Source organism: Lissotriton helveticus, chromosome 4_1 (assembly GCF_964261635.1).
Source record: "Lissotriton helveticus chromosome 4_1, aLisHel1.1, whole genome shotgun sequence".
NCBI lineage: Eukaryota > Metazoa > Chordata > Amphibia > Caudata > Salamandridae > Lissotriton > Lissotriton helveticus.
The window spans coordinates 98,806,195-98,878,283 of NC_136063.1; the positions used below are offsets into that span (position 1 = coordinate 98,806,195).

The 72,089-nt window shown below is 45.0% G+C and overlaps 1 long non-coding RNA gene across 1 annotated transcript; it reads left to right on the top strand.

The window, feature by feature from the left end:
- The first annotated feature begins 19,742 nt into the window (after window positions 1-19,742).
- LOC144827038 (uncharacterized) lies at window positions 19,743-46,709 on the top strand. The gene is made up of 3 exons (XR_013609986.1): window positions 19,743-19,833; window positions 45,852-46,127; window positions 46,544-46,709. It is a non-coding gene; the product is annotated as an uncharacterized LOC144827038 (long non-coding RNA).
- Window positions 46,710-72,089: the final 25,380 nt, after the last annotated feature.

Here is a 72,089-nt window from a genome sequence, read left to right on the forward strand (position 1 = left end):
ATCTTGCTTCTAATAATATGTCTGCTTGTATTAGCTAAGGTGCTGCACCTGAGAACACGGCGTTAGAAATAAATATTTCAAACTTGCTCGTGTCTTCTTTTACTCCATGTTTTGTACTGGTATGAGTGAATAACAAAAGAGTGTTCTTGTTTTCCACATTGCCTGAGGTAACCTAAGTCGCATGTTCTGGGTTGTCTAATCATTGGCTCCTTTGCTTTAGGACAGAGAGCTAATGAGACACTGATGCTAGTCTGGTAGGGGATGTTGGGTACTAAGGTGAGTTTTGGCACACCCTAATTCACTAAGGTCCTAAGTATCTGTGCACAGTTCTGTGTAGGAGCAGATCCCTGCAACATGGGGCCCTAACAATGGTGGTCGTATTTGCAAGAGGCTTGAGTAGTGCTTATATCAGTCCATTACCCCCTCACTATTGTTTCCGGTTAACAGTGGTGACGGATAACCCTACCTATAGTTTCATAGGTCTTTTCAAGCTTGAATCTATCAAAATGGTTTCCTTTTGAATTACTGCTACATTGTATTGCATTGTACTTCTTCTTTCTGTGTTGTTATGGCTGACATTGACATACCGCAGCATAGTCGCATTGCAGCCCGCAATCATTTTCAGGCTTATAATATCACCTTGGAGGGCATGGCAGTAATTTTAGTGGTGAGTGCTGAAGTAGCATACCCTTTTGATACTTTTCTACTCATGGGTGACGTTTCCTGCTGTGGATGCGGCTACTCAGGTGTTTCACACTTATACTTATACTCACACAGCCGTGCCCGTGGAATATATCCCTTATAGGACACAGGAAGTTCCGATTCCTGCATGGCAGCACAGTGTTTGGTTTAATGGCGCCCTTCCCCACAGTTTAATGGCGATTAGATTAGTTCCTTTGTCCATTCCAGGTGCTTCTTGGCCTGTTTTGGCTGAATTTACCCCACATCCTCGTGCGGGGACAGTCCCTGTTGCTGACTTGAGGCTCCTATATAACTCCCCAATAGGGGTTATTAGGGCACTGGTCCAATATATCATCCGCAATTTCCAGGGTGGGCCCCTGGTGTTGCGGCGCTTCTAGCTAGACCGAGCGGAGTGAAGCTTAGTCCTGTGATGGTTAATGCGGTTATGGGCAAGCGTCCAGATGATAAGGATGATATGCCTTTCTGGCTTGCCGAGAAATTTGACAGCTGGAAGCAGTATTTCCTAATTCAAGTCCTGTAGAAAAACACAGGATTCTTACAATTAGTTTGCCCATTACTTGGTGCCTGAAGCCGGTGACTGCGAGTCATGGAGTAAAATTTTTGCAGCAGTGTACACGAGGTGCTTCGGCACTCCATCAATGGCTGTTCTTCCAACGGTCATTAAACGAGTTCAGGATGAGCACGGACCTGAGGCAGCAGTTGAATTGGGAATGAGACTTGTTGGTACATTTGATGTGGTTTCCGATCTTGTCCTTTCTAACATTAAGGGAGATGCAGTTAACTTTCAAGTGGCTAATGCCTTACGCGATGTCCCTGATGCCGACAGTTACCGAAAATTATTACGGCGGCTTATAAGACCATTGGCCGTAATAGTTTAGGTCTCAAGCCTTTTGCTACAAAAGACAAAAAACAGACTCCGGCTCCGAAGTCTGATAAGGTTGATCAACCCAAATCTCAGAAGCAGAATTGGAGTAAGACAAAAAACACGGTAAACCGCAGCAGAAACAGGAGTCACGTCTCGCGTCACCTATGCCTGCGTCTACTGACCGCACTTATGACTTGCGCAACAGTGCGACAAATAAATCGCCTGATCATTTTCAGGTTCCTGATCAACGTTCTCCTCATTCTTTACCGGACACATCACCTCACAGTCCGGTGGTGGGAGCGGCGGCAGAGGAAGGGGTGGCTAGCAGAGTCACAACCAGCCCCGCCCGATAGACGGAAAAGGCAAGCAGGACGATTCTTCACGGAAAAGACCCCAGTTTCAGAAAAGTTGCCACTTTAACAGCGAGATATGACACAGATAGTGAGAACGCAGCTTCGGAATCTGACATGGGCCCTGACGCTGTTGGATAGTGCAGCGGAGATTACTATTGTTCGAGAGGCACTACTGAAGGTGACAGCGACTGACAAATTTGTTGTTGTTGAGACAGCTAACACTAGAATAGCACTCCCTGACAGGCTTTATGAGATTGACCTTTTAATTGAAGGTGACATACAACGTACCATAAAAGGGGTATTTAGGGAAAATCTTATGACTACCTATTATATTTTGTTAGTGGAGGCTGACTGGCCCCCACCTTTTGTTCTCGCAGCTCCGAAAGGGGATGAGGTAATCCTCCCTAGTTCCGCGCATACAGTGTCTAAGGAGCATGCGCTGAATTTGCAGAAGAGTGGACGAAGGAACTTGCGCAGGCTTTGTACCGTACTCACTGTGGTTGGGATAAATTCGGACCCCAACACGAGATTCCCTTACGGTCAATGCAATAGCCTCAACCTCAATACCCCATGCGACGTGAAGTGAAGGTTTCCATGGTGGAAATCATTGAACAATTGGAATATCAAGGCGTAATTGAAACTTGTGTGCCTCCGATGAATAACCCACTTTTTACTGTGACCAAGCCTGATGGTTCATACCGTTTGGCATTGGATTACCGGGATTTAAACTCGCATTGCTGTAACTGTGCAGTACAGAATACCCACGACTCTGCTTCGGTAGATGGTCTTGTGCGGTAGAATCCCAGCCATGCATGTGTGGACTGAACGTGATTACCCATTACCCGGACCACGCACGCCCTACGGACGCACGGATCGGGTGCGCTCTCCCTACCCCAAGCACCCCATGAAGCTCGGGAGGCACACGTCCTCGACTTCACCTCCTGTTGGAAGAACAGGGGAATTAGCGACTTTTCACGTTCAGTCCACACACGCGTGGCTGGCATTCTACCGGTTACTGCCACCACGATCTTGTTACCACCGTAGCCCCTCAGCCCTGATGAGTCACATCTACCTTCACAGTGTGACAAAACACGTGTCGGCTGGCTACAATTTTCTGTACTGACCAACAATTGACTTATAAACACCTTTCACCCACATGAATCATTGTGTTTGCCGTTTTTAATTTTAACGTAGACTTTCTCTCAGAGGGTAAATGCTTGTCCTTACACTAGGACAAAGTAACCTACTAGCATGTGCACAGGATCTGTTCTTCTTCTTGTTGGTTTAGGCCTTCCTACACCACCACAGGGGTTGTTTTTCCTGTTGGGTTTGTGTTCCCCTGTCCTGCTTTGCACCGTGTGCCTACTGCACGAAAATTTCAGCATCAAGAGCACACTGCTCAGAGCGCCACTGCTTCCTGCTCTCTCAACTCAAACCAAGTCTCCGGATGTCACGTTTATTTTTGATGCCTTCTTGCAGTCACAGGAGTATTTACAGTATGAATTTGTTCATCCTGCTCCTTTGACTATGCGTCCTTTGGAGGATTTCCGTAGTATCATTTACTCTGATGGTTCTGTGCAGGTAGAGCATGGGTCCAAGCACGCATATTTCTCAGCCTGCGCAATTGTGGTCGGTACAATGGTGAATGGAGAGTTCATGTCCGATGTTGTGCATACACAGACATTAGGGGACTGTACCGCCCAGTTGGCAGAGCTCTGTGCTCTACTGTTTGCATTGGAGTACGCAGATTCTGGTGTGACTACTCTTATTGTGAGTGACTCTTATTACTGTGTCCAGTCTTACAATGAAAATCTGTTCTTTCGGACTCAAAATGACTATCGCGATTCCAAGGGGAGCACAATAAAACATAAAATGATCTGGGTCCGAATGGCTGAACTTAAAGAGCGAATGCCATTCGTGTATGTAATTCATACTCTCGGTCATCAGCGTGTTGGAGTTCACGCTGTTAGCAATAGTTTGGCCGATGAGGCCGCAAAGTCAGCAGTAGCGACATATTTGGTTGCAGCAGTTACACGTTCCAAAAGAAAGATTGATGATGATATCTTGGCAGCAATTGCCGCTACTGAGAAGGGTAGTAAATGTCCTACGGGATTTCCTTCAAAGTATACTTATCACTTAAGTCCTGATAAAGTTCCTTATGTGAAAATACCCGACGTTGATGACAGATTGATTCGCAACGCGGATCGCAGGCCCTCACTGATTACAGCTGCCCACGAAGGTGCTGAGTCCGCGCATGCGGGTGTTTTGGCTACTGTGTCTCAGCTACAACAACATTTCTGGTGGCGGGGACTGTACAAACAGACGTGTGATTATGTCCTTCAATGTGACATCTGTCAGCAGATCAAGCCTTTGACTGCTGCGCGTCCTCCCCAGACACAGTTGTACATATCTAATAAACCACTTGGGTGTGTTTATTTAGATAACTGCGTTCCTTTCCCTCTGATACTGCGTATAAGTATATCTTAGTTGCAGTTGATTCATGCACATGCTTTGTTTGGGTTTGGTCACACCGCAGCGCTGATTCGCGAACAGTCATAAGAGACTTGCGTGTCTTGGAAATTTTTGCCTGTGGCACCTTCTATTCGGACCAGGGTCCAGCGTTCGTCTTTAAGGCGTACTAGGATGCCATGAGTTCATTGGGGGTCAAATTTTTGTCTCCATACCGGCCTGAGGGTAATAGTGTTGTGGAGCGAATGAACTATGATTTAAAGCAGTCATTGACCACCAGGGTTATAGGAATAATAATAATAACAATAAGAGCATCTTGTATAGCGCCTGGTTACACTTAGAACAGTGTGTCCCCGCGCTGTATAAACAAAGGACTGGGCCGCTCCCGAAAGAAGAAGAAAAAGAAAATTGGGAGGCAAGGAACGAAGACTTATAGCTGCGGGAACAGATAGGTTTTTAGTTTTTGATGGAAGCTCCTCTAGGTACCTGCAGGAACTGGGTAGCCCATCTCTATAGTGTGCAGCGTGCACCTAATAAACTCCCTAGAAGGTCTCTGGGTTGGCTGAACCCATACGAAAAGCTCTTTGGTATCAAAATGTTCGTCCCAGGCCTTGAAGGTCTAGACCAGACGGCGGCTGCTGCCCCCTTTGACAAAGATGAACATTGTCATGTTTTACAGAATCTACAAGAGACAGTTTTGCAAAGGAACACTTGCTCTCCACAGCTGATGCTGCGTTTCAGATCCCGGTAGTTGGCTGCCTACCCCGATTCGGAGAAATGGTTCGAGAGAAGATTTAGAACAAGAAAGAATTTGGTCCTCCATATCGAGCTCCAGTTCCTGTGCTTGGCCTGCAGGGCACAGGAACGGTCATTTTACCACCTCTTCCAGGTCGTAAAGAAAAAAGGTACATCTCCATTGACAAAGTCAAACTACACTGAGTGGCTGATTCTTCTTAGCATGACACCTGTGGTGTCCTGTCCGGCACTGCAGAGGAATTCCATTTTGACTCCGGCTCCTATTCTTTGTATAAACCTATATGTCTTATTTTATATAGTTTTTATTATTTTTGGTAAATGTATTTTTTTGCGTTTAATTTGTTAATTATTTTATTATTTATCTATTTATATGTGTTTTATATTAGTAAATTAGAATTATACTATATATAGTATAAAATGTTACTTAAATGATGTATTTTACAATATAGCTATGTTATTTTTTAAATATTTATTGTTTTCAATTCCCTATATGTTCCTATTGAAAATGAATATTTTTGTCTTTTTTACCAATATTAGTTAGAAACAATGTTTTTTTCTGTATTTTTTATCACAATATTTGTGGTCTCAATATTATGTTGCTTAACCAGTTCACCAATGGCATTGTTTGCTGTTGGGTGGGTGAGTCAGTAATGTTTCTACGTTCATGTTAGATTCATACCACATTTAATGAATATCCGTCTATTCAGTGATATCATCTGATGTGCTTACATGGAAGGTTTGTGCATGTTAAAGAAATTTTAAGGAGCCTGCATCACATTTTTACATTAGGTGTGTTGCACGATATACATGACAACTGTTTTAAAGGCTTGACTCGAGTACAGATTCTTACAGACTATTTATGTGACCCCCCCTGTCTTCCATCAGACAACCAGACACCTCCGCTCTGCGTCCCTTTCTGCAACCCTCGCCCCCTGTCCGACATAGCAGATGTGGAGGTCACTCCTACTCCTACCTACCAGCTTCTTCTCCTACCTAGCAGCTCCTTATCCTACCTAGCAGCTCCTTCTCCTATCTAGCAGCTCCTTCTCCTACATAGCAGCTCCTTCTCATATCTAGCAGGTCTTTCTCCTGCGTAGCAGTTCCTTCTCCTAAACAGCACCTCCTTCGCCTACCTAGCAGCTCCTTCTCCTATCTAGCAGCTCCTTCTTCTACCTAGCAGCTCCTTCTCCTACCAAGTTGTTCATTCTCCGACCTAGCAGCTCATTCTTCTACCTAGCAGTTCCTGCTCCTGCATAGCAGTTGCTTCTCCTACCTAGAAGCTCCTTCTCCTACCTAGCAGCTCATTCTCCTACCAAGCAGTTACTTCTCCTACCTAGCAGCTCCTTCAACTAGCTATCAGCTCCTTCTGCTACCTAGCATTTCCTTCTACCCTCCAACTCTTTCTCCTACCTAGCAGCTCCTTCTCCTACCTAGCAGTCCCTTCTCCTACCTAGCAGTTCCTTCTCCTACAGAGCAGCTCCTTCTCCTACCTAGCAGTTCCTTCTCCTACCTAGCAGCTCCTACTCCCACCTAGCAGCTCCTTCTCCTACCTAGCTGGAAGGACATAGAATGAGCTACCCTTTCATCTACAGACCTCCCCATCTCTTTCAGAGTTCCAAAAGTCCTTGAAGACTTAGCTATTCGGCTTCTCAACTGGACCCTGCCAGCGCCTGGACACCCTCACAGAGGACAAGCAGCGCTGTACAAATCTACTGATTGATTGATTGATTGATTGATTGATTGATTTAGAGCCAAGTCAAAAAACCTTTACTTAGCTCTACGTTTGTTTATGCATTTATCCACGGGTGCACCCATCACTATTTACAACTTGTCAGTCACTTGATAAAATGATTTGTAAAAGTCGAGGGCTGCCAACATGGAGCCCCGCCTAAATCACGAATTAGCAAACTTTACCATCAAGGCTTCTCGTAGCAGAGATGAAGAAGAGTGCGTGCAGTGAAAATACTTTTACAGTGAGCGATCGCTGGTCTGGCACTCCAGGTGTTGTGTTGTATGTGACCACAGTCATGTGCTTCCAGGGAGAGCTATCAGGAATGGGACGGGCAGGGGCATAGATTAAGGGACGATGTTCAGGGTGTGACATTCTTGCCTGGGTAGTTGGTTCTCGGTCCGTGAGTTGGACTTGCTCTTTCTGTGTCAGTTTTTTCCAGCAGTCTTATTTCACTAAAAGCTTTTAACTTCTTAGTTTATTGTAGAGGAAACTTCAATATATATACAGTAAACATCAAAGGAAGGGTTTTTAGTGAGGGTCAAGAGAAAGGGCGCACAGCTAAGTATTAGCGCAGAATTATTATATGTTTCCAGCGAATGTTGTGAGGTGCAAAAACAGGTTGAGGGGATGAGCCCTATAACCCCTCAAAATAGTGTCCACAAGTGCTGACACTATGTACAAATGAAAGACAAAAACCTATGCACACTCTAGTACTAAAAGAAAGTTGTCATGGTAAACATAATACAAACAAATGAGACAAAGCGTATTATTCATCAAAAAAACACAGGTTTCTTGTAGTCAATTGATGGATAGTGTGTCTTTAATGTTCATCAGAACCAGCCGACACGTGTTTCGTCACGTGTATGGAACAATCTTCCCGCGACTCTTCAGGGCTAATGATATATGATGTGATGTTTGTGGAGTCGCTCCGTCGGTGATACTTCCGACCCGACAGGGCCCAGGACTGAGTAAAAATGCTGAGATCGGAGAATTCTAAATAAATAACAATAAGGTTTCAAAAGAGTCAAATGACAATGTAATTCGTAAAGGACTACCCTCCAGACGTTTAGGTAATCAAGAATTTGGAGAATTTGATGTAAGAAATTTCACTTGTGGAGATACGGTATGGTCGGAGGATCAGTAGTGATCCTGATGAAATCGCCGTTCTCCACGTTGTGTCCCGGGTATGGTCAATATATATACACTCACTGGTTTACAAATAGAAAAAGAAATCTGCAGCCATCTGAGTACTCTTCCAATGGGAGCAAATCTTCAACTTTTTGGAGTTTACAGCAATAGGCTTGGAAAGCGGCAGCAGTCTCAGGTTTCCAGGCTTACTACTGGAACTTACAACACCCAAAGGTTTATGGGATGGATGTTTGTTGTTATTCATTTGTTCAGCGTCTTGAGACCCTCACAGGTGAGTAGTCATGCTTTATAAGATTACTGATTGATGGATTGTTGTCTAACCACTGCATGCCAATGTATGTTGCCAAGCAAAAATTTAAACTGTGCATTTTGGAAATGCTAATGACCATCAACTTCAAGTTGATGGTAATATGTGCATGCGTTGAAAAATGCACAAAAATGCATTATTCAAATTGCCTTGTAGGGTAGACATATGTGTGCTCTACATGTGCACACTTACCTTTGTTTGTGGGGTGCTTCAGGGGTGCCTTGGGCCCCCGGGCACCTTTGAATTTGCATTTGCTATTTGCGACTACCAATTAGGTAATCACAATTAGCGAAAGCAATGCCATTCCTTCCTATGGACCTGTAGGTGCATAGGATTTAATGGAGTCACATTGCGAAATAGCGATTCGCATTTTCCGAATCACTATTAGGTAATGTTAAGGAATCGCACATTTTGTTTGCGATTCCTACATGCATAGCATTTTGCGATTTACAAATAGCGAATCGGGAAAAGGCTTGATGCATGTGCCTCATACATCTTTATTTAACTAGCACGAAGGACTGTAGATTGTTGAAAAAGTGTCAAGATACAACATTATCTCTTCACATGGACTCGCTCCCCCTCCCTGCTCCTCTGCAGACCTCAGCTGCGGTCTTCCTTCAGAGGATGAGCCCTCAGGGGCTGTTTCCTGGATCCTGTGCCCTGAAGGATGTTTCCTATTTTCTTCTCTGCTCTGCGCCTCTGTTGACTGTGACAGAGTCCGCACGGACTGCGCGGTCCTCGCTAAGTACAGGCTGTCGCGGAACAACAAGTGTCACCAAGAGGCGGACGTTAATGGCAGTAACTGTTTTAGACACAGCCCTTGTCTGAGGTCCCCTGAGGCTGGCACTCTCCATCCTCAGTGCCTTCAATGCACAAGAATCTGCAGTAAAACTCATATCACAGAAAATACATGTTATTCAAATTACCATTTATTGATTTCACTAAATAAAGAAATCTGTTCTGCTCTGTTGGACTGAAGAAGGTGGTGGGTCAGTGACTGACAGCCTCTGAGGCACAAGTATTCAGTCACTGATGGACGACTGACATGGGGCAGTCATTGATGTGTTAATCAAGAGAGTCATCTTTGTCCCTCCACGCCGGGACACTCTTGAGTATCTGTGTGCATTATAAAACTAAATAACATAACATAACATGTTGCACTGTCACCAAGTCACCTTGTTTTACAAACAGGTTAGACATTGTGTCAAGCTCTGGGGGGCTGTCTGGATGAAAACACAACCCAACTACAAGAGAGATTCAAAGTGCAGATCACAGAAACATTGCAAACTGTGTCCATAATGTTAAATGTAAAAAAATCTATTCGGCAAATGCAGCAAATGTATTCCTAATTCTACTGTTAGGATTACAAGACGTGGATTTGAAACATGGAACTAACCTGCCCCTTTTCTGCATTATATGGGAAGCAAAAACATGCAAAAAACTGTTTGCTTCATTTCAAACCAAGACTGAAATATGCTCCCACATTTTGAACCAGTCTGAAGTGACTTCTTCCACTTGAAATAAACTTGCAGCTCCTTGATAAGGTTGGTGTGTGTTACACATACTTAATAACATTTGCCAGACACTCAGGCCCAGATTGATGCAACTCAGGGCATGAAGCAAAGTTGTTTAGATGTGCTGCATTAAATGGAGAGAGCAGAACATTGCCATATGTACAAAGGGATGTAAGTCATGACACCGTGCTACCATTACAACGCAACCATCACAACGCAAGTCGTTACAATGACTTGCGCTGTAGGCACTGGATTTAGGAATAGTATGATTTACTATTCCAACTCCAGCCTACGTAACAGTAGGGAAGGTGTTGGAATAGTAAATCACAGTATTCCTTAGTATATAACGCCATCCAGCGCAAGTCGTTGTAACGACTTGTGTTGTAATGGCTGCATCGTAATGGTAGTGCAGTGTAAAGCCCGCGTTATAATGGCTGTCGCCCATACAAAGAGGCTGCACACATCTACCGTCTCCATGCGCTGGTGAACTGCCAATAGCCGTGCACTCTTGTGCCATGGTGCAAGGATGTCTGCATTGTGCTCAGCATAGATTGTCCTCCCCCGTTTTGGGAATACTGACGGTGACTTGTGCCCGAGAACCCTGAATCGAGTCAAACACGCAGACAGAGAACCTCACAGTTAACTTCGGTACCTGTACCCCTGCGGCAACGAATTAGTGGCAATTCCAACTTTATGCCATGTGTTTGGAATTACGTACACAATCGGTGGTTTAATAATTCCCCGTGTTACCGGATTGCCCAGGAGGCGCCGGTAAGAAAACTCTACTTCACATGATATTGGTCCCATTCTTCATACCACAAGTTAATTTTAATATGAGATCGTCTGAACCTGAACTAGGTGAATCCTAACCAGCCAGGAGGGAGTCGCACCTAACCAGCTGTGTTGGTGGCTGATCCAGACAACGAGTGTGATCACGGCCAGGCTTCTTCCCCCTCCCCCGCCCCCCCACGTCCTGATGAAGACCCGCAGCCGAGGAAGTGAAACTCCCTAGAGCACTAGGGTCGAAACGTCGACTTTTTATAATTTCTGTGCCTGTACCCCTCATTGTCCCCCCTTTTCCTCCTCTAGAACAATTTGGACAGGCCTATTAATCAGCGGAAACAATACCGCTTGATTGTTGTTTTTTGTAAATATTTGAACCATATGCCTGAACTTTTTCCTCCTTTCCTCTTTCCACTTGAGCACCCTTTTTCACTTTGACTATAGCTCTTCTAGTCTTTGCGCCGTGTATTTGAATAATTGTTTTGATGATAATGTAAATAATTGTGTTATTCTGTTTTTGATAAATACAAATTTTGAAATGTGGGTTTGGTGTTCATTGCCTATTCAATAACCTGTCTCTCCCATGTAGCTTGACTTCTCAAATGCAGATTGAATCGCATTTCTAATCTATAAATTATCCTATGGATTAAGTCAATTTAATTAATAGTCTAGGGCCATTGTTTTGTTTATATCAGCATAGATTGTGTACAGGTAGGGAGGCAAAGCTTTAAATACATGTCCTCTTTGTAAGTGTGCTGCAGGATGCAGCATACATGCAAAGAGGAAAAACCAAGAGAAGTATAAATATTTCTCCTCATTCCGTCAGCCTCAGGGGGGATCAGGAGTTTGGCAAAAATCAATGTCCACAATTCTTTGTAGATAAGGTGTTGCTTCAAATTCCATGGGGGGATGTGTGGGAACGCCCATGGAACACACATGGAATGACATCACTTTGGTGCACTTTGATGATCTGCATGAAACTTGGAAGCCAGCTGGATAATCTCAGTTCAAACCAGGGAGGCCATGGGACCCACCCCACTATATATGGCCTCAGTGGGTGTGTAGCCTGTGTATAGTGCAGAACAGGAACACACTAGGGGAACGTGGCATAGCAGAAAAAAATTGGAATTCACTGCAAAGGACACATTAGTTTAGCGAAAACAAAAACATCATGTTCAGTACTCCTTCGCTGGGGATAAAAAAATAAACAAACATGGATGTCGACAAAGAAAAAAACATGACAAGGGCCTTAGTTATGATGTGTGTTATGCGTTGCACCACAGAGAGAAAATGTAGGACTTTTTTGGATTTGTATAAACTGAATCATAATGAAATTAAAAGGCATGTGTAGGGTGCCCACATACTCCAGGGAGTGTCCCAGTGCTAGAGAGAAACGTCACCTGCAGAATAAAAGAAAGAAGGTTTAATCCACTTGATGGAAAAACTGAGGGCCATATTTATGAGGCCTTGCGACAGTTTTGCTCTTCAGTTACGTCACTTTTTGTGACGCATCGGCAGCGGAAAACATGCCTCCTGTTGCGCCCTATTTACAAAGTGACGCATCTATGGAGATGCGTCACTTTGTAAATCCCTGCGCTACATTATACCTGCGTCAGGTATAATGGTTGCAGGGTGGGCGTTCCCACATAAGTAAGCCTCGTAGAAGTGACTTGGTGAAATCTAACAGATTTCACGGCGCCACTTCTAGGGTGCAAATGCGTCAATATCTTACGCCTACTGTCTGAGGCAAGCCCTTTGACATGGGGCTTGCTCCATGTGAAAGGAAACATTGCTGGAGTTGGATCACTTTTGTGACACACTCCAGCAATGCGTCACTTTTGTGCCATACAGATATGTCAGAAATACTGACGTATCTGTAACTCCTTGCGACATGATGCGTCATAAAGTAAATATGATGCATCAATCATGTTGCAAGGAGGGCACACTGAGAAGTGATGCATCATTGCTTTCACGCAGCGATGCATCACTTCTCATAAATGAGGCCCCAGGTTTTTAGCCTCCCCCTGGAAACCAAAAGCTCAAGGATAACATGCGGTTCCAGAGGGAGTGTGTTTCAGGCCTTTGATATGAGATAAGAAAATGATTTTCCACTAATTCTGGCCGGGCAATCTTTAGGAATGCTGGCTAGATGGCCGTAGGTTGACCATAAAACTCTGGGAGGGGAATATTCATAAATCCACCTGCTCAGGTACACTGCTCCAATCTCATGCAGTCCACTTGTTTTTACAGAATTGTATACGGACGCACATCAAAGATAAGGAGATATTTGGTGACTTTAGATTGATTCAAGCCCAGGATCACAGCTTTATCTTTATCATTAACAATACTACGTCCCTTTCTGACTTCGGAGGCTGAGGCCACATCATTTGTCTACTTGCCACCACTTGCACCTGGTTGCCCAATGGTGTCCCACACTTGGTCCTGATGAAGACCCTACTGTAAAAACTACATTTCTCTACACCTACCCCCGGGGTCGAAACGTCGACGGCTTGATATTGTTTTCACCATTCTGGACAAACAGTGATAGTTTCCTCGTGTGTCCTAACACTATGGTGTTGTAAATAGATAGGCCATGTGTCTCAGGCCGGACTAGCATCTTTAAACCTTTTGGATGTATATATTGCTCACTGCACTCCCCCTTTTTTACTTATCCTCACCATTGCACAGTGCTGCACTTACCCTTCCCTGCCTTCTGGGGCACCTTTCTTTAAATGTTTTAACATTGATGTGTTCCTTGTGAACTTAATAACTCTTGTTCCACATGAATAAATATGTTAAATTGATCAATTGTTAAATAAATTGTTGTGAATTAATTTTACAGGCGATGTTTAATGGTGTGCTTAAACATTGTGTTCACTAGGGACATTTTTTCCATGTATCATTCTCATGCAGGGCTTAGTGACCCAGGACCACTGTCTTAAAGAGATTCTTAATGGGTAGCCAGTGGAGTGATTTCAGATGAGGGGTCATATGGGTTCCAGGAGCAAGATTGAGGACTGTTCTGGCTGCTGCAGTCTGGGTCATTTGCAGACCACTCAGAAATTTGTCAGGAAGGCTTAGATGAATTACATTTCCATAGTTGAGCCTGGAAGTAATAATGGCATGGATCACCATTTTTCTAGTTTCGACAGATAGAAGAGGTAAACTATTTTTTACGTAGCAACAATAATAGGGGCCCACAAGAGCCTGAATTTGGGGTTAAAATAACAGGATAGTCAAATTTGAATCCCAAATGTTTTACCGAGCTCTGATGAGTAGTTGAATGAGGGACACCCTGAGGCCACCAAGTACTTCAAACCTCAGATGGGGTAGAGCCAAAAATCACAATCTCCGTTTTATTGGGATTGCATTTTAGTTGGGTAATGGACAGCAAATTGAACACCTTAATAAGCCAGAGATAATAACTCCTCCATCAAATGTTGCTGCTTTTTCACAAGTAAAGAGCAGCTGAGTATCGCCAGTGTATGATATTATTTTAGCCCTTAGTGTGAACAACTTCTCTCTACCTTCGATATCGAATCACTTTACACGAATATACCTCAAGATGACGCATTGTGTGTACTTTAGTTTGTCCTTGAATTGAGAGATCGCCCCCATCAAGTACCCACTAAATTTATTGTATATGTAGCCCAATTGTGCTTGAAAAACAATTTCTTTAATTTTTAAGGTAAACTGTTTCTCCAAATTTCGGGGGTAGCCATGGGGAGTAGTTTTTCCCCTGAAATCGTTAACCTTGTGATGGCCCAATTTGAGCAAAAGTGGATATATAGCGACACAAACCCATATAAACATCAAGTGGAATTTTGGTGTCGCTATATTGATGACATTTTTATGATTTGGAACGGTGATGCAACACTACTTACGGAGTTCCACAATTGGTTGAATTGTAGAACGCGTGAATTTAATTTTACGGTGTCAAGCGACTCCAACAAAATTCATTTCTTGGATGTATATATTGAGCATGAAGAAGGTAAATTGTGTGTAAGTCTGTATACTGAACCTACAGACCGCAATATTTTATTACACTTCACCAGTAATCACCCACGGACTTTAAAAGAAAATCTACCATACGGTCAATTCCTCCGGATAAGGAGGAACTGCAGTAACAAAGACCAGTATTTTTCCATGCTAATAAACTGAAAGAAAAGCTTGAGAAACGAGGCTATCCAAAAAGATTGATCAAAGTAGCTCTCAAAAGAGCTTGGTACACTCCTAGTGAAACATTGCTGGTACCGAAAGATAAGGACAATGCAAACACCCCACTCACCTGTGTGCTAACCTTTGACCCTCGAGCTAACAAGGTTAAGAAAATAATTCAAAGAAATTGGAAGGTTTTGGATGAATTTGAAATACCTGAACCATTGTTTGCTTTCAAGAAAGGTCAGAATATCCATAGCCAGTTAGTAAGATCCTCAATCACCAAAGAGAAGGTTGTGCCGAGAGACACAAGAGATCTGCTAGGATTACCTCCGGTACTGGGCCATTTTAAATGCCATAATTGTTGGCATGTGACCTTACAAAGGACTCGAAGGAGATTGATATCAATGGTACAATTCATATATAAAGATCATTCTCTAATTGCAATTCAAAAAATCTCATTTACTGCATTAAATGTCCATGTGAGAAATTTTATATTGGACAAACCATCCAGACAGTTAAAACCCGTATTTTACAGCACAATCAAGAATAAAATGCAAAATCACAGGGGCACCTTTGGTAAGCCACTTCCTTGCTCATAATCATGAGCAAGGACCCCCGACACCGGGGGCTGATCTCAATTACCCTCCTTCCCGCCCCGGTCCGACGCGGTGACTAGCACCGCTGCGCGGAGGGCGAGGAAGGTAGAGACAGCTACTTCCGGTGCGCGGGGGCGGTTAGCGGTCTAGTGCTCCTGAGGCACTGGCGCTGAGGGACTTGAAGGCACTGAAGAGACCGGGCCGCGTGGTGGTGAGTAGGCAGTGACAGTGTCTACAGCCACTGTGCTCGGCGCTGCTGCATTTTAACATTGGTGCTGAATTTTAAACTTTTACACATCTGTACGGAGCTAACGACGAGATAGCGATTGAGGCTTCCCTCTTAAAATTTTATTTTGGCTAATAGACTGGCTGGCTTACCTGTTGAACCCGACACCGGGGGCTGATCTCAATTACCCTCCTTCCCGCCCCGGTCCGACGCGGTGACTAGCACCGTTGCGCGGAGGGCGAGGAAGGTAGAGACAGCTACTTCTGGTGCGCGGCGGGGGCCGGTTAGCGGTCTAGTGCTCCTGAGGCACTGACGCTGAGGGGCTTAAAAGGCGGATGCCCACCCGGCCGCGCGCCAAAGGCGCGCCAAAGACAAGCCCATCTGCGCCCGTCCGCGGCCGTGCGGGGACCGGGACCAGAACCCCTGAGCAAAATGTGGTAAGAATACAGTGGAGCGCAGATCAACGCCGGGAACTTTGTCCCAAAACCTCTAACGTATGCTACCACAGCCTGAAAGTGGAGGCGAATCTGAGCTGCAAGGAATGTCGGTTTACATTCTGCACGGCAGATAAAATGGAGCCGCAGGGAACTAGGCTTGTATGTGGTTTGTTGAATGTAAGGTCAATGCGCAAACACAAATTAGATATTTGTGACTTACTTACGGATAACAAACTTGACCTCCTATTTCTCACGATAACGTGGCTGGACGTCAATTCCGAGCCTGACATAATTGAGGCACTCCCTGGGGGGTATATAATGGTCAGGCTGGATAGGGCCTCCGGCAGAGGAGGAGGAATAGGAATTATATTTAAACAACCACTAGGCTGTCAATTGGAGCGACAATCTGTAGCTGATAGTGTGGCGGGCAGCTTTACTATTAAGGTGAACCCTTCCACAACGTTTAAAGGTCTCCTGATTAATAGGCCTCCGGGCCTCTATACCCGATTTATCGATAGTTTGATGGAAGGTATGATGGAATCAGCTCTGCGGAGGGACAGGCTCCTTCTGTTAGGCGATCTCAATATGCATTTAGAGAACTTATCTGAAGGGATTGGTTGATCTATGTCAGGAACTGCATGCACTCTAATTCAACCTTAAGGTAAAGGTTCCTACCCATCAGCAGGGTCATTTATTGGATATCATATTTGGCAACTGGCGGGAAGTTGAAGTACAGTCACCTATCCCCATTCCATGGTCGGACCACTTCCTTGTGCCCTTTGTGGTAAGCATCTCCAAAACTAAAGGTCAGGAACAGCCTATGTTAAATTACCAGAGGCGCAAATGGGCAGACTTCTCCCAGTCCAAGTTCAATACTGCCCTGGCCAAAGGAGGGCAGCCGGGAGGTAAGGATGTCGAATCTGCGTCCCGCATTCTGGACAGATGCATAAGAAATGCCTTGGATAGTACGGCTCTGCTATATCTGAACAAGTCTCGGAGGAGGGCTCAGAAATCGGCCCCATGGTATAACGATGATCTGCATCGAGCAAAGGCATAATGTAAACATCTTGAGAGGCAGTGGAGGTTAGGCTTCCGGCACCAGGCTAAGCTGGAATACAAAGCTAAGCGGAGGGCCTACCATGGGCTAATCAGAAAGGCCAAGGCATCGCATTATGCAGGGAGAATTGGAGAAGCAGAAAACTCCATGAAGGAGCTATTTAAGATTTATAGGGAAATCTCCTCGCTTAATCCATCTGGCATGCCCACTGATAGCTCAGAGGACTCCTGCAATCGTATTGCTGGATTTTTCTCTGAGAAAGTGGCTATGATAAACTCCTCCTTTCCGGGAGATAGAAAATTGGGGTCAGACTTTGTAGAGGTTAAGTGTGAAGATGGGAGAGCACATAGGCTGGAGCACTTTATAACCCCTCCCCCTGAGACAATACGGCAGATCTGCTGCTCCATAAATTCGGGGTCCCCAAGAGACCCCGCCTCGCCAAAATTTCTCGCGGAAAGTCTGGATATCCTGGAACCCTATATTAGGCATGTGCTAGATACATCATTTAGTACGCACACGGTGCCTGAAGGGTGGAAGAGGGCGGTAGTATTACCCCTTCAGAAAAAGCCAAAATTAGTTGGGAGAAGTTGGAGAACCTCCGCCCCAAATCGCTGCTACCTTATCTGGCCAAAGTGGCAGAGAAGGTTGTCAATTCCCAGCTTATGACCTATGTGGAGGATGCTTACCTGCTCCACTCGACTCAGTTTGGGTTTAGACCAGGCCGCTCTACAGAGTCAGTGCTGCTCATGGCTGTTGAGACCATCAGACAGGGGGTGGATGAGGGACAGGCTATGGCCCTCATCCTCCTAGACCTGAGCACAGCATTTGACACTGTAGCGCATTTCACCTTGCTGCAGTGTCTGAATAAGGGTGGAGTCTCAGGCGCGGCGTTAAAGTGGATTCAGTCCTTTCTGACGAATCGGGGATTCCAGGTCAGGCAGGGCAATCACTACTCTAGAGAGTTCAATCTGGATCAGGGCGTGCCCCAGGGCTCGGCCCTGAGTCCGACTCTATTTAATTTGTATGTCTTCCCTGTGGCAACTATAGCTGAGAGTCACGGCATGCGAATTCTGTCGTATGCCGATGACACGCAGCTGGTCAGCTCCCTGTCTCGGGCACCGGATGCTGGGGCATCCAGCCTCAGAGCATGCATGCAGGAGCTCGCCTCCTGGATGTCCTACAACTGCCTTAGGCTGAATGGTAGCAAGACTGAGGTGATCGTGGTGGGAGGCGGCCCGTCGGTATGGTCTTCAGCTTGGTGGCTTTCCTGTTTGGGGCTGGTCCCCCTACCTTGCCAGCAGTCTAAGAATCTGGGCGTGCTGCTTGATTCGGACTTGACCTTCGCACCTCAGATTAGCCGGGTGGTGGGGGTGTGCTTTGGTGTCCTAAGGGTCTACTGAAAACCCTTGATCTCCTTCCAACGGATGTTAGACGGACACTGGTGCACGCCCTCGTTACCTCAAGACTGGATTATGGTAACCTCCTGTATCTGGGTGCCACGGCCAGGAGCCTGGACTGTCTACAGGTGCTGCAAAATGCGGCAGCTCAGCTAGTCTTGAGGCTTTCTTAAGTATCTGCCTCAAAGGCCGCATTGGAGGCACTCCATTGGCTCCCGGTCAGGAGAAGAATCGAATTCAAGACCCTATGTACGTGTCACCGTATTATTGGGGGCAAAGCACCCAGGCCTCTACAGAGCCTTATTACACCGTACAGGCCGGTTCGACCTCTTAGATCTGCTGGCACTGGTCTGCTGACGGTCCCCAAAATCAAAAAGGCCCGGATGGGAGGAAGGTCCTTTCGCCTCCTTGCAGCGAAGAGGTGGAATAAGCTGCTGCTAGAGCTCCGCATGGAACCATCGGAGACCAGGTTTAGAATAAAGCTTAAAACATATCTGTTTGTGCAATAACTTGGCACATTGAGCACAGTGCTATGTTCTACTTTCCATAGCGCGGGGACATGCCGGTGTGCGTAACCAGGCACTCTACAAGATTCCCTATTATTATTCTTCAGTAAAAGACATTCATTGGTCAGTGTTGTGTGTTGTCTCAAACATCAACAAAGGAGAGACAGAAATCATACTCAACCACCTTGAACCTAGATTGATTGAGAAGTACCAAACATCAAAATCAGGTTTAAATGATAAAGACGAGATTTGGTCGCTGCTGAGTTAAAAATATGACTATAGTCGTACCTGTATATTGTGAGACTGTGTATGGTACATCGATTTCTTTTTATATTGATTCTTTTTATATTGATTGTTTGACAGATTATATAAAACTGCTTCAGAATGTACAAGGTTGAGGCAACACACTGGGATATAAGGTGGTTATATTAGTTCCCATTTCTTCTTTTTGATTAAGCAACGTTAGGTTATAAATTAGGGATTTCAAACGCTGTCCAATGCGCGGCCCTTTATTTCCCTCTAACATTTTCTTTCTATATTTCTATATTTCTATTCTTCTAATTTTCTATAATTCCGGTTTTTTAAATCTGGAGAAAAAAGAAAGAGGTAGGATTCGATCCTTGTTGCATGTGTAATTTCGCTGTTCTTTATAATACACGGTCAGGATGCGTAGGTTATACTGATAACCACTTCGCAAGTCCTTCTTCAGTTTTTTTCTTGCCCTCACTTCCCCAAAATAGTCCTATTTCAATGTTTACGCTTTAATATGGCGCGCGAGACGAACGCTGAGATGCGAGTTATGCAGAGATTGCCAAAATAGAAGGTACCTTTTGAACCTCGGGACCTCCTAATCTGTGCTGGAATTTACATAGTACTGCCCCGGTTTGCGTGTAAGGTGGAACAGCCGTTTTATCGGGACGATTCTGAGCCATTCTCATGTATCAGTTCTGTTCCTATTGTGAAGCGCTCTGACACCTTCGGGTAAAGTCTGCGCTATATAAAACGCTTAAATAAATAAATAAATAAATAAATAAATAAATAACACGCTGCAACGACAAGGTAAAGGCTGCTTTAAGATACCCAGTCGTATTAGTCACACTGTTTATTTAAAACTATGAGAGAGAGGGTAATGTTCCCGCTTATTTCCCCTTTTTTTAGAATTTCGAATTTGGGACGTCTTTCCCGCATTGAGAATGCCCATTATTGGGAACCGCTTCACTTAAATTACACAACGAATTCTGACTGCATGTTTATGCAAGTAGCTACCTCTTTTAGATGGTGCTTTTTCTGGCTCATGTATGATAGATTACATAACTTTTCCTCTGTGTACGTGTGGGGTTTATTGTTGGGACATAGATTTGATCACTTTAGAAGGCTCTATATTTACCTTGCGATTTATCTTTGCTTTGCTTTCATGGTTCTTAGAGATCTATTTCTCTTGCACTTTACGTGGTGTTTTTGGTGTTTTTGATTTGTGTATCGTTGCCAATATACCTCTAGGTCCTTGTCACCTCTATATGTAGGATGATCACTTATGGCTTTTTGTAATTCGTGGCCTTCTAAGTCGTAATGTTGTATATATGTAAATATCATCCTTTTTGTATTTTGTAGGTAATATGTGTTTTACTTGCCCAAAGTCCTGAAGAGGCCTTAATAATTTAGAGGCTGAAACGCGTCAACTGTTATTATAATCTGACACCAAAAGTATTGAAATTGAATTTGAAAAATTGGATGAGAGCCTTGAAGAAAAGAAGCATAAAGTGATTTTCAGCTTTGAAGGCCCGAGTATTGAATGTGGTGATCTGGAGGAAGGAATTAAGGTCGCATAACGAAGTACCATAAACTTCCTTGTTGAAACTAATGGGCAATTGAACCATAAGAAGGGTTCAGGGGAAAGTTTTGTTGTTTTGTTCACATCTACGTTTTTTTGCACATTGTAAATATTGTGTAATTTATGCGTGTCAAAAGAGAAAAATATGTATATATATGTATAAAATGTAAAAAGGTAAATAAGTAAGAGAAAAGGGATTAATATTTCCTCCCAATAGAGACTTGATTTACTACTAAAAAATGTATGCAAACCACTTTTTTGTTTGTGTTGATTCATTTAAATGTTTAGATAGCTACTAGATGAAGTGAAATAGAGATTTAGTCAAGTAGTAATTTAAGAACATATAGGATAGATAATTTTGGTATCGGTCCTAACATCAGTTTGTATAAAGAATACCATAGGCATCATTATATTTAGCGTAGTTTACTCTCCCAGATGCCTTATTGGTTTAATGGGTTTCCCCTGTCATAATTTGGGTATTACTTTAGCCCTCGGCAAGAATTTCCCTTCTACTTTGTTCTTTTTGGTGAGAGTGCAAGTGTGGATAGAGTTAGGACAGGCTTTCCATAGAAAAAGCATATTTTGTTTCTTTACTAACTTTGGCTTCTTCATGGAACCGTTTGTGTAAATCAATGATGCTGGGACCAAAAAAAGGGAAATCCAATAAGTGTGATTTTCTGTTTTTTCATAACAGAATGTATTTTTTTTTGCCAAAACATGACCCAGCCAGCCCAAGAGGATACATTATGTCACATTTTCCCCGTATCTCACTCCCAGCACCCCCTCATTCCGGGCAATCTCGGTCTAGTGTGTGGAATTTGGCAGCCGCTGCACAGCAGGGCTGGGTGGTGGGTGGGAGGAGTCACGGGCATTAAGAGCAAGGCTGGAGCAAGCGCGCAGTGGGTGTGCCTAAGGCAAGCCCGTCTGCGTCCAACCGGGGCCAGGGGCCAGGACCCCTGGCCCCCGCCTTCTGTATTCTGGGCAAGAACTCCTGTCATTGGATCACGGAGCATTGCAGCCACATCACTCAACAACATCCAGGCTTCGCCGCAAAAGGCTGCTAAAGTCACAATCTAGCTCAACAAAACAAAGGGACACAACCCCCCCCATAAAATCTGCAATCCCACAAGGTTGCCTCAACAAACGCACACTACAAAAGCATAATCTCGAGGTCTTCTCGCCTCGACATTCTAGGGGTCACAGAAACATGGCTAGAAGAGTCCTCTACCCCAGATCTGGTTGCATCTCTGCCACCTAATTTTGCGGCCATCATCAAAACAGAGCAGGTAGCATGAAGGGGGGAGGGGTCGCCTTTCTCTAATAACTACTCCTTTAAAACAGAAACCCTCGGTTTGAGGGTGCTGATGGACTAGGGGTTAATTTCTGCTCCCCCACTGACTGTTTGGTTATACTTCTAGTCTACCGCCCTCCATGCACATCATCCGGATTTGCTGAACCTCTCCTGGAAATAGTTAACGACCTTCGGTCTCACTATGAAGGACTGGTGATAATGGGGGACGTCAATCTACATTGGGAGAACATTCCAAAGGACAGTCAGGCAAAACAGTTAGAAGAGGCCATGACATTGTTAGAACTCTGCCAAAGGGTTGTTGGATCGACACATGAGAAGGGTCATACACTGGACTTTTCCAGGGCGATCGGTAAACCCACCACCAGAATGGAAAATTCTAAGAAGCTGGAACAAGATTAGAGCAGACGAACTGGTAGCCACCCTAAAAAACCCCGACACACCAACGCAATCCAAGGGCGACTTAGAGGCCGATAGTTCCACCTAATCATTAAAGCTCAAGAACGCCATAGAGGCAACAGCACCTGCACATAGGGTGAGCATCCAAAGGTGCCCCCTGGTTCAATGATGCTCTTAGGCTACTAAAACAATCTCTCCGCCAGAGCGAGAGAGCCTGGCGTAAATATTATGAACCTAGCACCCGGGTTGGGTATGCAACTGCGTTCGCCGCCTATAAACAGGCCATCATATCCCGGAAAGCAGAAGTCTATGAGGACAGAATTGCTGCTGCATGCAACCCCCAGAAAGAAACCTTTAAGGTCCTGAATGAGTTAAAGAAAAATAAGGAGCAAAAACCCTCCTTTACCCAGGAAGACTGCCACAAATTCCAGGCCTTTTTTACTAAAAAAAGAAAGGATCTCCTGATGGAAGTTCATCACACCCCGAGCTTCATCTGTCCCATAAGCCCCTTCCCCACACCTCCTTTGATTGCCCATCCTTTAACCACCCTGCCACTACTCACTAAGGAGTCCCTAGCTGTCCTGACCTGGCGGGTGAAATCTGGGTCTCCAGCAGACCCCTGCCCACCCAAGATTTTCAATCTGGCCCTGCCAGAATCGATGACAACTTGCTCTCCCTCCTTGATTGTTCCCTGGAATCAGGACTTGTCCCACCAATTTTAAGGAAGCTCGTGTAATCCCGCTACTCAAGAAACTAGGCGCTGACACTAAGATTCTGAAAAACTTTCGACCAATCTTGCAGCTGCCTTTTTATTGGCCAAAGTAATTGAACGATAATTTTTTTCATCAGGACAGGACGCACACCTGTAGCTGCAGTTTTATGGTAATTTTATATTACATTTTTATCCCTGTGATTTATCATTGTGTGTGCGATTCCACTGTAGTGCCGTGCCCAAAAGCACCTAGGTACTAACATCAGAAAACGTGGGACTGGACAAAGTAATTGAACAGCATGTTCTCCCTTCTCTCTCCTCTCATCTTGAAGACAATCACCTCCTAGAACCGAATCAGGCTGGTGTCAGGGCCCATCACAGCATGGAATTGGTCATGCTTTCCGTGCTGGATGAACTGAGACTCAGGGCAGACAAAATAATGCCTTGTGCCCTGGTGCTGCTAGACCTCTCCGCGGCATTCGACACGGTCAACCACAACCAAATATTGTCGCGTTTGGGGGATCTCGGCATTCAGGGCACAGCCCATGCCTGGTTAACCTCATTCCTAAAAAATCGTTCCCAGAGAGTTCAACTGGCAAATCTGGTATCCAGCCCAGCAGCTCTCTCATGTGGAGTTCCCCAAGGCTCAGCACTTCCACTCCTCCTTTTTAATGCCTATCTACAGCCCTTGATCTCTGCGTTGAACCAGATGGAGTGCCGGATCTACAACTATACTGACAACACTCAAATCATTATCCAAATCGACAGTTCTCCAACAGCATATATAAGAATGCAAAATATATTAAAATTCACGGTTAACTGGATGTCAGCCAACTCATTAAAAATAAACCCTGATAAAACAGAGGTACTGGCGGTTACCACTGCTTCCAGTCCTTGGAATGACCTCTACTGGCCAAAAGAACTTGGGCATTTTTGCTGAACCGGCAGTGGCCGTGAAAAGCCTTGGAAATAAAAATAACAAACTCTCTATGGCACAACAAGTCTCGGCAGTCTTAGGTACTTGTGTTGGCCTCCTGAGACAACTGCGAAAACTGGCTCCACTCCTTAACTTGGCCACATTCAGATGGGCAGTCTCAGCAATGATCCTGCCGCTTCTGGACTACGGCAACTCTTTGTACGCTGGCCTCCCTCAACAACTGTTGGCCAGACTACAAACTGTCTTGAAAGACGCAGCAAAACTAATCTTTAAAAAAACCAAGATTGACGCACGCCACACCATTGCTACGTGATCTTCACTGGCTCCTAATCAGGGAGAGAATTAAATGTAAGGGTCTCTGCATTACACACAAAACCCTATATGGCCAAGCCCCAAGCTATATCAAGGACCGCATTGTCCCCTATGTCCCAAGCAGGACACTGCGGTCAGCAGAGGCCGCCCTTCTGGTCTGCCCGCTTTAAACTGTCCTCCATGAGAGGGCGAGCGTTCTCTACCGTGATCCCCCTGGCCTGGAATAGCCTTCCAGTGAGCCTACGCAAGGAAGTGAATCTCTTGCCCTTCAGGAAGAAGCTCAAAACCGTGCTCTTCCTGGAAGCAAGGGGTACGACCTAGCAGCCTCCCCCCCTCTCCTTCTATCTAGTCCAGGTACGCCCTCTGACAGCACTTAGAGACCTCTGGGTGATAATGCGCGTTATAAATTTAAATTACAATTACATAACAGAAAGTATGGTTTAATCCCCAGTTCAAGCTCAATAAACAAAATAAGATAAAGAAAGGAAAAACATCAAAAGAAACACATATTACACAGTCCATGTCCACCACTGTGCCCGATATAGCGGTCAATGTCTGATACATGCGTACGTCATAAGACTTGAGAGTCCACTCAACCATCCTGACCTAACCTCGGTATCTAGTTGCTGTTCTGCAGTCCGTATATGCTCCAGAATCAAGCTACAATAGTCTGCCCCTCTCTGCCGGATCTTAGAATGTGTTTGAGGACATCCCCTTGCCTGGAACATTGTGACCTCCATACCCATACAGAAGTTGATACCCCACTTCAAAACACCCAGAAGCAGCAGGTCTGTGGCTTTCCACTGTTTTGCAATGTCTCTTTTGGCAACAGTGAAGGCAAGAAAAAGTAAATGATGTTTATATCTATTACCACCTATACCTTCAGCACTATGGAGGTGAAGCAGTTTTGGGACCAACAGGATATCCTAGGCATGCTCTTCAGCCAAGCAGGACACAACACCACGCCAAAAGAGGGTAAGGACCCAACAGTCCCACCCAGTATGGAGAGATGTAGCGTCTTCAGTCTCATACTCTAGGCACCTAGGAGAGCGAATAAGGCCCACAAGCTATAGGCAGTGCCTTGAAAAATTGACTCTATGAAGATACTTGAATTGGCTTAGTCACATGTGTGTAGATATTGCCACCCCGCGAGGAGGCTCTAAAGCCTCTACGCAGTCATCATCTTCGATATTACCGTAAGTCCCCGTGCCCCACCAATCTGAGGGTAGCTAACATGGTGGAGCTGTTTGTAACCAGTGTCTGGTATATTTTGGAGATGTTATAGTTGCCAAAGTTGCTCATTAAAATTTTACCCTTGAGTGGATTGAAGTTCGGTAGAGCCGAGAAAATGTGGATGTATGGGGATAGGGCGTGGCGCAGCTACAAGTATTTATAGAATTGGCTATGGGGCAGCGGGAATTCAGATTGGAGCTCCTGGACTGACTTAAGTATGAGGCCGCACATAATATCACCCAAAGTGGATATACCTATGTGGTCCCATTCATGAATCCCCTCAGCCATGTGATTTGGGAAAGGAGCGTGCCCTGCAACAACGGTGTCTCACGTGTTAGACCACTCCACAATCCCATTTTACGAAGGGACTGCCTGCATAACAGAATCAACTCTCTGGTCACTGGGAGAGGGTAACAACCTCTGACCCACTGTTCAATAACTTTAGTATAGATGTCTCATCCATTAACCATCATTCTACGGCATATGCTAGATCCTAACGTGTGCCATACCACCGCTCATTTAGAACCTGTAAGTAGGAGGTGGCATGGTAGGATTGAATGTCAGCAGCGGCGATGCCTCTGCAATATGTGGATTTGAAGCAGGTTCAGAGTGTCACAAGAGCAGTATCCCCACCCAAAAAAAATTGACCCTAGATTGCATTAATCTCTCACAACCAGGTGGAGGGAATGAAATATGGATAGTTCTGTAAATGATACAGGAGCAGTGTAGCGAATTCATCTTAAAGATGGTGGATTGGTCAAATGAGGATAGAGGCAGCTTGGACCAAGACCTGACCTTGTTCTTGACATGCTCCATCAACTGGGCTAAATTACGGTCCCACAAGATAATTGGGACATGCGATAAATATACTCTAAAGTATTGAAAGCCATCTGCAACATAGGCTAGTTCTGTAGCCCACTCTAAGTCAACCGACAACCCCTTCACTAGCAAAAGCACAGACTTGTCCACATTCATAGGGAGCCCCGACATCTCCCTGACCACTTGCATGATTCCCAAATTCTGAGGTGCCAAAACTGGGAGGCCGACCAGAAAGGACAAAACGTCTTCGACATATAGTGCGATGTGATCTGAGACTCCCATGCACCATTCAAAGCCCGGCATCTGAGCATCCACCATGACCAAAGTGGCCAATGGCTCCATGGCCAGGTCAAACACGAAGGGGACAGGGGAAAGCCCTGTCTGGTACCTGGCGGATGGGAAATGCGGCCGCCACCAACCCCGCAACTCTAACCGATGCAGTCAAATCTGCATACAATAGTCGAACATGAGAGAAAAATCAAGGCCCCATATTAGGACACTGGAGGAGCGCAAAAAAATATGTCCATCTCACAGAATCAAAGGCCTTGTCTATGTCTGCTAGAAGGAGAGCTGCTGGTCGCCCCAGTTGATCTACAAGAGCCATGGAATTATGGGCACAGCGAATGTTGTGACGAGTGGCACGGTGGGGCATAAAGCCGACCTGGTCAAGATGGACCAAATCCGGCATAAGAGGTATCACCCTTTGACTAAAGCTTTGATGAGGGAGTTTGACCTCAATATTTAGAAGAGAGATTGGGTGGGAAGAGGAGGGAACCTTCAACGAGGAACCCGGTTTACGGAATATAACTAACTCTGCATGTCCAATCTGGAGGCATGCACGTCTCTTTTAGCCCAGCATGAACCGATTCTAGTAGGTGAACCCCCACCAGCTGCATATATAAGCTCTGAATAATTTGCTAAGGAACCCATTGTGGCTGGGGTATTCCCTGGGTGCAATTCTGTATGGGTGGCTGTCAATTTCTCTACTGTATGTGGAGCATGGAGCAGTGCCTTGGCTGTAGGAGACAAGGCCTTTGGGAGAAGGGAGTCTATGAAGTGATTGATTCGAGGGGCTGCCACAGTCTTTTTTTCTATGTTTGAAGCCTCATAGTAGTCAGTGTAGCTCATGGCCACCTCAATAGGACCAGACACCAACGTCCCGAGCATCCCAGCACAGTCTAGAAAGCAATTTGCTACATTTGTCTCCCGACTGGTATATGCGGTACATGGAGGCTCGTCATGCACACTTGGCCTCCTCTTTGATGCTGTTGCTGGGTCAGGTCCAAATGTCATCACTCCATCCCACCCCCTTTGTCCTGGCCTTGCGTCTCCAACTCTAGCTTCTGAGCCTCTATCAGAGATAGCTCGTTTGACTGTAGTTTACACTCCGCAGTACAAAAACTAATATCTGCGCCTCTAATGGTGGGTTTCATTGCCTCCCATAGTATGATTTTAGAAGAGGCAGTCGCCATGTTATGGGAGAAATCGTCTACCATGGCCTGGTGCATGTGTGTTTTATATAGCAGGTTTCTCAAGTGCCACTGTGAGAATTACCATCTGAATGGGGGGCACTGGGAACTCACCAAAAGCCTCAATGCCACTGCAGAATGGCCAGACAATCCTTTAGGAAGGATCTACTGCAGAGAATCTATGTAAGTGACAGGCTGGCACCAACATATGGTCCAGTCGAGAGAGGGACTAATGCATCACAGAATAATAAGTAAACCCAGCCTCAGTGGGTTGATAGGCCTGCCAGGTGTCCACCCACCCCATCGTCTCTACCAGGGCACGCAACCGGGATCCCCACACTTCTCCAACTTCTGCCTTTGATCAAACTCTTGGAACATGATGTGGTTCCAATCTCCTATGATAACAGCCAGCACTTTTGGCAGTGTTCCCCAGAGACCTATAATATGATCAACAAAAGACTGCCCTAGAGTATTGGGGGGTGTAAACACAGCTCACAACAACAGATTCCTCAAATATTGTAGCAGACACAAAAAGGTATCGCCCATGTAAATCCACCCAGGTCTTTAGGATCTGAAACCAAACCTTGCGATGTATAAGAATGGCCACCCCATGGTCCCCTGACAAAACCAGAGTGATATGTCTGCATAAAGCCAAAGTGGACCAGACAGGTAGCCTTAGACACAAGGGGATATCTTTCTTGTAATAGAAGTTTATCAGCCTGTAGTTGTTAGGCCTGATAAAGCACCACGCCCCTCTTCACCTTATCAAGGATACCACCATCATTCCATGTTATACCACAGAGTAGGCCGGCAGCACTGACGGAATCTGTCTTTGCCACTGGACACTATCTAGAATCAATCTATCTATCCACGGTCCCAGGTACGGACAAGCTCCAATACCTCAGCAACATTGAAGTATCTGTCGTGGAAGGAGCCCAGAGCCGACCCCAACGGGGGCCGAGAGCTGTCCAATGGATGTCCAGTTTCCCAAACAGTGAGAAGATCTCTGGAGGGCTCTAAATCGAGGAAAACCAGAGGTGCATCCAGCAGTGCTAGGCCTCCATCGCAGACGTATATATCCATATGATAAAGCTGCTATTTATGGCAGTGGCAGCCACGGAGGTTCAGCAGGCCAAGCACCAGACCCCTAAGCCCTAATGGTTTGTTAGTGTTCATCAGAAGATCTCTTCTGGGGGATTAAAAACAGCATTCAACACATCAGCACTACACAGATGCAGGCAGGGAATAGAATCAGGAATTGAATTTTTAGCTGGCAAAGGTGTTTCTTTGCAGAAACAAATGATTGAAACTATTGTTGGACCATCTTGGTGTAATCTGGGAAGATCCTAATCTGTTGAGACTCAAACAATAGCTCTTTCTGGTTGCGTGCAAATTTAAGGACTGCGAATGTTGGCTATACCCAGTCACAGCCGGGCCCCATGAGGGGATTTCCTGTCCAGGGCCCTGTGGGCATGCACAATGACAAAACAGAATGAGAGGGAGTCCAGCTGCAATGGTAGAGTGATCCAGCAGGCAAAGAATTCACCCATATTCTCTCCCTTACAGCCCTCGCGAAATCCCACATAACGGCGGTTATTGCGACGGGCACGGTCTTCCGCATTTCCACTCGTGCAGCTAGTTTCTTGGTCATTGTTGTGAGTGTAGTTATTTTTTGCTGTAGCGAGGTAATAGTGTCTTCAACTTTGGAGATCCTGGTCTCGGCCTCTGTGATGTGCTCTACGGCTTCGGTAGATCCTCTCGCAGCAATGTCACTTTAGAGCCCACAGCACCAATCTTTGCCTTTAGCAAGTCTCTAAATTGGGTGATGGTGGCTAACAGCGCAGCGTTGTCAGGGACAGATCAGTGGGCCCCACTAAAATCTGCGACTGCTGCCCGGGCCCTGGCGAACCCTTCCATTGTGCTTGCTTGGCCAAGGTGCCTGAGGGTAGCCCTTAGTCATCACTTTCCCACAGCACGTATTCAAGTTATAGGCCTGCAATCACCATCAGTAGTGGGACAATCTTTGTACTAAGCTTACCATCCACCCCTGAGGGTGGTCAGGGCATGCCCAGTGGGTATGGGGGCACTGCTTCTGGATGAACAGAAGCAGGCTAGTGGTCAGAGGAGGGTCACTGGAAGGCCCCCAAATATGGCAGGTGAAGACTAGGGGGGCAGTCTCTGAGCACAAGCTACATACCTAACACTGCCACCTCCGCACCCATGAGCATACTCACACCCCACCCTCTAGTGGGGGTCTTCACCAGAATGGAAAAGTAGAAAACAGGTTCTAAGAGCTGTGTCTCCCCCAGAGTGGGCCCGGGCTCCAAAGGCAGGTCTGCAGTGTAGATTGCATATGACCACCCACGCCAGGCTACCCCAGGGGATCCAGAGGCCAGGTGACATCATGCCAGCCAGCCACAGAGGCACAGATCCACAACAGCACACACCACCAGGATGCCCCAGGGGCTCCACAGGACAGCTGGCCCCAGGCCAGCTAGCCACAGATCCACAACAGCACACACCACCAGGATGCCCCAGGGGCTCCACAGGACAGCTGGCACCACGCCAGCCAGCCACAGATCCACAACAGCGCACACCACCAGGATGCTCCAGCCAGGAACTCACCGGGAGCACCCACTGGGTCCAAATTTGGATCTTGATGCAGGTAGGCACACGATCTCTCAGCGTGACCCGACATGGCCACCAACACTGCTAAGGCCACCCATCAACCTAGACCCAAGCCACAAGGCCAGCTTGCGGGCCTGTAACACCCCATCTCATTGGCTCCCAGCTGCCGCCCCCTCTTCTCATGCACTGCCACCTTTGGAATGCAATCCGAAAGATTGTGCTGCAAATCCGGCAGGATGTTGAAAGATCCTGATGTCGGCCGCTGGAGCAACCTAAAGCGCATCTGCCATGTTGGACCGCTAGGCCACGCCCCCAGTGATTTCCTGTTTTGATTCCCATAGGAAGAATTTGTTCTCCAAAACACAAAAAACTGAATTACACAAAACTTGTCACTAAGATAGCTCTTTACTCTTAAAGCGTGCTCTTTACTAAGATAGCTCTTTACTTTAAAAGCGTGCTCTTTATGATTTGGTGTAATCCATTCAACTATTTTTGACAAATTGGCATTTAAAGAGGGCTAGGGCTAGGCATGAATGGCTTAAACAGAAAAAGTTACAGATATCTGCAATATGGGTACCATGGCACCTCCACTGTACCGGTCCTCCGGCAATCCCATGGTAAAAAATAATCTAAAATAAATCAAACCAGATAAGTCAATGGAGCATTTTCCTGTTTCAGACAAATCAGTGAGGTGTGTACAGGGTTGGATCTGCAGTACCTGAGCCTTCTGATTGTCTGGCTGCCAGATGAGAGAAATGTTCCCTCAGGTTGATGCTGCCATTGCATAACTATGGGATTGTAGGGAGGACAGGTGGAAATACCCAGCCCTTCAGCCCTCTCAGAGTTTTAATTAAAAATAAAGTGTTTTACCAGTACAGTGGTACTATAATGGCATCAGCAAAGTCCCTGTAGATAGTCCAATACCTGCAACTGGACCTGGTGCCCTACCCCTTGGAGGGAACAACTAAAGCCTTTCATAGCCTGAGTTGACCACTCAAGGCAGGCTGGCCTCAGGGCCTGTTGACAGGTCAAGCCACGTGCCCGGGCCCCAATGCACATGGCCAAATGCTGTGTATAGATTGGTTTGTCGGTTCCCAGGGGTGCTGCCTGTCCGGCAGTGGGTTGGGAGCAAGAACTTGATCTTGACAAAGTGATCACAGACGTGGTGGTCAATGGCCCTAGCAGCTCATCATCTTTATGACGGTAGCAAATCATCGTAGATTGTAAGAGTTTGCAGTTTTCAACATATCTCAAGAACACTGAAAAGGGTGGTTGGACTGTGAGCCACTATGATGTAATATTTTGTGACCCAATCAATTTCATAGGTCAGTTTGCAAAATATCAGTGGGCGTACAAAATGCTGATGCCCAATTTGTGACACATGAGGCCACATTATTATTTCAGAACCAGGTCCATTATGACGTACTTTGACAGTTAGCGACAGACATCAAAAGTAACATAATCCTATTTTTTCACTGATCAATGCAGTTAAAAAGGACACCTTTTTAATGTTTTTGGAGTGTTTTTAATTTTTTTAAACTTTTGTTTGGGGTATTAAACTCAAAATCTTAGCCCCATATTTCTACAATTTTGCACATAGCTGCATCATTTTCTTGACACAGCCATGATGCAAAATGTTAGTTGAGATTTACAAAACAACGGTCTGATTTGCATTGCCTTCCATGCCATAAGAAAAAGAAATATAACACAGTGCATAGCACAGACAGCCGACCCCTATCTATGCATGGTTTTTGGCCATGCATAGTGTTGTATCGGCCATAGCACGGGATGCCAAATGCTATCTATTCACAGCCTTTGGGCATGCATAGTGAAGGGTTAGCCATAGCATGGGCTACCAACCCCAGCTATGCATGACCTTTGGCTGTGCATAGTGTGGGTTTGGCCATAGAATGGACTGGCAAACGCTATCTATTCATGGTCTTTGGCCTTGCATAGTGTAGGGTTGCCCATAGCACAGGCTGCCAAACACTATCTATGCAAGGTCTTTGGCCATTTATAGTGTTGGGCTGGCTATAGCACAGGGTGGCAAACGCTATCTATTCACAGTCTTTGGCCATGGATAGTGTATAGTTGCCCATAGCACAGACTGCATAATGCGATCTATGCATGGTCTTTGGCCGTGGATAGTGTAGGGGTGATCATAGCACGGGCTGCAAAACGCTATCTATGCATGCTCTTTGGCCATGAATAGTGTAGGGGTGGCCATAGCACAGGCTGCCAAACGCTATCTATGCATGGTCTTTGGCCGTGAATAGTGTATGGTTGGCCATAGCACGGACTTCCAAACGCTATCTATTCACGGTCTTTGGCCGTGCATTGTGTAGGGTTGCCCATAGCACAGGCTGCCAAACGCTATCTATGCATGGTCTTTGGCCGTGAATAGTGTATGGTTGGCCATAGCACGGGCTGCCAAACGCTATCTATTCACAGTCTTTGGCCGTGCATAGTGTAGGGTTGCCCATAGCACAGGCTGCCAAATGATATCAATGCATGGTTTTTGGCCTTGAATATTGTAGGGGTGGCCATAGCACACACTGTCAAATGCTATCTATTCACAGTCTTTGGCGGTGAATGCTGTAGGGGTGCCCATAGCACAGGCTGCCAAACGCTATCTATTAACAGTCCTTGGCCATGAATAGTGTTGGGTTGGCCATAGCACAAGCTGTGGTGTAGTTACTATATTGCCAATAGGATCTGCGCATTGGAATAATATATCCTATAGATGTGACGTAGGACTTATGTTGACTAGGTCTCTATCGAAATATATTAGACTTAATTGTTAGTGCCAGCTAGCTCAGAGGTCACTAGAAACTCTCTTGAATACACAAGAAGGGATTCGTGTCTGACAACCGCATAAACATGACAACTTTGTTTCCCCAAGATAAAACTGATCTTCAGAGTCATGGAAACAATAGATAGATATTTCACTGAGTCAATCGTGCAAGCTTCGTTTCATCAGAGGTGTAGAGAAAATAGAGAAACCGGCTTTTTCAAAAAAAGGATTTATTGAACAATCTTCTTTCTCATGCAGAGGAAATTAATTGCTACAATCGTAATGCAGGCTGTAAAGTATAATGTGTACAGCAAGAAGAGTATTATAAAATAATACTGTAAAAGCATTGTATGGTTTCTAAGCCATAAGAATACATACATAAATAACAATGGCTAAAAGTACTCAACTGGTGCTTCTAAAAATATGCCTACCCCAATGTACCTAACTTAAGTTTAGTACGCGGGAAGAAGTAAGTATTGTGTGGTATAGGTTTAGTTTCTTTGCCAAGAATCTATCCACGATTTCTCTTAGGGTCTAATCAGCTCCATACCTTAGTTTAGAATGAAAGAGGTCTGGTATCTCTGTCTCGACTTGATTTCCCAACACCCTGCAAGGGGCGCTTGGAAACACTAGAGCTGGATTCTCCGTGAGAGAAAGGACAGCTTCTTGATCAGTGCGTCAGCTGGAAGGTCAGCTTCGTTCGGCACTTGCTATAGAGAGCTGCGTCGCGCAAGTAGATAGTCGAACTGCACAAAACCACTGTGTGTTTGCCAGAGCAAGTGAAGGCATATTTATACCTTGAAGGTGCCTAGTTTGACGTAAAGTCGGGCATAATAACATCAGTAAAGAACCCCAAGGGAATGGTAGTTGTTTGTAAACTCCATGAGTTCTTGTCAAACCAATATTCAAGCAAGGGGATGTCCCTGACTGCTTAAGCCAATTTTCCAAGAAATTGTTCTGACTTTTTATTACGGGTGGAAGTAGCCATGCCTGTATTTGGACTGCATGGGCAATGTCTAAATATGGGTACGATTTCTATGCCTATATAAGGATAATGTGAATTGTACCTATATAAGGGCATGAATCGGGAAAATTTCACTCGGGTCCTAAAACGCCATACAACACCCACTCCACTTTATTATGTTCGACATTACTAAATTCTTAAGTATCTAAAACATATCTAAAGCATGATGTGTCAATAGACCCACCAAAATACATAAAATGCATTCAAAATGGTTGTACACGAAAATGAGCATTTGTGCTGTGTGCATTTTAAAGGCAATATTTTCATTCAAAGCATATGGTATAACTTTGGAAATGCTATCCAAATGAATCATGAAATTACATTTATGAAATGGCTCTTAAATACAGAAGGAAATGGTCGAGACCATTCCATAGCAGAAGATATAAACTGTTTTGGTTGTGCACAAGTTCAAATATTGTCTCATGGAAATATTCAAAGAATTCTTGTTCCCTAAGAATAGTTCTACTTTAAGCAGATTACTTTGTGCCAAAAACAAATTAATTTTTGGGAAAAGTCTTATCTTAGAAAAATAGAGTTCAAAAGTTAGAAGTTTATGTTTTGAAAAGTGAAGGTCGAATACAGAGTTCATAGAACGCTGTGTGCTAATTTCAAAAGTCAGTCTCATTGTTTGGAGAAAACATCAAATCTTCTAAGCTGGTAAAGAATTAGTCTACCACAGTAGGTGAAAGTTGGACTACTTCGTTAAGTAGACCGATTGCACAAAAATGTGAAGCATCGCCATCAGCGTTAGCCGCATTAGCAATGTTCGCAGGAGATGCAGATGGTACCTGTGTGCCTGTTGATCCACGTATCTCATCGTCAGCAGTTTGCGTCTGTGAGACCTCAACGAATGCCGACTTCAGTATTGGTAGCCGCTGGAGACAACACAATGCATGGGCCGTTACCGGTTCAAGCAAAGTATCAACTTTCGTTGACAGAACTGATGTGAGTGTCAGACAGATATCCAACACACATTCTTCTCCACATAGCAGGCATCGTAGAACAGGTAAGATGCAATCTTGCCAGATTTGTCAGAATGATAGAAACCACGTGGTATTCAGATCTCTTAAATGAGCCAAGCCCATAATTTGGATTATGAGCTCACGACACCTCATCTCCAGAAGAGTGTTCTCCAAGGTGATCTGGGCGTCGTTGGTGAGTTGGCTTGCCATATCGGAGCAGAAGGAGCAAAAATAGTATCCCTGAACGAGTCTCAAAATGAGAGGCAGTCTGCCAAATACAGAGTGCACGAAGTTTGGAAATATGCCTAGGACTGCTTCAAAAGGTGCTAACAGTCCTGTGTACAATACTACTGGTATCAGACATGTTTAAGATCAACCTAACATTTCTGCAAAATGTATAGGGCAGTTTGTGGATAAAAGGATATGTATCTCTGTAGAGGACCTCGCAACTTGTAGTTTATACGCCTCTTTGGACGAGGTCAGCCAAGAAACTGTAAGAGGGAAACTGGCCAATACCCTTAGCCAACAACGGGGACATACCACCCTTCCATCAGTGGTATTAAAAACATATGTGAATGGAGAAGACCCGGATTATTTCTTTTCCAATTTTGAACGTATGGCCAGAGCCACTTGGTGGCCTGTGGAGAAGTGGGGGCTTTACCTGGGGCCCCTCCTCTCAGGAGATATGCAAGCCGCATATCAAGCGGATAATCCCCTTGGAATCACCCCTATGATGAAATAAATAAGACCATCTTAGAGAGGTAAGGGATAGATGAAGAGACCTACCGTATGAGACTACGACAAAGCAAGGAAGGCCCCTGAGCCCTGTCCTTTAAGGTAAAGGATATGGCCGACCGATGGCTTAAACCGTTGGGGTAAACCAAAGAAGAAATCATAGAGAGGATATATTTGGAACAATAGTTGGTCTCCTGCTTCCACCCATACAGAAATGGGTGTGACAACATACCCAACTCAACATGGATAGAGCTGTAGAAATAGCTAGTGCTTTTAGCAGGGCTTTTGAATTACAAAAAGGCAGAGAAGAAGCGCATGGAAAACCCTCGGGAAGCTCCACCACTAAAGGAAGTTGGGCCCCTGTCCCTAGAAAACCTGAGACCTTTACTTTAATGCCGGGACCCTTATCAACTCCTGTACGACTCACCACCCCAGAAGGACCCCAAAGTTTTAATTGTGGGGGGTTTGGAAATAAAGCTAGAGTTTGCTTTCAAAAAGAGGAACCAATGGAGGTTGGATTAGCTCGGTCCTTTTACTGTACCAAGGAGGGTCAACTCCTTCCCTTCTATAAGGTAGTGAGGGTAAATGGGGAGGACCGGTCTGCCCTAATTGATACAGGGTGTTTGCACAGAGTTATGAGGCCTCAAACCATTCCTGGGGGTATTCCTCGGTCCAGGGGTATGGTAAACATCCAATGTGTTCAAGGTAACAGTAGACAGTATCCTACAGCAGAAGTACAAGTGCAACATGAGCCAGCAACTGAACCCATTCCCTTACGTGTAGGACTCATCCCTAAATTGCCAGAACCATTTATACTAGGGAGAGACTATCATTATATAGAACAGCTTCTACATAACGAAACAGAGGAGTGTAGCAGAATTGCCCCATTCGCCAAAGAGCAGGACTTGGACTCTTTCCCAGGGAAGACAAAGAAAAGTAACAAACAAAAGAAGCGAGAGAAAAAAATCTGGACCCAAGTAGCCCTGACCCAGCCAAAAGAAGTAGTTGTGTGGCAGTATGATCCAGGGTTTCTCGCGGCACAAAGGGAAGATCCCACTTTAAGGGAGGCTTGGAATCAGGCTAAGGAAGAGGAAGACCCCGACCAAGTAGGTCCTCAATTCTTTATAAAAAAGGGTTTACTATATAGAAAAGGAGGGAGGGATCACAAGCCTCAATTGCTCGTTCCCCAAAAGTATAGAGAGAAAGTGCTTTTTCTGGCCCACAGTCACCTGTTAGGAGGGAATTTTTACAGTAAGAAAACAGAGAAAGAAATCATAGAAAAGTTTTATTGGCCTGGTAATTTTCAACAGATCCGCCGATATTGTAGAGAATGTTCCCTCTGTCAGAAAAATAGTCAAAGTTTTCCCCCAAAAGAACCCCTTCGGCCATTGCCCATAATCAAGGAACCTTTTTCCAGGGTGAGGAGGGATATTATTGTTCCCCATCTTCTATCTCGAAGTGGCTGTAGGTATGTGTTGGTCTTAGTGCATTTTGCAACCCGCTTTCTTGAAGCAATTGCTTTAAGACAACCTAATGCAACCCAAATAGCAAAAGCCATGATTTCTATCTTTACTAGGGTAGGATTTCCACGAGAAATCATAACAGATCAAGGTTCTTCTTTGTTTCTAATCTAATGAAACAGGTTTGTCAACAGCTAAACATTAAACAACTAAGAACATCCACCTACCATCCTCAGACAGATGGGTTGGTAGAGAGGTATAATACCACACTCAAAACCACCTTAATAAAGCTTCTTGATTTAAAAACTAGAAAATGGAAAGACATGCTACCATTGGCTCTATTTGCCATCCGTTGTAAACCACAAAAGAGTATAGGATATTCCCCCTTTGAATTGTTTTATGGGAGACGCCCACGTACCCTATTGGAGAGGGCAGGGGGAGAATGAGAAGAAGAACCGGGAGGTAAACCTTTGCCCAAATATGTACTGAACCTTAAAACACATTTACAAGAATTGCGTAGTATAGTCCGGACCAATTTAGAACAAGCTCAGACATCCCAAAAGACTCAGTATAACAGAAGGGCAAAGATACGCACCTTTGAGATAGGTGATTATGTTTTGTTGATGTTCGCTGATTCAGACCACAAAATGTTAGGTCAGTGGCAGGGACCTTTCCGAGTGATAGAAAAGGTAACCCCGGTGACATACCGTTTGGAATTAGATCCAAATAGACCTTTGGTTAGACTAATAGAACCAGCCCAACCTTTATACTTCAAAAGTTTTGATCCAGAACTTCCTGCCCATCAAAGAGACGAGTTATGTAACCACTTACATAATTTGCGCATAAATACGTGTGGAGATGTGTGGCTCACCGATTAGAGCGGCAGACCCTGAGGCAGAGATCTGGCCCGGGACCAGGGTTCAATCCCCGTCGCGGCAGGGTCTTGGGCTCAATGTCCTCAGACCCGATAATTCTCACCTCGGTGCCTACTCTAATCATGGGTTCCACTCTGCAACTCTGAGCAATAGCTTGCTTAATCTCCACACCGGCCCTAACAATGCTAGGATGCCTGGCTTCACCTTGGGGGTGCCCAGGAGTGGACACCTCACACGAACCGGCCAGGAAGGGTTCCACAGTGGTATTCGTACAGCGCTTAGAGACCCCTGGGTGATAGGTGCTATACAAGTGCAAATTACATTTACATTTACATTTACTTACAACCTCTACAGGAGGTGTTTTCCCTTATGCCAGGGAAAACAAATGTAATGGAACATGAGATCTATACCATCCCTGGGAAGAAAGTGAAGCTACATCCTTATCGCATCCAGAGGCTAGGAGAGAAGCAGTGAGAAAAGAAGTGGAACAGATGCTCCAAATGGGAATCTTAGAACCATCCTCTAGCGAATGGAATTCCCCGATTGTTCTAGTTCCAAAACCTGATGGGTCCATCAGGTTTTGTATAGACGTCAGAGAGGTGAATAAAATCTCCCAGTTTGACTCATACCCTTTGCCGAGAGTCGATGAGATGAGAGAGAGAATTGGAAAGGAACGCTATACAAGCACTCTCGACCTCTGTAAAGGGTATTGGCAGGTACCCTTGCATAAACAAGATAGGGAGAAAACTGCCTTTTCTACTCCTGAAGGGTTGTTTCACTTTACTGTTCTACCCATCGGGTTACATGGGGCCCCTGCTACTTTTCACTGGGTGATGAATACAGTCCTGAAACCCTGTGCGGCCTTCGTGGCAGCTTATATCATTTACATTGTCATACACAGCGAAATGTGGGAACAACATCTACAACATTTAGAAGCAGTAGTCCAAACTTTGGGGATACAAGGATTTACGATAAATCCTTCCAAAAGCAAATTGGCGGCGAAATCCGTTAAATATCTAGGATATCTGTTGGAGGAGGGCCTAATAAAACCCCAAGAGGAGAAAGTGGAGGCTATCACTGCCATTCCCTTCCCGAAAACCAAGAGAGGTTTAAAAGCATTCTTAAGGGGTTCTAGGTTACTAAAGACGGTTCATCCCTAACTTTTCACAGAAGGTCCACCCTTTAACAAATCTTCTAAAGAAAGAAGTTAAAGCAGAGAGGGCATAATGATAGGATTTTAAGATGGTTTCCGGCCTTGCAGCCTGTAGTGTTTATTTAACTGTTGCTTTGTTATCATTACACGCACAGCATGTTCTCTGCACGCGCTGCCTGCCGGTGCACTATGACGTCAGGGTGTTCTACCTGATCACCGGCAGGCTGACAGTTGGGTGACAGTTGCTTGCCTCTGGCACTTGCGGTCAGACGTACCTTGGTGTCAGGTGTGTTACACTTAATAAAGAATCTTCTACTTACCGGCATTTTGTCATCTCTACAAGTGGCGACGAGGCGGAGAGCTTGACACCACAAGGAACCCACGGGAAATTATTTACGCGAAGTCGGCGTTGGGTACGTCCTGGTCCGTAATCACTTCGTTGGAATTCCATCTTTGGGAGTATGTCTTTGCGGAACAGAAGATTGATCTGCTGACCTTCCGATGTGTGAGACTGGTGAGGAGAAGTGAAACGCATAGCAGCGTTACTGTTCTCGAGATACATCTGTTTACCCTCGTTCGAATCACAGGCGATGGAAGCAGGAATTAAAGGGTGAGCCAAAACTACCCTTTTGAATGTTTTATCCTGTGCGTGAATGAGGAAGTTTGTAGGACTGGAGAGTGTCTCGGGGGTTCCCGTTGTACACTGCCTGCAATTTTGAGTTCTGTTTGCTCCTCGTCCTCTCGCTGAATGCTGTTTGCGGAGACTGAAGGGCGGAACTTGTGAGGAGATGGTCTGCCTGTCTATTATTGCCTTCGCCTGCTGAGACAGCGTGTCAGTCTGAGACGAAGAAAACGCTTGAGTGAGGAGCGCCTTCGTATGTGGAAATCGATGTGATTCCCGCCCTCCTGCGTATCTACATGGAAAGCCTGAGGAGAATTCCTGTCAGGTTGGTTGGTGACGTCATTGGAACGCAGCGTGAGGCTACGTCGGCGGCCATTTTTAACAGGGCTTTTCGTGTGTGTCATCTGCTGGTGATACGCACACCTATTAATTGAATGGGAAAGCTGTTTTCTTTGCGTCGAGGAGCAGATTCAAGGAAGATTTACCCTCTTAGCAATTAACTTTGCTTTCACAAGGAAGAGTGGCGTGTTATTACTACCGATGATGCGCACATCTGAGTTTGAGGATAACAATTAGACTTTACTGTTTAGAGACTGAAATAAACTGACAGTAAATTTCTGGTTAATAACTTTGTAGGATTTTCTACAGAATGGAATGGAAAATACACTATTCTAATTTATAAAGTGTCCTGAGGTTTGGTTCAGTTAGATAATATTGTAAAATATAATTATTCTTTCGCTATTTTGAAGAGTAGGTAACGTATAGGATGGCTACAGGTAATGTTTGGAATCTATCACCCCCACAACCTTTCATACCATCTACTGGGGATGATGCACTCAAATGGGAGGAGTGGAGGGAGTATTTTGAGAATTATTTATCTACTTTTGAGGGGGAAGAGGAGTTGACCCCGGAGAAGAAAAAGAGAATCCTACTTCACTGTCTGGGAGCAAAGGCGATGAAAATATATAATAAAATAAACAAGAAAACTAGGACTGGAGATGTTTATGAAAATGCATTAGAAGATTTGACTTTGTATTTCAAGCCTACCATCTCTATTTCTGTTAACAGATTCAAGTTTTTTCAACGCAAGCAAACACAGGAAGAATCTGTTGAAGATTATGTTGCTGCGTTGAAAAACTTAGCACTTACCTGTAGATTTGGGGCATTACATGATGAACTTATTCGTGACCAGGTCGTTATGAGATCCTCAAATAAACATGTACAGGAAAAATTGTGGGCTAAAGGTGAATTACCTTTGGAAGAAGTAGTTGAAATTGTAAAATGTACAGAATTAACAGGGAGATGTGCAAGAGCAGTATTACTAGAAGAAAAGTCCTCTGTTGAGGATAAATCTACTGTAGCAAAAGTCATAAGTTCTAAGAGGAGCTATGTAAAACCTGGTTCTGGATACGAAAAAGGTAAAGATACTGTCCATAAAAGTAAACTATCAGATGAGAGAAGATGTTATAGATGCGGCAGTAGATACCATTTAGCCAATGACAGGTCTTGTCCAGCAGTGAGGCAAAAATGTTCTAATTGCAGTATGGTAGGACATTTTGGTGTAATGTGTCCTAAGAAACAGAAGGGCAATATAAATGTAAAAGCGATAATTTCAGAGGAAGAAGAAAGGTTTACATCTTCAGATGAGGATGATATGAACTTATTTGTGTTAATTGTAGAAGATAAGCTAAACAAGAAAAAGAAACCTATCTGTGACATGAATATTGGTGGGGTTGATGTGTCCATTGTGGCAGATTCGGGCTCGCCATATACCATAGTGAATGAGGAAGTATGGATGGAGAAATTTGTACCGGTGATAGGGAAAAAATTATTGAAACCAGATATTTTTCCCAAATCGTTCAATTATCAACCCATTGAAATGCTAGGTTTTAGGGAACTCGAGTTCATATTTAAATCCCGTCAAGCATTTTGCAAACTGTACGTCTCCAAAGTGGGTCCATCCGTGTTAGGATGGATGGATCAGGGAGAATTGGGTATTATTCTAGATCCCAACAGTCCAGATCCTGTCCTCATTTTACAGACTGAAGAAGATTGTAACAATTTCTATAAGAAAAGGTTTCCTGGGGTATTTTCAGAGAACATTGGAAAGCTTAGAGGTTTCGTCCACGAAATAAAACTTAAGAGGGACGCCATACCCTGCATACACAAGTCTAGGAATATACCATTTTCTATCATTGGTGAAGTGGAAAATGAACTAAAAAAGTTGCAGAGGGAGGGAATTATTGAACCGGTGGAATCGGCAGAGTGGGTTTCGCCATTGGTGGTCGCGAGGAAGTCTAATGGCAAGCTTCGTCTTTGCATTGATCTTCGCGATTTGAATAAAAACATTTTGGTAGATCAATTTCCCTTGCCAAAGATTAGTGAGATGCTGTCCCTTACAAATGGTGCTAAATGGTTTTCTACAATTGACCTAAGCTCCGCTTACCACCAGGTGGCATTGCATCCCAATAGCAGAAGTCTTACTACATTTGTGACCCCAATGGGGTGTTATAGATTCAAGAGAGTACCTTTTGGGCTGGCCTCTGCTGCGGCCATGTTTCAGAGATTAATGAGTGAACTCTTTAAAGGTGAAAAAGATTTATTGATTTTCCAGGACGACATCATGATAACAGGCAAAAGCAGAGGTGACCATGATGCCAAATTAAACAGGGTCCTAGGGTTGCTGGAACATCATGGGCTCACAGCAGATCTACGTAAATGCAAACTTGCTGCCAATAAGGTCACCTATTTAGGGCATGAAATTGATGGGAATGGTATAAGACCAAAAGAAGAGCTGCTGGCAGCAATTAGGGATGCGCCTTCACCCCAGAATAAAGATGAGGTGAGAGCATTCTTAGGGTTATCTGAATTCTATGCTAAGTTCGTGAGGAACTTTTCTTCTAAAACCTTACATTTAAGGGAACTCATTAAGCAAAAAAATAAATTTGAGTGGAATGCAGTTTGTGAAGAGGCGTTTAGAAGGATAAAGGAAGACATTTGTGGTGCTCCACCCCTTCAAGGATTTAACCCCTCCCTGAAGAGCATAGTTACCACAGACGCTAGCAACAAGGGGTTGGGTGCAGTTCTTTCGCAGGTCAATGGAGAGGGTAAAGAAGTTACCGTTGCTTTTGCCTCTCGGTCAATCACTCCCACGGAGGTGAGGTATTCCGTGATTGAGAGGGAGGCACTAGCGTGTGCGTGGGCACTTAACCATTTCAGACAATACATTTGGGGGTATAACATCACCCTTAGAAGCGATCACAAACCTTTGATAAAGGTGCTGTCCACAAAGGGTCTCCTGGTTGCTTCCCCCAGATTATCTAGGATTTCCATGAAATTGTTAGAGTATAACTATGAGGTTGAATACCTTCCTGGGGTGAGAAACAAGGTGGCAGACTGTCTAAGCCGTTTGCCCCTACCGTATGATGAAGAACAGGTTTCAGGTATAGACACTTTCTGTATTGCAAACATTCTGGAGGAGGTGCAGTGTATTTCGGTTGGGGAATGGGCAGGAATGATGGAAAAGGATGAAACTTTACTTGAAGTGAAAAAATACATAAGGGCGGGCTGGCCGGACAAGAGGAAAATACCAGCTCAATTACGTCCTTTTTGGGAACTCAGGAATGAACTGTCAGTGGAAGGTGAACTGATTTTAAGGAGTGGAAAGATGATTCCGCCTAGGGATTTACGTCCAAAACTTTTAGACATTTGCCATGAAGGACACCTTGGAATTGGTAAGACCAAGAGTAGAGTCAGAAATTCTTACTGGTGGCCAGGGTATGACTTGGATATTGAAAGAAGTGTAAGAAATTGTACGGCCTGCGAAAATTCAGATAAGACAAAACAGACTTTGAGACCACCTCTTCAACCACTATCTTGTCCAAACATGCCATGGGTCAGACTAGGTATAGATTTGTGTGGTCCGATTAGAGAAAGAGATGAACTGTTGTATCTGATTGTTCTTGTAGACCATTTCTCAAAGTGGCCAGAGGTAGAAGTGGTGCAGGAAGCTGATGCAAAAAGTGTTGTAGGGTTTTTGCGCAAACTTTTCCTGAGGGAGGGACTGCCAAAATGCATTGTTTCGGACAACGGCCCACAGTTCATTTCTAAAGAATTCAAGGAGTTTCTGAAGAAACATGGTATTGAGCACAAAACTACATCTGTGTACCATCCGGCTGGTAATGGTGCTGTAGAAAGGTTTAATCGAGTGATTAAAGGAATAATCCAACTGGCAAACCAGAATAACATGTCATGGAGGAAGCAAATAGTAAAGAATCTTTGGTCATTCCGAGTTACACCGTGTGTATCAACTGGCACCAGTCCTTTTGTACTTTTGAGAGGAAGGACACCAATCACAAAGGATAACATAAGCTGGGCCAAAACAGAAAGAGTCATGTGGTCTCCGGAAAAAATACAGGAAAATGTAAAAAAGTCGCAAGCAATTTGCAAGAAGTACTTTGACAGTAAACATGCTAGTAAGAGAATTAGCATTAAAGAAGGCGACTATGTGAGGGTAAAAAGTGCAAGGATCACCAAGAAGGGAAAAAGACAATACTCTCAACCTATGGAAGTAAAAAAAGTGTTTTGTAATTCAGCCCTCTTAAGCGATGGGAAGTCATGGCATTTTTCTGCTTTGTCCTTATGCAAGGAGGGAGGTGGAGAGTGTGTTTACGATTCTGTTATGGAAGACAATGAAGTTTCCTGTTCTCAGGACTACGATTGGATTCTGGACCGTGTTGGAGCTGAGGGGTCTCGACCAGAGGGTACCAACGTTGTATCTTTGGGTACATACGAGGTGTTTTCTGAGATTGAGGACAACTCAGGTACGTCACGGTTGGAAGACGGCAGTAGTGGTCAGAGCAAGGTAGCATTAGAGAAGTACAGGTGTCTGACCAACAGTGATATTGGGTCAGATTCCGAAGATTCTATTTATGAAGATGTCGCGTCACAGGACGACAGTTGTGAGGATGAACCCAGTGTAAGCCGATATGGAAGAGTAGTTAAGCCTCCAGCTAAATTACAAGATTACGTGTGTGATTAGCTGCGGGTTCTTCTCTTCCCATCTGCAGTCACTCATGTTATCCATGGGTCCCCTTGTTGGTTAGGAAGGGAGATGTGTAGTGTTTATTTAACTGTTGCTTTGTTATCATTACACGCACAGCATGTTCTCTGCACGCGCTGCCTGCCGGTGCACTATGACGTCAGGGTGTTCTACCTGATCACCGGCAGGCTGACAGTTGGGTGACAGTTGCTTGCCTCTGGCACTTGCGGTCAGACGTACCTTGGTGTCAGGTGTGTTACACTTAATAAAGAATCTTCTACTTACCGGCATTTTGTCATCCCTATTGCTTTATCACCCTACATCGGAAAGGGAAGGATCATGCTAACGCAGACTTTCTCTCCAGATATCCTCTTGATTCATTTCTTGCAGGCAAGAAAGTTAGGAAAGGGGATGTGAGAAAAGGGTGCCAGACGAGAATGTGGAATCACCATTGAACGATGCCTTCTGTCCGAATACTACCCAGAGACACAAAGAGTTAACCACAGCCCTTCCCTCATCCCTATAGGAAACTGAGGTGAAGGACGGGGCACCGAACGAATGGAGGAGGAGGAACCAACCGGATGAGGCGGGTCAACCGCCCTTAAGGAGGTGGCCGTTGGAAGAAGAGGCGTGCAGAAGGAGGAACCCGGAAGACGGCAAGGAGTTCAACCCGACGGATCAGCGATTGGAGACGTAGTCGCGGAGAGAAGCGAAGGACGAAGAAACCATGGCAGGAACCGGTACTGACTTGGAGGACATGGATGCCCCCAGAAGAAGCTGAGAGGCCGTTGCGGCAGATGCGGTGAGTGACCAAACAGGTACATGTGGGGAAGAAGGGAGTACCTTGGGCACAAAACCTTCCTAAACCTGCACTAACGTCTGCATGCCAGTGTCACCCGTGAGACTCTAGACCTGCGCTATGCATTACTCCCGTTCGAGTTCCCGTAATTGAGCGCTATAATTCCCCTCACTTTGTTTCGATTGTGGCAGTTGCGGAGGGAAAACTTATGGCTGTAGTGAATAGGGAAGAATATTCCGTAACTCAGCCTCCCTCGTTAAGTCAAAGTATATTATTTATCCTCTGTAGGAGAAGGGTTCAAGTAAATCCCTTTATCCGTTCTTTTCCCATAATTTCTGATGCATTTCGGGTGTGGTGACGGTAACAGCCAGACTAAAGAGGCAGTACAGTCTATTGACCGCTCTTCTCTTCTCTTTTAGAACTCCGGGACGGCAACCACCATACTTGGGAGAACACTGAGGAAAAGGAGAGCGCAACAGGCGAGTCAACCTAGACCACTACCACCTGACCATCCTGTCTGCTGATAAATGAGTCTATGAATTCCCACTTAAACTCTTAAATAAAATCTCACCATTCAACCCTCAATCCAGCCTCCTAGTTTCCATTTCCGCCCATCCCTCCGACTAGCTTCCATTCAAAAGCTGCCTAAAAATTGGATCTATAACTGCAGCTGGAGAACCTTGCAGGTGGCAGGATAAGTTGGTAGAAGAACCGTCACAGGCTCCATGTAAGTTAATACCCTGACATAAAAGTGTACCGCTTGGTGAGCTTTTGCAGTTTGTTCCACTAAGAAATAGTTATTTTCCCCCACTCCAAAATCTGTGTGTATATGGTCAATCCCAGGTTGACTTCATGTATTCTTTACCCAACCTTTCATGTATGCCAGCTGGTATATGTTTCAAACAATACTGAAATTGGAAAATCGTCACTGGTAGAGGGATTGTTCCATGTTTTAGCCATTCTGTTGCTGGTTTCTCAGAAAAAGTTAATGGTAATCTTTCCAGTTTTTCTATGCTCAGCACTGTATAGTCTGCTCCTATTTGTGCCATAGTGATTTGTTTATCTGTAAGGTTAAATGCAGAAAACAAGCACTTGGTGTTGATTAGACACCATGGCACATAGCCAGAACGCAGATTTTGTAACGTCCAGCCTAAAAGCATTATAGAATGTAATTGTGACTGTTCATGTTGTAAAATGAGCAAGTCCTGTTCCATTATGTCTATGGCAGAGGATACTATGCTGTCCAAACTATACATTCTGGGTGACAGTCATTAACCCATTGTCAACTACAGGGAGAGATTTCTCTAAATTAATACGATCAATTTCTCAGATTCGTTCTGCAGTCTCTGCTTGTGTTGCTTTCCAAGCGTCATTATAAATGGCATATATACCAGCGTATAAAAAACATTTATGACGTGGTTTGCCAGTCCTTGTAAGAAGTCCCTCAAATCAACGCCATCTTTAAGTAAAGATAAGTATTGTTTTACCTCTGTTAGTGTGGACTTCTGTAGCCACTCGAGGCACACTTTTCCTACACTGTATGATGTTACTATCTCTGGATGTTGTCTCTAGACATATCTCGGATCTGGCCTAGTGAATGTGAGCCCTTGTGTTTTATTGAGGAACCTATCTTGACAGTTGTTTGTGTCTGTGGGCCAGATTAACCATCTTTTCCAATCAAGATTAGTTCTGTTTCTAAATAAAATTGTTTTACGTCGACCACCCCCTCCTGAAGTGTTCTTACTATCAGGTGTAGGTGTAGGTATGGACGGTTTGTTTAAATCTTTTATCTTAGCTAAGCCAAGAGAAGATGTCAGTTGAACAGTGTCATTTAAAAACATTATTTGTTCAGGGATGATGCAGGCTCTAAATAAGGCTTCTAATCCCTGCCCTTGCCAGTCTTTTGTGCCCCAGACAGGTTTTGTCTCAATATTGTCTTTCCAAAAGTCAAAGCCTAACGTAGACAATTGAGCATAAAAGGCCGCAGAATACATTTGCTAAGTATTAGTCAACATACTTTTCATTCCTGTCTTATTAACATTTTAATGTAAAATGTTTCTGGATTTGAGAAATTAAAACCTGAGAAGTATGGAAATTTGTCATAGAATGTTTTTGAGCTACCCTTTGGTGGCGTTGGACAATGTTCCCATTGATTATATGTATAAACATTTCTAGGGTTTGCAGATCTATGCAAGAAATGATGACCACAGTGATTATAACAATACATTTGTTCATAATCTGATGAACCTTCTAGGTATTCATGTTTTGTAAATTTTGAAGACATCTCTAAGTCAGACATCATATTATTAACAGTCTCAAAGTCCCAATCATCAGAAAATGTGCGGGGTGAAACAAAGTAACTCATGGAAACCTTGAATTGATGTAGAATCTTAAACAGCTCTGCAGGACCAAAGGTGTCATTATCAGTTCTGTCCCAGGCTATACCATCAGGTATAGGAACGGCTGTGATGTTCACTAATGACAAGTCTCTTTGTTCATGATGAGACGATTTGTGTGGCTTGAGGAGTAAGTTGATGTTCTTAGTTGCTGTGTCCATTTTACTATATTTTCCATTTATTAGCATTCCCAAAGATAGTACAAGAGTCAGCCAAAGTACGAGGGAAAATATGCCTAACACAATTCAAAGTTCAACCCATGGTGAGAAATGAAATGAAATTAAATGAAATGAAATGAAAATAACATTTATAGAGCGCTACAAATGCCCTCAGGCGTCCAGGCGCTATGACTCTCGGAGAAGCCCTCAGGAGAACAAGCAGATTTAGATTACTGAAAGAAGAAAGTTTTGAGTTGTTTCCGGAACCATGTGAGGTTTGAATTGCTTCTCATGTGGAGGGGGAGGGAGTTCCACAGTTTCGACACATTGAAGGAGAAGGAACGTCCCCCTGATCTGGCTCTGAAGATTTTAGGGACTTTGGCCAGAAAAGCAGAGGAGGATCGAAGCTCCTTGTTGGGCAGGTATGGGGAGATGAGGGAAGAGTTGATTTCTGGGCCCATTTTCCAGAAAGCCTGGTGAGCGATGCACAGGGCTTTGAATTTAACTCTATTTCTAACAGGTAGCCAGTGCAGCGCTTTTAGGCCAGCAGTTATTGAGGTCCTGCGTGGGACCTCAAGTAACGTGCGGGCAGCACAGTTTTGGGCGCGCTGAAGTTTTTGTAGGGTGTAGTCCGGTGCTCCAAGGTACAATGCGTTGTTGAAGTCCAGGCGAGATTGGACGAGGCCTTGTATGATTATCTGCCTGGCTTCAAATGGGAGAAGGGGAAGGATTTTCTTGATTACCCTGAGGAGGCCAAAACAGGTGGCTGCCACTTTCGTGGCCTGGGTGTTGAAGCTCAACGACTTATCCAGCCATACCCCCAGGCTTTTGATGCTATCGCTGGGGGCAGGGGCCGCCCCCATGCTTGCTGGCCATAGCAGCTCTAGAGTGGAGGGGGCTGTCGGGCCTAGGAGCATAAGCTCGGTTTTGTCTTCGTTGAGCTTCAGGCATGAGTCCATCATCCAGCCCCTCACTTCCTCCAAGCACGCCGATAGATTGGGCAGCGATTGGAGGCCGCTCTTCTGCACAAGGGAAACCACCAGCTGGGTGTCGTCCGCATAGGAAATGATGTCAACGCCATGCGGACGGACAATCCCAGCCAGCGGCCTCATGTACACATTGAAGAGCGTGGGGCTTAGTGAGGAGCCCTGAGGGACTCCACATCCCAGAGGCCTGCTTGATGAGACGGAGGTGCCGTCGAAGACCTGGAAGGTTCTATCCGATAGAAAAGACTTGAACCAAGCCAGGGCTTCTCCGGACACTCCCAGGTCGGCGAGACGGTTCATCAGAATGGTATGATGTACCGTGTCAAAAGCGGCACTCAGATCGAGGAGGATCACTGCCACTGATCCCCCTCGATCCAAGATCCGTCTTGCTTCCTCGGTCACGGCCAATAGAGCAGTCTCCGTCCCATGTCTGGGGCGGAAACCCGTCTGGGAAACGTCGAGAAGATGGTTTTCCTCAAGAAATTTTGTTAGAATAATGTTGATGTGTTTCTCCAGGATTTTTGATGCCCATGGGAGCAGAGAGATCGGGCGATAATTGCTGGGGTTGGCTGGGTCGAGGGCAGGTTTTTTTTAGCAAGGCCCGTACCATCGCCTGCTTCCAAGTCATTGGTACCGTTCCGCTGAGGATGGAGGAGTTCAGCAACTCCATCAAAGTAGGAGAGATGGTCTTGCTAGCCAGCCTCAACGAGCCCGGGGGAGCCGGGTCACATGGTGAGCCGGATTTGATTTGTTGAGCTAGAGAGTCCAGCGTTTCCAGATTCAGCAATGGAAAGGAATCTAGCTTATTATGAGAGAGAATTACCGTATCCGAAGCTGAGTCGGAGTGTCGGGTGGCAATTTCGGCATCTGGGTCAGGGAAGGAAAGGTAGATTTTATTAACTTTGTTAAAGAAAAAGTCAGCCAGCTCATTGCATTTAGAGGGAGAGCTGCTGTTCTCTGTGGCGAGCGGGGGAGGTTTTATCAGGGAGCTCACTATCTGGTATATTTCCTTCGGTTTTGATTTTGCCATTGTGATTTTATCATTATAGTATGCTGCTTGTGAAGTCTTTATTGCTAATTTGTAGTTCCTGATTGCGTCCCTGTGGGTGGTTTTGTCGGTAGGGTTGTATGTCATGCGCCACTTCCTTTCTAGTCTCTTACAGACGCGTTTTTTCTCTCTGAGATCATCTGAGTACCAAGGTGCAGATTTGCTTTGTCTCTTTGACCCAGATGGATAAGAAGGGAGGACTTGATCAAGGGATGCCGTGATCCAGTCGTTATATTTTTTATTATTTATCATTGGGTCCTGGGAGAGTAAAGGACGAGTGGTGCTTAGAGCCTTGGTCCAGTCATCTACGGAGACCAGATAAGTCTTTTCTAGCTTATGAAAGAGATCTGTTGCCTGTTTTTTCAAAGTCTTATTTGCTGGCGTTGTTTCGGGCTCAATAGGCTCCTCGGGAAACGTATCAAAGTTGAGGAAATAGCCAGAGGCAGTTCTGTCAATTGTAGGGATTGCATCAGGATTATTTGAAATCACTGGGGCTACCTGATCACTTGTCAAATTAGTATAGTCAGATGCTATTTCATTGTAGACAGGCGTTTCTTGACAAACTATTATTTGGGTTTCAAGAGGTACAAGTTCCATGGCTCTGTTGCACAGTCCTTCTTTTCGCACTGCAGATTCTTCAAAGGTGATGAGTCTTTCAGTTTGAACCTCTTGGATTGTAGCCAGATTTGGTCGTCTGCTACATCTTTGGATTCCACTTGGCCTACTACTTATGATTGGCCACATGATGTGGTTTTACCAGGTCGATAGACACAAACCTGTTCTCCTTTCTTTCAGCAAGGGGCGGTAGTAACACTGTTCTTGATCCGTGGATTGCTAGGACAGGTACTGGTTGTCTGTAAGAAGGCCCAAAGTCCCTAATGTCCACAATCTTTTCTCTGACTAGATCCCCAATCTTTGGAATCCAGGCAGGCCTTGCTGTGACAGGTGGATCTCCTTCAGTGGTCGTTGGCTTCTGCAGTGTGTTGCTTTGACTTCTTCTTGTTTCAATTAAGTCCTGCAAAATAGCCAAACGTTCTTTCATATCAAAAGTTTTTTATTCTACCACTGAAGTGTGATGATCAAGGTCCTGGACAATCATTCTAGTACCAAAAAGGATTTCATATGGAGTGATTCCACCCTGAGAACTTGTTGGCAGATTATTTAGACTACGTTGGACACTTATTAGATGTTTTATCCACCCGTCACCCGAGCCTAATAACCTAGCTGTTATAGATTGCTTTATTTCCCGTTTTTTCTCTCTACAACCGATTTTTCCTCAGTATGGAATGGACTAGAATATGTCATAACCCTTACAGAGCTTCTTCCAAAAGAGTGCTCTTATTTTCCTAGTTATGTCCACCTCCATCCAGAGCGTTACTTCATATAATTTGTGGGGTACACTAACCCTGGTATCGGCAGTTTCAACTTGGATGTATTCATTCAAGTCCACTGTCTCCAGATGATCCTTCATGATCTTGCGAGCTCTGGTGACTTCTGCTGCACTGTCCAGCATTGTCTGAGCCCACTCCCCGTTCTTGAGTTGTGTCCTCGGCATATCTGATTTTTAGACCTGCTACCTTCTTCTTGGTGAATTGGGTTTTCTTATATTTTGGAACGCGCTGATGGTCTTTGGACTTCACGCGCTCTTCCGTTTGTTCTGACCGTCCTCCTTCTTTCTGATTTCTGTGAGGAAGTCTGAAAGGTATGAGAGGAACGTGTATCAGTATCTTGATATCTATCAGGTATTTTCAAATTATCCCTGTTCCTGAGGTTATATCTCTTTTTTAGAGGGCTCCTTTTGAGGATGACACCTTCCTGGGGTCTGAGAAGGCTTCTCTTTAGAAGTTTGTTTAGTATTCTCCCACTTCTTTTTTGGAGTAGTGAGTTTGTTTTTAATAAAGACCTTTTCAGGACTCTCTGTTAGTAGGGGCCTAATTGGTTTCCCACCCAAATGATCTTTACCTAGTTCTTCATAGGATTTTTCAAATATTCTGGCCAGTTCATATGGTTGCTCAGTTACATCAAATTCTCTTAATTTGGCGGATCACCACGGATGCCTCACATTTAATATTAGCTCATATTATAGCTGAGACCTGTTTGACATCTCTCAGTAGTTTCATACCCAGATTTAAAGCAGGCTCTGCCCCGTATTCATTCTGAATCTGTTTCAGGACGTCTGATATTACCGCCATAGACGGAACACCATGTGTTTTTGTGTAGATTGCAGCAAAAACTGTACCCCAAGTGTCACAGTCCTCCAGGTGTGGTGCAATCCCCATTGGTAAACAGATTGTTAAAATCTTGTGTTTCTCATAAGGGGTACTATCAGGAAATACTGCCTCGATTTGAGTAATTTATTTTTGAGCTATCCAGAATGGAATTTGTTCCCGTTTTGCAGGTTAGTTACCAATGACTGATTGTATAGTCTTAGGTGTAATTTTATTTGTGTTCCCCTGGCGTTGGTTATGTTGTGGAATTCTTATAGGAGATTGGACTGTTAGAGTCCGCATTACATATTGAACCAATTTTCCATGGATTTTTATTAGTTGTTTTAGTTGAACTAATAGTTCCGCAACTGCTTACAGCAATGGACTTTACATTAAAAAAATCATGGACATTCCCTTAAAAAAGAAATGTTAAAGTGAAGTTTCAGTTGGGATTTGTCATATAACTTCACTTGACATTAAAAAAGCTTTGAAATTCACTAAAAAGAAGAACGTTTGATGGGACTGCCAACTGAAACAGAATGTTTTACCTAACAAACCACTGAACCTCACCAGTGCATGTTACATCATGTAACTAGAACAGAGCCCTGCGTGTACTCTCACATATTACATCACTCCTGACACGTTCAATGACTGCATTGATAGCATCCTCAATGACATGAAATTACATCATTGATAACAACACTGCATGGTGAGGGCACGTATTATAGTTACTCCACCTGCAGCAAGACCCAGTGCTCTAACACCAGGGGTTTGAGTTTACTTTAGGGCTCAAGTTACAGTTACTTGAGACATCTAGAACTCGTCCTCTAAAGTAACTTAAAATCTCACCCCGCCATGCACAGTGTTGTCATCAATGATGTCATTTCAAATGTGTCAATGGTCTTTTCAATGGTGTCACAGAACATGTAATGAGTGATGTAATATCTGAGCTGCAAGGAAAATGCCTCCTATTGCATGTTCACCCCCACATTTTTGGACTGTTCCTGCTGGTTTTTCTGACTATGAGAGAGCACAGATGTCTGCTAACCAGACCCCTGTGCTAGTGTTCTAACCCTATATCACAGATATGTTTAATTGGATGCAGCCAATTGACAAGCACTGACTTACTTATAACTAACTAGTATATTGACCAGGGGTACCAAGGGCGTGTAAGGCAGAGTGTCCAGCCCGGGCTGCAGCACTGTTTTGCGCCACTCTGAATGTGACAAAGGACAAAATGGATCTCAGCCTGCCACTGCAGACTGGAAGGGCACTCTTTACACTGCTAGTTCGACGTTGCCATTATAAGTAACGACAAAGCCACTACTTTACTTAGTGATATATATAGGTCTCCCCTAAGGAGGTCCTATTGCAGTTAGCTAAATATTTTTTAAGTAAGACATATACTTTTCATATGTCTTTGCAGCAAAACTTGCAAAATGTTGTTTTGCTCTGAAAAAGATACTAGTCCCCTTGGCTAACACAGGGTTCCTTGATGGAACCCCAGCCTGGCTAACCTCTAAATGTGATTACCTAACAAGTTCAAGAATGGTATCAAACTAATTGTGGCATTAAACCCAACCTGATGCTCAGGTTGAATTCAATGTCACTATTACAGGTAAGCAACATTAGAAAATGGCATGCTGCACTCCAGTAGAGTCACTCACACAGCATTTTGCCTACCTGGGAGACATGCAAACTACTGGCAGGCCCAGGAGCAAAGGCAGTTGCAGCATATGAGGTATTGCCTTCTCTCCCAGGTTTGCCAATTGGAGTGTTAGCCCAAAAGGTGAGCTTCAAAGTAGGAGCCTTCTTTGAAGGGCTGACAGCGACAACACCCTCAGCAGGATGCCTTTTGTTCCTGCAGACAATTAGGAGACAGATCTAGAGAAGGTTATCCCGTCCCCAAACTGGTTTTCCTGTGGGGGTATATCCTAATGATAGCCACACCTCTAGGGTGGAATACCACTTTCCTGATGACCAAGCAAGGGTCATGTCATCTTGAAATGGTCAAGAAATGGGCAATCTGGGATATCCAGATCCTACACCTTGCTGGAAATACATCACTAGGTGGAAGGGGACCCAGTTGCCCATTGGCTAGTAACCACGGGGTCCCCTCAGGGCTCTTTCCTGGAATATATGTGACACTCCTGGCATCCTAACCCTCAGATCATGCTGGAGTTCAAGAAATCACTGTAGAACGACTGCCTTTCTGTACTTGAACTCCACAAAGAGAGTCTGCAGGTTAGAGAGAACTTAACCTGCAGCACTTTGGGCTAGTAAGGTTTGGACTGTGCCTGCGGCTTCTGGCCCAGAGAAAAGTTGGTTCACAACCTCCACCCACAGCAGTGAATCCAAGAATCAGTCGGGTGATCCCTGGAACCAGCTCCAGAAACACAAGAGCTGAAGAAGCCCAAACCAACAAGCCGGTAGCCACTTCACAGGTTTTGCCACTACCATTCGTAGGGTGCACAAAATCTGAGATAGCCAAAAGTTGTACCCATTTTTGCCAGATCCAGGAGTTCTATCACAGTCTGGATTCATCGTACTCAAGGGACATTAGCCCCCCACTATGGATTGTGTCCACCCGTGGTGCACGGACACCAGCAACCTAGCATCAGCTGGCACACTACTGTATCACATAGGACTTTGAAGGACTCCAATGTCTGTGGTAAAAGATGCCCCTCATCTCCTGTGGACTGAGGGACAATCACGTAGACACCCTCGTTGACTGCACCTCAACCAGAGCATCCTTTGAGCATCCTATCCCTGCATCCTCAGCATCAAGACCACTCCATTGATGTCTCCGGGGATTATCTCATAATAATAATTCCTAATTGTAAATCGCACACATAGCACCCCTTAAGAGTTTCAAGGCACTGGGGGCTGTAGGGGAGATTAAGTGAGCCAGGGAATGAACTGTGACACTAAAAGCTCTGCAATCAGCCACTCTGGCCTCTGCACCACACCTCCCTCTCTTAGAACTTGTATTAAAAATGCTCTGGTGACCAGGTAGCTGTCTGAAATGTCCTCTCTAGTCCTCCTGACCTTTTCCCGACTGGATTTGGTTATCCAACCTGGGCCAGAGCGCTCACACTAACTCTTTCAAACTTTACAAAAGTTTACAACATTTTTGTTGACCATTGTGTGTTTGCAGTTGCATTTAAAAAACAAGCATAGGCTTGGCCAATAGGTCTTTCCTTTTTCGACCTTATAAGTATTTAGTTATCCAGCACAATATCTTTGGTTCAATAACATCAACTGTTGCATGGCTAAACACTTATAAAGTCCCATTGGCGAGACCTATTGGCTATGCCAATGCTTGCTATTTTTGAACTGGTGTCTCCCACCCTAGCAGTTAGTGATGTGCGAAGCTCACTGGTGTGTTAATGTCCCTTAGTTGGGAGCCATGGGATATTCCATTTGCTCAGGTTTGTTCCGAACCCTTCAAAGCTCGCAACACCTGGCGTGGCTCGCGCTCCAGCCCTCCCGCCCCATTATACAAGCACTGACTCTTTCGAGGTCTGCCACGGGGGCTACTAATGCCATCGAGAGGGCCACCAAAGCCCCGCCCAGGGCGAGCGATGAGTTTAATTCCACACACAACATGCGGTCGGTGGTCAGTCAGCCTTGAATGCGGCCCTCGGTCTGCAAAATTAGAAATTAATATGTGGCATTTTTATGTGTTTGAAAACTAATTCTACACAGGGATTAGGGAGAAGAAGTGGTGATGTCTCCCCGTTAATGTAGCCCCAGTGCGGCTCTGCTCCTAAGATGTCTTCCCTTGCCGCTCCCCCTCGGAGCGGGCACTGGACGGGGCTGGGCTGGCTCAGCTGCAAAAGGTTCCCTGTGCCTGCGGGTCTGCTGACACGGAAAGGCTACAAGCCTCCTAGGGTGGCCGCAGCCTCTGAGTAGGAAAACATTGGCAGCCGGACAAGAAACCAGATCCCTGCCCTGGGGAGGGCATGGGCGAGCTGTGGGGAGTACCTGTCAGTCCCCCCGAGGGGGTTGAGGGGGTGGCGGGCATGGAGAGAGATTTAATGAAGAGAAGATACAGAGCTACCTTAAAAAACACTCATACAAAATGAGGCCGAGCTGTGTGGCATGCCGGTTAGTCCCCTTTGCAGTGGTGGTGGGAATAGAAGAAACAGAACTAGCTTAAAAATATATAACAGACAAACTCCTTAATACCTTAAACTTATAAAAGTGAAGAAAAACAATACAGGGCTGAGCTATTGGGGTTTGTCAGTCACTCCTGTGGGGGAGGGGTGATGTAGGAGGGAGAGTTAAGACAAAGAGCCATTCTAGAATCCGAAACGACACCAAACCGGGAACTGCAGTGTGGACCACTGGGGCCTAGTTGTTGAGACACAGAGGTACCGGTCAGTCTCTCTTCAAGAGTCAGAAGATGGTGAATGATGTCACTTTCCCAACACATTCAAACTGCTTTGTGGTGATCCCTGTTCAAAGTATGGAAGTACCTCTCAGCCTGCACTTCAGAAGTCAAGGGGTCCTCAAGGCGCACGTTTTCCTGTATACATACATTAACACCCACACAGACCTAGGTACAGACAGGCGACTAGAGGTCACGGCCTCCACTGTGGAGAAGCTCAGTCTGACCCCCACCACCTTAGTGTGCTGTGTGCAACCCGGCAGTGGGGGCAAATACACCCGGCTACTTGTCCACCGCCCACCGAGCGCCATGTTAGGTTAAGACAAGCTCCTTTTCACGTGCCCATCCCCATGAATATACCAACCCCTACACACACACGCAAACACTGTTGTGATGCGGCTGGGGGCCAGCTTTGTCCCTACACATCAGCCTCTTCTTCAGGAGCTTTCCATGGAGAGCAGGACAGGGGTGGGAGAAGTATGTACAAGATGGTAGGATCTGTGGTAAGAACCATGCAGACTCCAGGGCGGGGGGAGAGGTGGTGGATGGAGGGCAATGAACAGCAGAGGAGTATGAACTACATGGCAAGACATATATATCGCTCCACCCCCCCCAACTATACCCAGACTGGTGTGTGCAGGGCTGGGTGCTAGCAGCGAAACTACCCTACCACCACATGTTCTAGGCTCTGCCATGTGCTACAGAGAAGAGGGCAGTGATGTGGATGGTGGACAGGACGCCAGGGTGCCTGTACAGGCCCTGGGCCCTAACAGCCAGGCTGCAGGGAGGATGGCAGGATCTGGATGTGGAAAGTACCCTGCAGTGACAAACAGCCAAACACCGTGAAACATGCAGAGACAAACACCACACACGGAGAGACTGCCTTGCCCACTACACTCCAGGCAAAGGTCACTGTCATGACACACACCACAGGGCCTCCTTTGGACAGGCAGTTAAATGGTGGGAGAAGATGCTGTGAGGCACACCAGCACCCCGTACACAGATGGGCCAATGCACTCCAGGCCGGGGGTCACCCCAATGACACCGCAGGGCCTGGTGTGGACAAGCAGTCAATCAGCTGGAAGAAGGTACCAAGACACCCAACGCCCCACACACATGGGCCACCACACTTCAGGCAGGGGTCACTGCCATGACACACACCGCAGGGCCTGGTGTGTACAATCAGTCAAACAGTGGGAAGTATGTGCTGAGAGATGCACAGCACCCAACACACAGGCATGGGTCACTGCCATGACACCGCAGGGACTGGTGTAAATTGAACTCTGGCACCTTGGGCAGCAGTGAGCCCGGCAGAGGTTAAGACAGCTGAAGAGTTAGGGTTTCCCTACATGTGACGGTGGGCTCTGGCGTGTTTGGAGAGAAGGGCAGTGCCATGTTGTGCCGGCGCTACCAGAGCCCGCGGCATGCCAGCCACATTAATAAAGTGGATTATATTTAAAGCTCATCTTCTTACACTGTGTGTAAGAAGCCTCTTAATCGCTGTTTATTCTCCACACTGTGCTAAACTCGCGTCTTAGAATATTCTACCACTGTAACGCAGCCAGCGGCACCCCGGTTGCAAGGGTGGGGTCTGCTTTGCCAGGGTTACATTTAAGCTGTCGTTTCAAGGTAGTGAGCACCGATCCTCATTTTGGGGACCAGGGCATATTTCCCACCATCTAACTTTGACCCAGATTGAGGGAGAGAAAACGCAGATTCGGGCAAAGAAGAACAAGTAAACAGTGACAAAGGAAGGAAGCAGGGGGGAAAAGAATCTTCAAAAGAGTGAGTATTGCGTGAATGCTTGTCACATCACGGTGACGCCTGGCCCGCTGCACGGAGCACTACTCACACTTCAAAGAGAAGGACTTGTTTTCCCTGCGTCTGTGGGCTGTGCTCAGCTGGGCATGGGAGAAATGAAAACAAGTGGGAGGGATGGGGGAGTGTGGCCGACAGTGTTTCCCTGCAGCAGCATGCAGGCGCACCATCTGTTTGAAAGTTAATTACAGATGGTTTCAAAGCTCACTCCCACAAGGGAATTGTCAAACGTGCGCACATTGCCATTGGAAGCAATGAAACGCGTGCACGTTTTTGACCCAGAAAGTAAATCGATTCCTAAAGGTCTCCTCCTATGCAGCGCATGTGTGCTGTGTAGGTGAGACCTAATGATACAAACATCTAAACTCTGCTTCCCCAGAACCATGTGGTGGATTTAGATGATCAAGGTTTCTAAAAAATTATAAACATACAAGCTATTTTTATAAATTGTGTCTGACTTCTTTTGTGTTGTGTGACTTTCTTATTTTGTTGTTTGGTGCTGTTAAATGCTTTACACTATGTTTCTTTATTTATTTATAGAGTGCAACATTTATCCCAGGTGATGTCATGGCGCTAAGGATTACGGTAATAAGCAGGTGGATGAGGCTAAAGGGCCAATCAGTCTTTTGGGAATAGATGTGTTTTAAGTTTTTTCCTAAAGGCATTGTACTCTTGGGTCAGCCTAAATTCAACTGGAAGCTCGTTCCAGTGCCGTGCCGCCAGGTATGAGAAAGACCGACCTCCTGTTCCTTTGCCAAGACTTACTGCTCATAGCCACAACTACCCAGGGCAGTGCTTAGTTTAGTTGATGGTTTATTGCTAACTAATCTACCACAAGGTAACGCTGTCTAGCTACTCCGGAGATTATCACAATAACAGTTAATTATTATTACAATTCTCATTTAAAATGACTTTTACCTGCCACCCAAGCTATTCCTATAGTTTTGAGGGCCTTAAATAGTCCAATGTGTCACATTTGTAGGAGTGTGATGCTTAGTAGTTGTGTTGTTACTGTCATTGGCAGCGCTCACAGGAGCAAGGTGGGATGCAAGCTGCAGCGGCCTCCTGACCAGAGCCATGGCACTATGATTTTTCTTCAACAACAAATAGCAAGGAGTCAGCGCAAACGAAAACTAAATTAAATCACTACATAGTGAGTAGAAGGCAAATGGAAATGAACTAATAATGTGTTGTGCAAATCACACATAGGGTCTCTCGTCTCTGTGAAAAGATTCCCATCAGTCACCACTTGGATCCGCCCTTCATCATCTGGGATCCTTCACCCTCGAAGGTAGATTGTGAGACCCACAGTGGACTGGCAGATGTTTGAAGCCTAATCCTACATGTGGTGCCCAGTGTGAGGGGAACACTTGATGTATATTGTGGTGACTGGAAGCAGTGCTAAAAGTGAAGTGCAAAGTGAAGTTGTGAAACAAACTATAAAATTAGGTAGAGAGGAGAAAAAAGTTTATTAGGGTTCTCTTCAATCCTAAATTAAAATGAGTGTGTAGTGGTCTAAACAAATAACCATTGTTAGAGATGGAAGGTCGACATGTTTCTGCAGACTAATCAGATCCACGTGGTATCTAGGTGCTTCCTCAGGACCATTATCGCTACTGCTTAAAAAGAAATAAGTGGAAAAAGATAAAATATCACCTGAGATATAGTGATACCGTCCTTCTCCTGACTGTGTAGTTCAAAACAATATGTGGATCCATTCCCGACGAGACACACATATAGGGAAAAAAAACAAAGTACATACAAAATTGGATATAGAACACTGTACACATCTTTCTAACACAAAGTGATCTCATTTTATAATGGAAGTGTGATATCTTTCATGTAAATATCATACACCTCTGTCCACAGCACAAAGCTAGCGACTGCTCACTTACCAATTTGGCAGGAGAGAAAAGTCCCACCTCACCTGGCTGCAGCGCAGGTAAAACAGGGCACCGCTCTGAAGTAGCGAAAAGGTAAATGAAAAGAAAGTTAGGACACCCAAGGTGTCCCTCCATTCAAGCAAAAGCTGTTAAGTCTAAAAAACATTTCAGGAAAATGCACCGTCAGATATATGTAAAGTACTGTCATATGAATAATCAAACATATACTGATGTATTTGACACCATTACTATAATTCTAGAAGAGAACTGGTCGTTACAGGGATACTATATGCAGGCCCTGAGATGCATGGATTTTTTTGCATCTGTTTCGTGAAACACTTGTTCATGTCTGACATGATCTATGATCACAACCGACCCTCAAGGAATTGTGTATCGAGGTCAGTTGGTCGCGTCTATCTAGCTCATGACTTAATGTCTTCCGGAGCCTCCAACTCTGTAATATGGGCGTCCAGGACGCATTCTGAAGATGTCAAGGCGACACATAAACAACTATTCAATACTTATGAGAGTTCAGTGTTTCTCACACGCATCTGTGCCATCCTCTGCAATCATATCAAAGTAGGCAAAAGCTCTTCACACCGTATGATTTAAAAGATCGAGCATGCGCCCTCCTGTCCGTCGGTACCACGGGCGTCCCTCTGGGCTGTCGTGGGAGGTACCGACGCGGCGCGCAATCACCCGTTATATTTCCTTTTAGGCGTCGACAGGAGCGTCGCCCGGATGACGTCAGTCTACACGCGACGCGTGTGGCATCATGGGGATGGTAGTTTGTTGAAAACTATGCGCTCGTGTCACTATTCTACCAATCGTTTGACACGTTCTCTCTAAAGCAAATTGCCTAATAGTGCATTGTCTTGCCGGTATACCGTGAACGTCTGTCCTTTCCTAGAACAACTGATGGTTCGACAAAAAACAAGGGGGAATAAATGCCATGTACAGGAGACAAGTATTGAGCATAAATATCTAAATGCACTTTCGGTCATCTGGAACTGAATAAATCTTGTAACAATCATGGCACTAGATATTGTCATTATCATTTATTATTAGAGTGACATCCATGGGATGTCCTCATTGAGGCCCACTTTGTCAGATCTAAGTTTATACACCCATCTTTGTTCTTTTTTAAATAAGAAACTACTGATTTCAGTAATGTGGGGTGGAATCATAGGTTGTTCAATGACTGTCCATTTGAGGTCTGTTGGTAAATGGCCCACCTCTATGAAATGTGCAGTCAGTCTTGTTGCCTGTTTGCAACATCTGATAGAACTCTTGTGCTCTGAAATTCTTGTTTTGACTTTGCGCGTAGTCATCCCTACATACTGTTTGTTGCAGGGGCATGTAATCAAATAGATTACATTTTGGCTGTTACAATTAGTAAAGCGTCGTTGTTCCCAGGGACGACCTGTGCCAATATCTATCTGTGTGGACTTAGTTGTTAATGGACAAGCTACGCAATTGCCACAGGGATGGTGGCCTGTGACTGCAGGCATATCCCATAGAGTCCCTATAGTGCGGGGAATCGTGTTTTTTGGTGTAGTGTGGACCAACTGGTCCTTCACATTTCGTCCACGTTTGAAGGCGAACAACGGGGGTGGTAGATTGACAGTGTCATTCCTGGTGTTCAGGATCGCCCAGTGCTTCCTCACAATTTTTTGAATTCGATTAGACTCAGTGCTAAAGGTGTTAACACATGTTATCCTCTTTTGTGCCGGCTTGGAAGGCAATAGTTCTAATAGACCTTCCCTATTGTTATTAGAAGCACGTTTCTTTGCAGCCCTGACGAGTCTTTTAGGATACTTCTTTTCAATTAGATGTTTCTTAGAGTCAGAGAGTGTTCCTCAAACGCAGATTTGGTTGAACAGTTACGTTGGATTCGAAGGAATTGTCCATAAGGCAAGTTGTCAAGGAGTGCCTTAGGGTGAAAACTGTCATAACTCAATAATGAATTCCTTGCCACTGGTTTCTATGATTTTTCACAAATTTATCACTCAGCCAGGTTTGAGCTTGAGGTTAAGTAAACAAACCTGTTTCAAAACAAGGTGCTATTTGTGAGTGTACTGCACGATAAGGCCCAGCAGCCATTTCATATAGTGCACCCAAATCCTCACATGAGGTCATAAGCAATACATAGTGAGGGTGTGAGTTATAATTAACTTAGGGCACAAGTTATTGTTACTTGAGATAACTATAACTGGTGAATTTCAGTGGTTTTGTTAATTTAAATGGTATTTTAAATTGACATCTTTACATAAATAGTATGTGCCTTTAACCTTTGTTTTTTAAGTGAATGTCTAGAGGTTTATCAATGTAGAGCAGGGGTCTCCAACCTTTTGTGTAGTGAGAGCTACTTCTGGTCAGTGAAAATCATCGTGAGCTACCAAACCCCAAGCAACTTCCGCATTTTTCCGAGAGACCTCCCACGCCCAGTTTCATTGCCGTTAAGGTTAAAAAAAACTATTTTCTTCAGAGCCCACTATAATGAGGTTTGAACGCAAGACTTAAAGTTCCCTAGAAACACTGAAAGTATTGACTTTGGATTTGTGTTGTGTTGTCAAACCACTTTACAACCTTTCACAATAATAGCTTCAAAATCAAGACCTTTTAATAGCTGTCACTGAAATAATCATTGCAATGCAGCTCAATTAACAAACAAACAGGAAAAGCAATCCTAGCTTCAGTGTGGAACTGTAGGATGTCGTCTAAGGCAGTGTAATCTGGTAGCCTGGCGGGGACAGTTCCAAATCACTTAGGACCAGATGTAGGAGCCATTTACCGACCGGTAACGGCCGATTTCGGCCGTTACCGACCGGTAAATGGTTTTTTGCTATGTAGGGGCATATTTTTACAGAATCGGTAAATTTACCGATTCGGTAAATTTACCAATTCTGTAAAATACCGAATCGGTATTTTTACCGATTTGGTAAATCTCAGATGTAGGTGGGACTCTTCAGAGTCCAAACGGCCCTACAAATTCGGTTTTTTACCACCCAATCCAATTGGGTGTTAAAATACCGAATTCAGGTGTGCATGCACATGTGTGCATGCACACCTATGCTATGTGACAGACAGACATGCCCTTAGGGCATGTCTGTGTGCCACATGGCACACATGCCAATTTCTGGGGTGCCAGAGGGTGTCAAAGTGACACCCCCTGCACCCTTGCAGAATTCGGTATTTACCGATTCGGTAATTACCGAATCGGTATTTCCCATTGATTCCTATGGGCTGTGAAGCCCATAGGAATCAATAGGAAATACCGATTCGGTATTTACCGAATCGGTAAATACCGAATATTAGCGATTCGGTAATTCCACATCTGGAATTACCAGACACCAACTAACAAGTAGCATTAAGTCGAAAAACCCTTTAAGTGAGGGTTGGATGAATGCGTGTGCTGATGGCAAAATCAATCATGGGGCACCTTCAAGCTAGTTACAGTGTTCCCATCAGAGTTCCATCCTGTACCGCCCTACATCATTTGGGAAGGCCACCATAAGTACACAAGGAGAGACCCAATGTACGATTTGGCGCAGCGTAAGCCTGGTGGAGATCAGTAACCCAATAAACTTTATATAGCAGGTAAGAGTCAGGATGTAACTAGTAAGCAGTGCTGAATAATAAAGAAAATAAAGAATTTTTCAAAAAAGTGGTGGTTTAAAAAGGGGTGGAAGAAGGAAAATGAATTTATTAGCAACCTTCTACTCCCACTATCTAAAAACAGTGCAAGAGGTAGTGTCAACAAATAGCTACCTAGACAGTTTACATGGTCATGGTCGACATGTTTCTGCAGCTTTACCTGTGCCCCGGGGTCACTTACTGCTTCGTCAGGACCTATGATGCTACTGCTTAATTAGTGCATGATAAATAAGGAAACTCAAATGAATTAAATGTCACCTTCGATTCTCCTGATGAGAGGACCGTTGGATTTCACAACACAGCACACACATGGAAAGAAAAAGAGAACACGCCTGTTAGCAAATCTCTCTGGCGAGGCTGAGATTCTATACAGTGTCTCGCTTTGAATGGTAAATAATCCATTACATTTAACACTTATCTTGTTCTATCAAATAGTCACAAGAGAGCCAAATTACCACTCGTGTAAAAAACACTCACCCAGTATTAAGGAGAATGTTGCCCCACCTCACCCGGCACTAGCTCAGGTACTACGGAGCCCCGCTCTGTGTAAACAACAAACACACAAAATGAACCGGTTAAAGGAAGTACTGTCGGGCCGAGGCAAGCCACTCGACATAACATGGTTCTTAAAAACACTAATCTGTATCTCATAACTCACCTATCCGTCGGTACTCCAGACGTCCAACTGGGCTGTCTGTGGGAGGTACCGACGGCGTGAGTGAGCTTGCTTTTATAAGCCTTAATGTACATACCGAGGAGTGGACGCCGCGCTCATGGCTGGAAGCGTCGTCCGTCCATTTCCGGGTATTCAGAGGTGTCTCCCAATTGGTCGGCGCGGCGTGATGACGCAGCTGCGTCGCGCTCAGACCTCTGGGCAATGTGGTTCTCATGAGGCCCGTTTATGATTGTGATGACGAACTACTCACTCTCAATTCTTGTATTCAGGAGTCTAATATTCTTGTAGTAGGATGGCGGCGTCACACCACGTATTGTGGTGCCCTACTTGAGAAAATTAGAAAAATTAATTGAACAATTTCTAAGCCTCTCGTTTCAATCTGGACAGAGGCGCCAAATTCATCTTACACCAGACACTTTGTTTTTAGCTGTATAGATCTTTTTATCAGGTAAATATCAGTGTCATATTCACATGTAGAAAGACCTGGAAAGCCTTAGCGAGGTCTTCCATGGGATGTCCATACGTGGTCGCGCCACTCATGCGCTATGTCATCTGATTGGTGTACCGCATGTTGGTTAAAACGTGTGAAAAAAGAACACCACAGTATCGTGTCACCTGATTCGAGGGATTTATGGGCAATCTGGTCCTGCTCAAGACATCTCTCTATAGAGAACACCTTCCTCCAGTATCCTTTACTACTTTGTCTCTTACTGAAACCGAAAAACAACACTACAGATAAGGTCATATCCGATGTCAGTATGTAATCACGCCCCTATGGCATTATGTAATCATGTAGGTATGATTCATAAAACACACTGCAAATAAGTCACATGGCACTTATAACAATGGGAAGAGTCATTAATAATGTCGCAGAAAAACATCTCTCAGGGCATACAACTCATAAATGTCACAGCACTGATTATAAAGTGCATCTAACTTCAGAGTGACATCCAAGGAATATCTTCATTCAATCCTTGCTTGTCTGTCCCCAATTTGTATACCCATCTCTGTTCACGCCGGAACAGGAACCTTTTGATGTCCGTGATATGAGTTGGTATCAATGGTTGCTCTATCACAGTCCAATGCAGATCGGACGGAGTGTGTTTGGTTAGTAAAAAATGGTTCGTCAGTCTGGTTGACTGTCTAGAGCACCGAATGGAGCTTTTATGTTCACAAATGCGTGTCTTAATTTTGCGAGTTGTCATGCCCACATATCTCTTCTTACATGGGCAGCTGATTAAGTACACCAAGTTGGAGCTATTGCAATTTGTAAATCTCCGCTGCTCCCACGGTCTACCAGTCCCTATGTCAATAGTCTGTGATCTGGTTGTGTTCGGACAGGCTGCGCAGTTCCCACAGGGATGGTGTCCTGTGGCCGCAGGCATGTCCCACAGTGTGCCCAGAGCTCGTGGTAATTCCCCTTTGGGACGCGTATGGACCAGCTTGTCCTTTAAATTTTGCCCTCTTTTGAAGGCGAACAGTGGAGCTGGGATAGTATCGCCTCCAGTGTTGAGAATATTCCAACGTTTTTTTATTATTCTCTGAATTTCATTGGACTGTGGTGAACGTGCTCACACAGGTCATCCGATTCTGATGAGGTTTGGGTGGTAGTATCTCCAATAACCCCTCACGGTTATTGTTGGAGGCTCTCTTTTTTGATCTCCGGACTAGGCATTTGGGATAATGCTTTTGTACGAGATCTTTTTCTAGGCACTCGGCATGGTGTTCGAAACGGTCTTTGATAGAACAGTTTCTTTGTATGCGCAAGAATTGCCCATAAGGCAAATTATCTCGAAGAGATTTAGGATGACAGCTGTTATAATCTAGTAGAGAGTTTCGTGACATCGGTTTGCGGTATAATTCTGAGGCCAAACCGGTAGAAGTGGGTGTTATCAGAATATCAAGAAACGCTAGTTTGGATCTGCTTTGCTCCATTGTGAAGCGTAGAAAGCGATTCCTCTCATTCAGCCATTCGTGAAACGTTGTAAGTTCTTCTTCACTCCCTCTCCAGATCACCAAAATATCATCGATATACCGCTTCCACAGACGCACCTTGTCTGTGAAAGGGTTGGTGTCTGAGAAAATGTTGTCTGATTCAAATTTATGAACATACAGATTCGCTAGCGATGGAGCAAAAATGCTGCCCATACTCGTCCCACTTACTTGGAGATAGAGCGAATCTTCGAATTGGAAGAAATTTTCCGTCATGGCTATATTAGCCAGAGTCATTATGAGCCTGACTGGGGTGATGGAATCCAGATCTCTCTCTCTCTCATCTGGAATTACCTACATCTCCCCCCCTCTATTTTACCGATTCATAAATACCGAATTGGTAAAATTCGGTATTTATGAGTCTGTAAAATAGACTTACCTACATCTGGCCCTTAATCTCTCAGTGCCTAAGGAAAAGTAATGTGTCCGTTTGTAACGTAACTAGTGCTCATGTAAAGCGCTATGATACCGTTGGTTCTAGTTTGCGCTATAAAACTGCACACCAAAAGAAAATGACACAGTTCCCCTTGAAAAGTACATTCCCCAGGGCCCAGCCTGAAGAACATCACTGCTGTTCAAGACAAGCTGGCATACTATTGCAGCCATACAGGAAGATGATGGGTACTGGGCAGCATGTGTGAGCTTTGGCTCCTGGCCAATAGGTGGGAATGTATTAAATAGGTAGGGCCTTGACATGCCACATTACTGACATGTGGGCCGTACGTTAAGAAGACTCACAGACACAACAGTGAGACAACAAAATAAAGCATACGCCACAATAGTGACACAACACAAGGCGTGAAAGAGGAGGCCACTGCTTGTCGGAACGGGAAAGAAAAGAGGCCCGGGAACCAAATTAGAAGTGCACTTCTGAGGCTTAATCCTATCCTGTGTGGAAAGTGTAGGTGTGTAAAAACATGAGATGGTGAGAAAAGGTGTTAGGACAGGCTCTACTACTGAACACAAATGAGCAATCGAAGAATGCAACAATTGTCCCATGAGACTCACTTATCACAGTACATCTCATACTTTCGAGGTACACAACGTCGTAATGGAATCATTGATCACTTATCAAATAATACCAAAAATGAGAACAGAACAATTCTCTCTTAGTTTCCACAAATAACTAACTTTCTAGGAACGCAGTGCAATATGTAATGATAATGCAGATGACACACTGCTCAAACGGTGGACATATACAAAAATGACACTGTACAAAGGCCCACGTTGTTTGTAAGATGATCTGAAACAAATATGATAATTAGATAGTAAATTAAATAGCACTACACACAAGAACACTTTCAGTTTTTATGGCTCTTTTTTTCCATTTCTTTTTTTTTTCATTTAAGGTACAGGGAGATTAAGTGATTTGGCCAGAATCACAGGATGTCGGAAAGTAGAAAGATGCATGTGCCCAGCCCGGAGAGCTTGGTCAACCCCTGCCACCAGAGCCCGACGGTGAGGGTGCACAGCTCTTCGGTGCCCTCCCAATGAACGACAGTCTGCTGCTATCAAAGCGCTTCCATTTCTGCCCAGTGCTCTGACGCCCGTTTCAAGAAGCAGGGGGAATGTTGAAGCGAGGGAGCGGAAGCACAGGATTAAAGGGTCGGTCGGACAATCACAAACATATCCCTTGGACAAGTTCTGTGACCTTGGATGCTCGGAGTGCAGGCGGGTGGATTACATAGGTTTGTGAGGCTGAAGAGGCAGGATTCAAGCCTATATGTGTTGCTTTGCTAGTTTGCTGTATTACCCAGTCCCGGAATGTTGTGAAGATTATTAGAAGCAAACGCAGGGAGACAGCCTTAGGTCGTCGCTAACAGATTCGCTATGGGGCTGGGCTCACCTGGGTAGGGTCGGCCTATAGGTGGCTGGAACGCACGGTGCCAGTCACAGCCCCGGATCTCCAAGTACAGGCACATAACCACAATGCATACGACTGTACAGATCTGCTAGCTAAATTACTCGAATAGTGCAAACTGGTGTGTCTTAGCCACGGTACATCACAGGACTTGGAAAGAAGATGACCATCCGCTTCTCTGTCCCTCAGTAAAAGACCCTGCATGCTGGACGGAGGCTTACACACGACGGCATGCACTATTGCAGGGTCTTTAGCAGGCTTGGCCTTTAGTGTCGTATTTCCAGACCCCATGCCGGATGTACCCGAAGGTGTCAGAGCGCTTCATAATAGGAACAGAACTGATACATGAGAACATTACAAGTGAACAAATTACAAAAGCAAACGTTACTTTACATGAGAACGCATTGGCGGTGAACAGAGACCCTCACAATAAAAAGAGAAAGCGTGCCGCCTTCTGTTGTGGAAGGACACGCATGGGGACTGCAGGTGGAGGTAGGGAGTATTTGGACCGGACTAACTGGGCACCTGCTGACATGGCCTGCATCCCGGTTGAGCCCTCCCGCTCCTATCCTCTCACAAACAAATAAAAGACAAAAGTAGTTTGGCTTGGGAAATGAGGCGGGCTAGTGGCTAATTAGGTAACTGCGGAATTAAGTTAAAAGAATTCTGATCCAGGCTGTCCCCCATGACCCCGTATCGTGTGATCCTCTGCAATTTTCTTGCCATTAGCTCCCTCCCACATGTACGCGAACCTTCCCGCTGCTCATTGGGCGTTCTCACGCGGAAAAGAAAGCTGCAGGCCCAACACCTGAAATCACCAATGGCAGAATACGGAGCTGTACAGTATTTTTTATTCTTTTTGCAATTTTATATAGCACAAACTTGAGGGCGGAAGCCGCCTGCCGTTTTTTTTGCTCCCCGTCTGTTGAACACCGGCACTTTCACTTTAAGAAGGTAGATGCGAGAAGGCATCAGACTGGGGGGGAGGGGGGAGATGGGGGAGTATAGGGGGGGGGGGCAGGGGCACGGGAAAAACAAGATGTGAGCTGCTGACATACCCGTGCAGGATCCCGCATTCTCCCTTCCACTGTGGATCGAGGGAAATTAGGTGGCAGGCTGTGCTGCTGAAAAAAGGCAGATGGCGAGGGTCACAGCAGTTCTATACTGCTTGCGCAGCTTGCGCGACCGGCAATCAACCAGCTCTGCCCATCCACCTGCTCTGCCCTGCCCTGCCACGCCTGCTGCATTTACGACGCACCCTTCCTTCGCAGCCCAAACAAGCCCAAACACTGAAGGGCTACTAAATTGAGCAGGAAGCAGTGCGAGCTACTCAGAGGGTCTCTGTGAGTTACCAGTAGCTCGCGATCGACCGGTTGGCAGACACCTGATGTAGAGTAACACTATATTATCATACTGTGACAGACTCAGCAATTTCTTCCATCACAAAATCAATTATGACAACTTCGACTAAAACAACCCCCACGAGGAACATCCCCAATGCTCCCAACAGCTCGCAGCCAACACTAGACAGCTGGACAGTCATCAGCATCGAAGACACTCTGAGAACAATGAGGACCACCCACTCCGAGGACCCCACAGACCCCTGACCCCACCGCATCTACCACAATGACACAGACATCATCTCGCCTGAGCTTCAACGTATCATCAACCGTTCCTTCGAACTCAAAAATTATAGACCAATCTCCCTACTCCCCTACCCAGCCAAAGTCATGGAAAAAGCTGTCAACAGCCAACTCACTGCCTTCATCGAAGAAAACCACATCCTCAACTCCTCCCAATCAGGCTTCAGGAATAACCACAGCACCGAAACCACATTCCTCGCAAATTTCATGTTTACTTACGTGCCCGTGACCGTGGGCAGGGAAGAATGTTTGCTCCCACTACAGGAAAAGGTCCTGCATGATGGGAGAATGCTTGTGGCTGTCTCTCAGGGAAAGGGAAACAATAACACAATAAGTGCAAACATTTTGTGATTGAGAATAGGGAAGAGTAGACGGGGTTGGATTAAGATGGATGGAAGAAAAAGGCATCCAGCAAGGAGAGAGAAACAAAATGGCCATGCCTGTAAACACCACTTAGTGCCATTTTTGCTCACTGTTCCATGCAGCACATGTTAGTGGCCTGAAAAAGTAGTGCAAACAGCCAGACTGGCATTTTTCCTCCCGTTCATGGAATTCCAAAGAATCTCTTGAAGTTTTTTGTAACACCACAGAATTCTGTGGAATGAATCACCCTCAGAGTTCCGCCCATGCCTTCTCAGGACATTTTCTATGACATCTGAATTGATGTTACCACTGTGCATGGCAGGGGCATGAATTATAGATACTTGTGTGTGTATATATATATATATATATATATATATATATATATATATATATATATATATATATATATATGCAGTTCCACTTCCTTCGCAAAAGTGCCGGGACACCAGGACAACGGTGCAAATCCAGGGACAAAGGTAACCCTGTGTTAAATGCAGGTTCACAGCGTGTAGCCACAACAGCTACGCAGATGCACTCTCCTCGACAGGAAAAAGAAGATCACTCCCAATCCTTTTTGTGTATTTCCATATTTTTTATTTCATCAAATGCAGCATCGTGACAATAAACACGGAAAAACCCAACGCGTTTCGGCGATACCTTCGCCTTGGTCACGGGTCAAGGCGAAGGTATCGCCGAAACGCGTTGGGTACCTTGGGGCAACAGGCTACTGCAGTAATACAAAGGGGACCCAAGGCTGACGCCCTTGTTTCAGCGGACCTGTGCACCTCCAGACTCACCTTCTGTGCGCACCCGTCCCACGACGATGCTCACTCCCCCACGCCACCAACCTGACTTTGCCAACACAGTGCTTGCTGGGAAATGAA